The sequence below is a fragment of the Bos indicus genome, chromosome 24 (genome assembly GCF_029378745.1).
Source record: "Bos indicus isolate NIAB-ARS_2022 breed Sahiwal x Tharparkar chromosome 24, NIAB-ARS_B.indTharparkar_mat_pri_1.0, whole genome shotgun sequence".
Taxonomy (NCBI): Eukaryota; Metazoa; Chordata; class Mammalia; order Artiodactyla; family Bovidae; genus Bos; species Bos indicus.
The window spans coordinates 58,615,564-58,686,818 of record NC_091783.1 but is presented as its reverse complement, the minus strand read 5'-3'; the positions used below and the strand labels follow the sequence as shown (position 1 = coordinate 58,686,818).

At 45.6% G+C, this 71,255-nt stretch overlaps 2 protein-coding genes across 2 annotated transcripts; both read left to right on the top strand.

The window, feature by feature from the left end:
• Positions 1–20,701: 20,701 nt before the first annotated feature.
• On the top strand, positions 20,702–42,644 carry LMAN1 (lectin, mannose binding 1). Its single transcript, XM_070779129.1, has 13 exons — positions 20,702–20,964; positions 24,334–24,488; positions 24,571–24,678; positions 25,748–25,809; positions 26,776–26,875; positions 30,038–30,161; positions 31,900–31,958; positions 32,370–32,502; positions 34,104–34,297; positions 34,428–34,498; positions 37,355–37,508; positions 39,031–39,152; positions 39,446–42,644. The coding sequence occupies exons 1-13, from the start codon at positions 20,727–20,729 to the stop codon at positions 39,480–39,482; spliced, it is 1,557 nt and encodes a 518-aa protein (XP_070635230.1). The 5' UTR covers positions 20,702–20,726; the 3' UTR covers positions 39,483–42,644.
• A 151-nt stretch (positions 42,645–42,795) lies between these two features.
• CPLX4 (complexin 4) lies at positions 42,796–68,719 on the top strand. The gene is made up of 3 exons (XM_019986523.2): positions 42,796–45,964; positions 53,760–53,847; positions 67,954–68,719. The coding sequence occupies exons 1-3, from the start codon at positions 45,798–45,800 to the stop codon at positions 68,179–68,181; spliced, it is 483 nt and encodes a 160-aa protein (XP_019842082.1). The 5' UTR covers positions 42,796–45,797; the 3' UTR covers positions 68,182–68,719.
• The last annotated feature ends 2,536 nt before the right edge of the window (positions 68,720–71,255 follow it).

The following is a 71,255-nucleotide window of genomic DNA, read 5'->3' as shown; positions in this document are numbered from 1 at the left end:
GGGAGGGCGCAGCAAAGCCCGAGCCGTGCCAGATGCTGCTGCAGGAGGCGGGACCAGCTATTTGCCAGTTGGCTGCAGCTTCTGAAAGAGCAAGCAGAGGGTCGATCAATGCAGCCTCTACCAACTCTGGGACCATATTTTTTCACCATACTTTAAGAAATCAGAACATTGATCTAACCCTTGTGTTTTTGTTTGACAAATGAATTTGGTAAAATAACTTGCCCAGACACAGAAATCAAACTGAACTTCGTTATATAATTACTGACTTGATTTTATTGGATAAACATCATTATGTGAATTCTGGGGCATGTGAGAGCCAGGAATCAAGATCTTAGCATTTTAGATTGAGAAGAAAATTTAAAGACTATAGAGGCACCACCATCACCCCAATTTGATAAGGAAGAAATGACCCTAGAAGGTAAGTGAATTTCTTACGGGTCATGCCAGTGGCAAGATGAGCGAACAGGACTCCTGGTTTACAATTCAGTGCGCTCTTAAGAACACCCCCACCACCTGGCTGGCCCATCCACTGGTCCACTGCGAACTTAAAATATACCCAGCGAAGTACATGAAAAGTTCCTGTCCATTACTACTAATAAAAGAAATGCTAATTAAGACCCAATGATTGGAAAAGTTGAAAAAGTCCTATCAGAATGTGAGAAAACTGGGACTCCTCTGGCAGTCCAGTGGGTAAGGCTCTGAGCTTCCAGCACAGCGGGCACAGTTGGATCCCTGGTCAAGGAACTAGAATCCTGCATGCTGCACAGTACAGCCCCAAAATTGTTGTTGTTGTTGTTGTTTAATTGTTTTTAATTTAAAAAAAAAGAAAGAAAGAAAACTATCAAAGATTACTGGGATTGGATCAATAGGACTCAGGAAGCAACCTGGAGAGGCTCCCACTGGAGTGATTAGAGCATGATTAAGGATAGTAATTGAAGTGGATGAAAACACATCAAATACGCTAAAAATAAAATGAAATGCTTCAACTGTGTTAAAAGCCATGAGCTCAAAATGAGAACAAACAGGAAAATAGTGTCAGCTAATAACACAAAGATATAGGTCATTTTTCGAGGACCCCTGGGAACTATGTAGTTTGAAACTCCTTTGAAAAAGAATGAAAGAACCAAGCATTTCTCCTGCTCTTGTAAGAACTGTTGTTGTTGCTTAGTCACTAAGTCGTGTTTGACTCTTTAACTCCATGGACTGTAGCCCGCCAGGCTCCTCTGTCCATGGGATTCTCCAGGCAAGAAGACTGGAGTGGGTTGCCATTTCCTTCTCCAGGGGATCTTCCTACCCAGGGATTGAACCCTGGTCTTCTGCATTGCAGGTGGATTCTTTACTGACTGAGCTAGGAGGGAAAGCCATGGGGCTTATATCCATTTTAATAAGGGGTGGGAGGGGGAACTTCAGGGAAAACAAATGACTGCTTAGAAATAGGGCAGAGGAAGAGGGAGAAAGGGAAGTTAAGAAAAGCAAATGGCTTTTTAGAAAGATCAATGGGCCCTTGGGAGAATAGATAGGAAAAATGATAGTTTTGGTTGGATGGCATCGCAGACTCAATGTCCGTGAGCTTGGGCAAACTGTGGGAGATGGAGAAGGACAGGGACGCCTGGCAGGCCGCAGTCCACGGGGTTGCAGAGAGTCGCATACAAGTAGGCACAGAACAACAGCGTGACAGTTTTGTGGCGATTTTTGTTTGGGTGTGGTGCCTTCTCTTCTCCAAGAAGACATTAGATTTCCTTCAGGGGAGAGAACTCATGACCATCAAGTGCTTTTAGGTAGATAAGGAGTTTCAGGTGCAAACCCCAGAGTTGGAAGCACAGTATGAGCACGTGTCCCAGAGATGCTGAACCGAATGGAGCCCAGTGGTTACTCTATGATCTTCAGTTCCCAGATGCCCGAGTCCAGCTACTGAAATTGACATGTTGTCCAGAGAGCCCCCTCTGACTGTGCTCTCTGACCCCTCAGCATTCACCTCTGTACCATTTCTCACCTTCCTGCCTTTAGTGACAGTCCAGTTACCCTGCTTGCTCTCACGGCATTGCGTTCTACTTGACACCGACCTGATTTAGCCACGTTCGTGTTACGTTTAGCTTTCAACAGGTCTATTAGCTGGGTGTTTTCTCAAAGAGATGTTCGTGCATTTTAAAGTGTTAGTATCCAGGTCATTAACAAAATATTACAAAATTAAAATACAACTAGCGACCACCCGCTAAACAGAAGCATCCCTTGAGGCAATACCGTTTGGTGTGTTAGATTATCCACTCTGGATTTTAAAGTCTTTTTTTCGACTGTGGTACAACACACACAACATAAAAGTCACCATTAGCGACATTCAGTACATTTACAACGATGTCGAGCCATCACCAGGGTTTTCCAGGTGGCGCGCGTGGTAAAGAACCCACCAGCCAACGCAGGAGACATAAGAGATGCGCATTCCATCCCTGGGTCACGAAGATCCCCTGGAGGTACCCACTCGGGTGTTCTTGCCTGGAGAATCCCATGGACGGAGGAGCCTGGCAGGCTACAGACCACGAGGTCATAAAGAGTTGGGCACGATTGAAGCAAATTTTGCACTCATCCCAGCACAGCCATCACCACTATCAGTTCCTGGACATTTTCATCACCCCTAAAAGAAGCTCTGTCCCCACGAAACAGTCACTCCCTACTCACCCTCTCCCCTCCCTCTGGCAACCACCCATCTGCCTTCTGTCCCTATGGATCTGCCGACTTTGGAAATTTCAACTCAATGGAATCACAGTGCTGACCTACAGTGTCTGACTCTTTCCCTTAGCAGGCTTCCACGGTGCTTTCATGCTGTAGCCCGTATCAGCGCTTTGCTCCTTTTATGGCTGGCTAATAGTCCATTGTACGGATAGATCAAGTTCTGTTTACCCGTCCTCTGTTAAAGGACACTTGGGTCGTATCCCTTTTTGGCTCCTGTGGCTACTGCTGTGATGAAATTTCATGTACAACTTTTCTTCAGATTCCTATTCTCAGCTCTTTGGGGTATTTACCCAGGAGTGGAATTCCTGAATCATACAGTAACTTATGCTTAAGTTATCAAGGAATAGTCAAAACGTCTTCCAATGCGGGTGCACCATTTTGCATTCCCACCAGCAATGTCTAAGGGTTCCAATTTCTCCACATTCTCACCGACACTTTCTTGTTTTTAAGAAAATTGTAACCGTCTCAGTAGGCTTTCCTTTAGAGTCTTTAAAGAACACAAATATAATTGTAGCAGTGCTTCTCAAAGTTTCACATACACATGCATCGCTTGGATCTTGATAAAATAAGACTCTGATTCAGTCAGTCTGGGGTGAGATCTGAGATCCTGTATTTCTAACAAACTCCCAGATAACTCTGGGCCTTCTGGTCGATGAGACTCATTTATAGGGAAAGATTACAGAGAAAGATACAGTAGACATCTGCTGGAAACTCCAGTCACCCATCTGCGATTATCCAGTTCAGTTCAGTCACTTAGTCGTGTCCGACTCTTTACGACCGCACACCAGGCCTCCCTGCGATTATTAACAGGATGAAATTCAAAGGACTCCCCATGTTCAGAAAGCCCCCACAGTCCCTCTAGCTCTCTCCCCACCGTCCTCCAACTTCTGACCATGCCCCAGTCATTCTGGGCTTCCTTTCTCGCCCCAGGGACTTTCCGCTTTCTGTTCCCTGGGACACCCCACCCCTCCCTGAACCTCACTGGGTTGCCTCTCTGTCCCTCAGGGCTCGGATCAGATGTCTCTCCCATAGAGAGGCCCTCACAGTGCCGCTACCTAACACGTCCGGTCGCCTGGCCCACCCAGCCTAGCCAGTCGCACTCTCAAACTCACTTCTGTTTGTTTTGTTGTTTGTTTTGCAGTATTTATCAGCATCATGATTTGAAATCTTCTTTTTTAAAAAACTGTTGATCGGTTTACTGTCTCTCTCCCTGGACTAGTGTGCAAAACTCTGAAAGATCAAGGTCTCCTCCATCGGCTTCACTGCTCTCTCCCTGATGCTCAGAGCTGTGCTCACACATACAGCTGCAGAGTAAATGTTTACTGCCTGAATGAATGGGTTGGTTACCGTCTTAGGCCTTTCTTGCACAGCTCTCTGTTTTTAAGATGTGACTATGCACATTGGCATTCCTGGTGGCTCAGGCTGCCTAAAGCATCTGCCTGCAATGCGGGAAACCTGGGTTTGATCCCTGGGTCAGGAAGATCCCTTGGAGAAGGAAATGGCAACCTACTCCAGTACTCTTGGCTGGAAAATCCCAGGGATGGAGGAGCCTGATAGGCTACAGTCCATGGGGTCGCAAAGAGTCAGACACGACTGAGCAACTTCTCTTTCTTTTCTTATGCACATTGGAAATTTAACCTAGAGCAGGTAATACAAATTATTACGTAATTACAGGCATAGAGCATCTTGCTACATACTTGCATATTATTTAAACAGACAAATAGCTTCAATTTTTCTCTAGAGCAGCCCCTAGGAATCCGAGGGGGATTGATTCCAGGATGCCCACAGATACCAAAATCCAAGGATACCCAAGTCATTTGTATCAAATAGCATGCACACCCTCCTATATACTTTAAATTATCTCTGGATTACTTATAATACCTAATACAATGCAAATGCTATGTAAATAGTTGCCAACAAGCAGCAAATCATATTTTGCTCTCTTGGAATGTTCTGGAATTTTTTTCCCCAAACATTTTTGATCTGCAGTTGGTTGAATCGGAGGATGCGGAACCCCTGGATGCAGAATGCCCACTGTACCTCCCGACTGGCCTGTTAATTGTCTCTGCTCTCAAGTCTGCTTCCCTTCCCATCCCAGTACTTTTGTATCTGTTTATATAAATACTCAGAGAAAGGAAAACAAGCGCCCCCTACCTCTGCCCATTCCACTTCCCTTTATAAACACACACGGCTGTGTGAACATCTCCGCTGAGTCATCTCTTTCCAGTCTGAGCTTCCTGTGCCGCTCGAATAAAGGGGCACATTTTCTGCACTCGAGTGCCTTCACTGTATAATGAAGTGTTTTCAATTTCCCTCGGTGGAGCTGACATCTTGTTTTCTCTTCATGCCTTTGGGCCTGAAGACTCCAAATTTCTTTGGTACTTCTTTGGGGCCCTGCTTGAATCTTAGTGATCTTACTTGAGTCTCACCTCCCCCAGAGCATTCTGAGTTTTGTTCTCAGGTAGTTCTTTTTTGAGGTGGGGGGACACATCACGTGGCTTGCAGGATCTCAGTCCCCCTACCAGGGATTGAACCCGGGCCCCACCACTGAAAACACCAAGTCCTAACCTTTGTGCTGCCGGGAAATTCCCATAGATTTCCTTTTTTTAAGTTTTTATTTTTATATTGGAGTACAGTCGATTAAACAGTCTGTTGTTCCATGTCCAGTTCTAACTGTTATGCTTCCTGACCTGCGTATAGGTTTCTCAAGAGGCAAGTAAGGTGGTCTGGTATTCCCATCTCTTGAAGAATTTTCCACAGTTTATTGTAATCCCCCAGTCAAAGGCTTTGGCATAGTCAATAAAGCAGAAATAGATGTTTTTCTGGAACTCTCTTGCTTTTTCGATGATCCAGTGAATGTTGGCAATTTGATCTCTGGTTCCTCTGCCTTTTCTAAAACCAGCTTGAACATCTGGAAGTTGGCGGTTCATGTATTGCTGAAGCCTGGCTTGGAGAATTTTGAAAATTGCTTTGCTAGTGTGTGAGATGAGTGCAATTGTGCGGTAGTTTGAGCATTCTTTGGCATTGCCTTTCTTTGGGATTGGAATGAAAACTGACCTTTTCCAGTCCTGTGGCCACTGCTGAGTTATCCAAATTTGCTGGCATATTGAGTGCAGCACTTTCACAGCATCATCTTTCAGGATATGAAATAGCTCAACTGGAATTCCATCACTCCACTAGCTTTGTTCCTAGTGATGCTTTCTAAGGCCCACTTGAATTCACATTCCAGGATGTCTGGCTCTAGGTGAGTGATCACACCATCGTGATTATCACCATCGTGATTATCTTGATCGTGAACTCTGTTTTGTACAGTTCTTCTGTGTATTCTTGCCACCTCTTCTTAATATCTTCTGCTTCTATTAGGTCCATACCATTTCTGTCCTTTATCGAGCCCATCTTTGCATGAAATGCCCCCTTGGTATCTCTAATTTTCTTAAAGAGATCTCTAGTCTTTCCCATTCTGTTGTTTTCCTCTATTTCTTTGCATTGATCGCTGAGGAAGGCTTTCTTATCTCTCCATGCTATTGCTTGGAACTCTGCATTCAGATGCTTATATCTTTCCTTTTCTCCTTTCCTTTTTGCTTCTCTTCTTGGAACAACAAACTGGTTCCAAATAGGAAAAGGAGTACATCAAGGCTGTATATTGTCTTATTTAACTTATATGCAGAGTATATCATGAAAAACGCTGGGCTGGAAGAAGCACAAGCTGGAATTAAGATTGCGGGGAGAAATCTCAATCACCTCAGATATGCAGATGACACCACCCTAATGGCAGAAAGTGAAGAGGAACTAAAAAGCCTCTGATGAAAGTGAAAGTGGAGACTAAAAAAGTTGGCTTAAAGCTCAACATTCAGAAAACGAAGATATGGCATCTGGTCCCATCACTTCATGGGAAATAGATGGGGAAACAGTGGAAACAGTGTCAGACTTTATTTTGGGGGGCTCCAAAATCACTGCAGATGGTGATTGCAGCCATGAAATTAAAAGACGCTTACTCCTTGGAAGGAAAGTTATGACCAACCTAGATAGCATATTCAAAAGCAGATACATTACTTTGCCAACAAAGGTCAAGGCTATGGTTTTTCCAGTGGTTATGTATGGATGTGAGAGTTGGACTGTAAAGAAAGCTGAGTGCCAAAGAATTGATGCTTTTGAACTGTGGTGTTGGAGAAGACTCTTGAGTGTCCCTTGGACTGAAAGGAGATTCAACCAGTCCATCCTAAAGGAGATCAGTCCTGGGTGTTCATTGGAAGGACTGATGTGGAAGCTGAAACTCCAGTACTTTGGCTGCCTCATGCAAAGAGTTGACTCGTTTGAAAAGACCCTGATGCTGGGAGGGATTAGAGGCAGGAGGAGAAGGGGACGACAGAGGATGAGCTGGCTGGGTGGCATCACCGACTGGATGGACATAAGTTTGAGTGAACTCTGGGAGTTAGTGATGGACAGGAAGGCCTTGCGTGCTGCAATTCACGGGGTCACAAAGAGTCAGACACGACTGAGTGACTGAACTGTACTGAACAGCCAATTAACAGTGTTGTGATAGCTTCAGGCAGACACCAAATGGACCCAGCCATACATGTGAAAATTTTCATAGGTTTCCTTTTGTTTTTCTCATTTTTTCATCAAAGTTGGTCCTTCATTCTTTCATTATTAAAACAATTTCCTGTTTCAGGGAATCCTAGGGCTTCCCCGGTGGCGCTGGTGGTAAAGAATCCACCTGCCTAGGCAGGAGACATAAGAGACGAGAGTTCGATCCCTGGGTCAGGAAAATTCCCTGGAGGAGGGCGTGGCAACCCACTCCAGTATTCTCGCCTGGGAAATCCCATGGACAGTGGAGCCTGGGGGTCCACAGTCCCTGGGGTGGCCAAGGAGTTGGACGTGACTGAAGCGACTTAGCACATGGAATTCTAATACTAGCTCCCAATGATTAGGAAATCTGTCCTTTTTTAATTTAGTGTCACATTTAAAGTGAATTCTCGCCCTCCATTTCCTGTCACCTACACCTGATCAGTTCGGGTTCACTTTCTTCTCTCACACACTCAAATCTGCCCTAATGGAAGAATTAGCTCTAAAGGATGTAGCTCTCATCAGATCCCAAAAGCATATCCTGCGGGTCTTATTTTCCCAGTAAGGAAGTTGGAGTAAATCTTCGCCGAAATCTCTTTCTTGCTCCTTACCCTCTTCTGCCTTAGCCCAGAAGGTCACTGCTTTCTGCTTCTCATCTCTTTCTTAACTTGGTGAGCATGAATGCAAAGCTTGTCCTGCCAATGTGTCCCCAAATCCTTTCGTCCGGGTGTTGTCACCGGCCACACCGTTGGCCTCGGCGATAAATCACCTTCCTTGTTTCTGGCTGTCCGTCTTGTGACTGAACATCCAAGGCTGCGGCACCAGATGTGTGTCCAGCTGCGCCGACGTTTCTCTCGGAGTTTGGGACCCATTTCTGCTCACTTACCTGCCTCCTTCACTCCTCTGTGAGCGCCTGCTGCCAGAAACCACATTTTACTCATCTCTGTATCACCAGCCTCTAGCACAGTGCCCACCTCACACTAGAGTCTCAATAAAGGTTTTTAGAATATTGAATATATTCATTGGGTGGCCAAAACATTCGTTCGGGTTTTTCCACCACACGTTATGGGAAAACCTCGAATGAACGTTTTGGCCAACCCAATACCATGACTTACAAACCAAGAGACCCAGGGCAGGTGGGACAGTTCACAAGCCCTGAAAGAGAGTATAGAGTTGAGCATGAAGTACGGCTCAGTGAGCTTTCAGAACAGGGGAGTAAATAAGGGCTCAAGAGTTGTAGAAAGTTTCATAGAGAGTGTAAGACCTAAATTTGGCCATTGGGGGAAAAAGAGAGAGAGAGAGCCCTTGAGGCAGCAGCGAAGGTGCTTGCATTCTCCACCGTGCCCTCCGAGCTTTCTGAGTGGGGCAGCCTTTGTCTGTCTTTCTCATCGTACCCCAGCCTCTCTCATTAGGTCGGCTGCATGTTCCGCTTCCACCTTTCCCAACCTGGCCTGAAAATCCTCTTAGGGTGCTTATCTGCACAGCCTCATCTTATTTTTTTAGCCCAGAGTGAGATATCAAAGGCCGATGCACAATGACATTTTTGTCTCTTCTCCCAAAGGTCTCTGGGGCCACTCTTCCAGCCTGGTCTGGTTACTGAGGCTGCCCCTCTGGAAAAACAAGGCTGTGGGGTAATTAGGTCATAGAGAGGACTGAAACCAAAGGGTCCCGCTGGAGGCAAGGCTAAAATTCATAAACAAAGATGGGCACAGCTCGAATTCAAGACAAGCTAATTGTAGATCCATGGGCTTGCTCCAGTAGGATGGTGACAAATACAGCCTTTCTTGAAATGCTTTGCCTGGGCCGGCCTTTGAAGCATTTATTTTCCATCACTGAATCATTCAATAGCAATATAATTGTTATTTTCATTTCCCTGGTTCGAGCGACGGGTCTAAGAGCCAGTCACCATTCCCAGTTCATTAACCGACTGGCCTTCGAATTAACAGCCCCTCCATTGGGGGTTGCCTTGGAGACAAAGCTTCCTGTGGGTAATCCAAGATTATCTAGCTCTTTATCCTGCATGTGACCCTTAATTACTTGCTAAATTAGAATGGTTTTCTGAAAATCACAAGCGGAGGTTAATACGTTCTTCCAGAGCTGGTCAAGCTAAGATGACACTGAATTCACAGGGAATTCAAGTGACATGATCCCTGAAGGCGTCTCTTTGAGGAAGAAGATGAACTCTCCCCCGGGAAGGCGCTGCCCCCCATAAAGCCCTGTCACTCACTGCTGCCCTGCCTGCTTTTAGAGCTGAGGTTTAATCTCCTTGGGACAAATCACTATGTCAATATTGAGCAGATTCATTCTGGTCCTGGAGCCTGAACCCATTTGTCTTTCATAATCAACTGCTTTCAACTTAAGTTCATATTTTTTTTTAATCATAATTGCAGATTTTTGCTCTATGCATTTACACAAGGTCAAGGCTTCATGGACCAATTACGGACAAACAAGGGGATGGAAGAAATTATTTTTTTAAAAAAAGAAAGTAAACATTTTAGGGGGCGGAAATTGGGGCCCTAGAGTATCTTCCCTAACATTAGACAGGCCTCAAAGGGAGATTAGGGGGAAGGAAGAACTCTTAGGATGTACCTAATGAGATGCCCCTTCACACGGCTTTTCCCCAAGTACAATATGAGCAAATGCAGGTATTAAATGAGATTTGTCATGAATGCATACATTTAGCATTGCTAGGTTTTTATTCATTCAGGCTGTAATGAATTTTTTTTCAGGTCTGAAACATTTATTTTTTGTTTTTTCATTAAACAAATATCTTCATGCCATTACATGATTAAAGTATTCTTTAGTCTTTACTTCTCATTGTCTCTGGCAAGTTAAGGATATCCACATTTTTGGCAGTCCGTCCATCAAGACACCGGACCTATGTGTTGTACAAATTAGATACATTACGAGATATAAATATACTTCCAGTAAATTGAGTTAATAAAATGAAAAAGGGAAGTTGGTTAATATTATTGAGTGTCGTTCCAGATGATTAAAAAACTGTCTTAAAACCTTAAATAGTATTAGTAATCCTCAACATTAAAGTATCAAACTCAAAATACTATAGTCTGGAACCTCACAGGCATCCATCCAAAAAGTGTTTAGGAAATTCAACTGAATTGAATTAGAAATAAACCTCATTGATGATTTGGCACCCCAAGTAATTCATTCAGATTCCTGAAGGAGTTGTCTGCAAACTGCTAAAATCCTAGTCAATCAGAATGCTTGACTGATTACAGATAAAGCTTTGTGTGGCCATGGTTATATTCTTCAGCTGTGTACCACCTTTTAACATATTTAAGCATCTATTGTGTATAAGACATCACCCTCATTTTGTTCAACTGTAGTAGTCAGAATAAGAATTATTATAAAGGTCATATGAAAATCATTTTATTACATCTGCCTATAGCTTAATCATGGTAAGTCTGAAAAACCAGGAAATTGACTTTGACTATGGTACCCTTCAGTTAGCCGTCAAAATGATTTGCTTTTAGAGAGGTCTGGTGAAGCTTGGAGCAGTAACCCATGGATACTGAGGTGTTTTTTTTTTTTTCCCTGACAGTGTTTTTAAGTAGTTTTGCTTAAGACTCGTGGTTGCCAAGGGGGAAGAAGGTGGAATATGGATGAATTGGGAGTTTGGGATTAGCAGATGCAAACTAATATACAGAGAATGGATAAACAAAGTCTTTCTGTAGAGCACAGAGAACTATATTCAATATCCCGTGATAAGATTCTTGTTGATATCTGATAGAAAACCACAAAATTCTGTAAACCAATTATCCTTCAATTAAAAAATTAAAAATAAAATAAGATAAAATATCCTGTGATAGACCATAATGGAAAAGAACTTTAAAAGGAACATACATATATATGTGTGTGTGTATATTATATATATATATATATATATATATATATATATATATAACTGAATTGGTGGCGTAGTGGTAAGGAATCCACCTGCCAATGCAGGAGACCAGGGTTCGATCCCTGGGTCAGGAAGATCCCCTAGGGGAGGAAATGGCAACCCACTCCAGTCTTCTTGCCTGGAGGATTTTACGGACAGGGGAGCCTGGTGGATTTCAGTCCATGGGGTCGCAAAGAGTCGGACACAACCGAGCGCGCACGCACATAAGCACATAACTGAATCACTTTGCTGCACAGCAGAAATTAACACAGTATTGTAAATCAATTATACTTCAAAATAATCATTTTTTAAAAGTAAGTCTTGTTCAACATTCCTTGAGGTCTGTTCCAGATGATAGAAAGCCTGCAGTATATTACTGCTGCTGCTGCTAAGTCGCTTCAGTCGTGTCCGACTCTGTGCGACCCCACAGACGGCAGCCCACCAGGCTCCCCCATCCCTGGGATTCTCCAGGCAAGAACACTGGAGTGGGGTGCCATTTCCTTCTCCAATGCGTGAAAGTGAAAAATGACAGTGAAGTTGCTCAGTCGTGTCCGACTCTTAGCAACCCCATGGACTGTAGCCCGCCAGGGTCCTCCATCCATGGGATTTTCCAGGCCAGAGTACTGGAGTGGGGTGCCATTGCCTTCTCCAGCAGTATATTATTAAGTGCTGTGCAAGAAGGATTCTGTAATCAAATCACCTTTGGCAATGTTTATTTAAATCAAAATTAATTGGGCTTCACCAGTAGAGAGCTGTTAGCACTTTAAAAAATTCAAGTCTCCTAAACTTATTTGCTTATATTGAATAGAATTCTTATTTTTATCATACCTAACAGCATCTCCTGACACTAGTGATATTTAAGCACACTTTGGGAAAACACCTTTTTATTTTTTTTACACACTTTGGGTAACAGGTGCAGATACAACCAATTAAAAAAAACAAACAGGGGATTAAGCATTCCATTATCACATCCTCACCTATAAAAAGGTACCCCCATTAAAAGTATCCTGAGAAGAATTTAAACAAATCACTTCGTAGCCCTGCTCTAGCAGTTATCCACTATCTGTTGGGAGAAAAGAATGATTCCATAAGCCAAGAGGAGAGGGGACCCAGAAAGGAGAGTAACTGTTCTACATAAAGACTTGATCCAGCTCCATGATGACCTTCCTTAGAAACCTAACATCTTGTATCACTGTTGATCAAAACCTGATTATTTCAGATCAGATCAGATCAGATCAGTCGCTCAATCGTGTCTGACTCTTTGCGACCCCATGAATCGCAGCATGCCAGGCCTCCCTGTCCATCACCAACTCCCGGAGTTCACTCAGACTCACATCCATCGAGTCAGTGATGCCATTCAGCCATCTCATCCTCTGTCTTCCCCTTCTCCTCCTGCCCCCAATCCCTCCCAGCATCAGAGTCTTTTCCAATGAGTCAACTCTTCACATGAGGTGGCCGAAGTACTGGAGTTTCAGCTTTAGCATCATTCCTTCCAAAGAAATCCCAGGGCGGATCTCCTTCAGAATGGACTGGATTATTTCAACTACAGTCTAATCTTGAACTGAAAACTCTTTGTTCTTATATTTTCATGTCCACCTAACTTAGATCACTCTTACACTCTGCCTCTTTAATAATCAATAAAATCTATAAGACAGTATCATGTTCTTGCTTAAACATGTGTAGGAGACACTGTCGGCTGCTTTCTGATCTTTCGTGTCAACCTTCTTCCTTCTGAACTGAGCACTGCCCCCCTCCCCCGCCCCCGCACTTTGGCTAGATATTCACACACACACAGCTCATGTGACTGGGAGGCTGGCCCCATCTTTATCTCCTGGGACAGATCATGATTTGTCTAAGCCAGTGGTTCTCAACGTGTAGACAAACAGCATTAGCATCACCTAGACCTTGTTAGCAATGCAAATTCTTGCATTCTAACCTCAACCTACTACATTAACTAGAAATGTTGGGGTGAGGCTCCCCAGGTGATTCTGAACCCCACTGAAGTTTGAGAACCACTGTTCTTAACCAGTGGGGCTTCCCAGGGGATGCTAGTCGTAAAGAAACCGCCAGCCAACACAGGAGACTTAAGAGATGAGGGTTTGATCCCTGGGTCAGGAAGATCCCCTGGAGGAGGGCATGGCAACCCACTCCAGTATTCTTGCCTGGAGAATTCCACAGGAGCCTGGCGGGCTATAGACCATGGGGTTGCAAAGAGTTGGACACGACTGAAGCAACTCAGCACACAGCACGGTCTTAACCAAACCTGGTGATCCCATGTTCTTTACCATAACCGAGTCAGTGCATGGTTTTTCCCTGGCTACCATTAATGTTCCAAAGATGGACATGTAACCTGACCTCCTCAAATGAAGGGCAGAAGTTTTATTCCGAGGTTGGAAGAGAGATTTTCTACCTTTCATGGAACATGAGGAGGGTACCGCCATCTTAGAACTTCGAGAGAAGCCTGAGGACAGGAAAGTGAACCCAAGGTAGAACCATGGACGTTTGCAATGCAGAGCAGAGTCTGCCTGTACCTTCCTGCACCCGGCTCTACTTCCTACATCTAACTACAGCTCTGCCCAATGACAGGCTTCCCTACTGTTTCAGCCACTTCATATTGAATTTTTTTTGTTTCTGCAGCTGGAAGCATCCCATTTATTAAAATGTTATCATAATTTTTTAAGGATTAATCTGAAATATCCCAGGAAGTTGTATTCCTGCTACTTTGCCTCTAGCGTAGTGGAGCACTCAATTATGTTTGATGAATGAATATGAATTAATGCAAGCATGCATGAATGAATGACCACAAGCAGGCAATAGCATCATTACTCTTATCAAATACAATTGATTCAAAGTCATTATGAGGTTCCACCAATAGTCAATCCACTAGTGCAAGCAAAGAACTCACAAGTAACCGTAGTCTTAACACCATTTTTGCTGCAACCAAGTGAAATCCTTTCCAGCTAGCTTAAGCAAGAATGAAGATTATCATATGGAATTCTAAAGTGACTGAAGTGTCTCATAGACCATAGTTTGTACCCCTGACTCTTTGCTAACAAGAACAGTGCCTTTGGGGATTTCCCTGACTGTCCAGTGGTTAAGACACTGCCCTTCTGATGCAGGGGGCACGAGCTTGATTCCCTGGTCAGGGAACTAAGATCCCACATGCCACGTGGCTCAGCCAAAAAATTAAAAAAAAAAAACAAAGAATATGTGCCTTTTGTGAGAGGAATGTTTGAGAGTTCCCATTTCTCTATATATTAGCCAATATTTTATATTATCATACCTGTAAATTTTTACTAGTCTGATGACTAGGAAATGATATCCCATTGTTTTAATTTCAACTTTTCTGACTTAATTCACATTAGTTGGGAATAACATCTTAACATTTATTTCTTGGCATTTCAGATTTCCTCTTGAGGAAATGGTCTATTGTAATCTTTGTTTTTTTTTAATTGGGTTGTATGCTTTTTTATTCATTTCAAGGAGCTCTTTTTCCTTTCTGGATATTGATCCTTTGCCAGATTTATGCATAGAAATTATATTCTTCCTGTATGTGATATTTTCTCCCACTTTGTTTAGCGTATCTTTTGTTGAATAAAAGTTTTTTTGTGTGAATTTTCAGTAGGTGAGTTTATCAGTCTTTCTTCTTTATGAGTCAAGCTTTTGTATTTGTTTGAAAGAAGCATTTTTGTACACTGAAGTCATAAGTATATTCACTTATATTTTCTTATAAAAGATTTTACTTTTTCACATATAGATTTTTTTTAAGATTTCTTTATTTTTGACCATGCTGCGTCTTTGCTGCTGCAGGCTTTCTTTGGCTGTGGCGAGCTGGGGCTGTTCTCCAGGTGTGGTCGGAGGGCTTCTCATCGTGGAGGCTTCTCTGGTTGCAGAGCACTGCCTCTGGGCACGTGGCTCAGTCGTGGTGGCTCTCAGGCTCTAGAGCTCTAGCTCAGTACTTGTGGTACATGAGTTTACGGCCCCAAGGCATGTGGGATCTTCCTGGACCAGGGATGGAACCTGTGTCCCCTGGATTAGCAGCCGGATTCTTAACCACTGGACCACCGGGGAAGCCCTCACATGTAGATTTTTAATTCACCTGCAATTTGATTTTGTATAAAGTGTGGAGTTTAAAATAGTACGGTTTTACTATATGCTTGCTGTTTTGGAGAGGGGAGAGGGAAAGCTCCCCATTCTGACCTCAACTGCTTAAAGCAGTTTTTGGTCTGGTGGGAGATTTGCGTTGCTGGAGATTTATTGTTGAGAAAGTATTCTCTTTCCAGCATCATCTTGCCATAAGTGCCACACGTTTAAAGAATTACAGAAAGAATCCATTATTTATTGGGCTAGCCAGTAGCTGACAAATTTTTATTAATGCCTCACATGTCACTGAGATTTCCTTCAGTTTCCAAGTTGAATACACTCCAGCATTCCAAATGGTTGCAAAAGACTTTATCTCTAGGGCATGGAGAAAAAGAACTCCTAACAGCTCTGGTTCAATTCTTCTTTAATACATAGTGGAGGGGTGTGATTACTCCCTATCTATGTCAAGTCCCCTTTCTTTACATGGAACTTTGACTCCCAGTTTGAATGTTTTGCTTAACCCCTCTTTGATTGGCCTTTGTCATTCTGCACTGGGAAATCAATATCTACAAATATTTATTTTGTGGTCAAGTATGCTGCAGAATAAAGAGACTCACAGACTTGGAAAATGAACTCATGATTGCTGGGAGGGGTTGGGGGAGGGATAGTTAATGACTTTGGGAAGGTCATGTACACACTGCTATATTTAAAATGCATAACCAACAAAAATCTATGATATAGCAAAAAGAAATTTAACTTTACTTAAGTATAATTTAACTACAATAAATAAATTTTGAAAAAAAAGTGGTGCAGGATGTCACAGTTCAGATGAGAACATTTTCTTCCCCTCCTGATTTCTTTCCTCTTTTGCTTTCTGTTCTCCCGCCTATTTTTTCTTCCCCTTCCCCCCACCGCCCTTAACGGTACCTGGAATTTGTCAAGGAATGAAAGGTAATGTTTTGTCTCAGCAGAAGTATAAAGGGTCATATAAGAAGAAAAGTTTAAAAAAAAAGAAGAGTTAAACAGTTCAGGTTTATGGTGAACAACATATCTTCTTTCAGGTGCCAGGCCTAATTTTACGCTTACCAACATGTTATGTACATTTTACCAAAATCTCACATTTGGGTAAAATTCCAGATTTAAAAATATATTTTAGAAGTCGGAAAGGGGTCAATTAGTTTATTTAAACATCACAGGACCAAGAAAAGTATCCTCACATACGCTGACTGCTTAAGAAAAATAATATTTGATGGGTTATGGATACCTGAACCAAACGACATAGTGATACACAGACAACTGATGTCAACACATCCTGTGCCAAACACAGCATCATTCTCCCGTAACTGTCCTACCTAAACTGCACCGGGAACAGTTCTTACCTATATTTTATTCATTAGCCTGAAGGTAACCATGCTGCTGCTGCTGCTGCTAAGTCGCTTCAGTCGTGTCCGACTCTGTGCGATCCCATAGAGGGCAGTCCACCAGGCTCCCCCATCCCTGGGATTCTCCAGGCCAGAACACCGGAGTGGGTTGCCATTTCCTTCTCCAATGCATGAAAGTGAAAAGTGAAAGTGAAGCTTAAATTGCAAATTTGATTATATCAATAATTGGCGAATTCTTTAGCACTAACTACTATAGCATTTGTAATACAATTAAAATAAACCAAATTAATCATATTGGCTCTGCTCTTTTCAACTCTGTGGCATGACCCAGAGGCTATTCATACACTGTCTTGCTGCTGCTGCTAAGTCGCTTCAGTCATGTCCGACTCTGTGCGACCCCATAGACGGCAGCCCACAAGGCTCCCCCATCCCTGGGATTTTTCCAGGCAAGAACACTGGAGGGGGTTGCCATTTCCTTCTCCAATGCAGGAAAGTGAAAAGTGAAAGTGAAGTCGCTCAGTCACGTCCGACTCTTAGCGACCCCATGGACTGCAGCCTACCAGGCTCTTCCGTCCATGGGATTTTCTTGCAACATACCTAAAAGACATCAGGCAGTTTATGCTATTGATACTATGAAGCCACCAGTTCTTCAGCGTTCACTGTTCAAATCTGACTGCACTTGGGTGCATTTTCTTAAGAAAATAAGAGCTGGGAAGAAGAGATGCACTGTGTGTCCTGATGAATGCAACTGTGATGAGACTGATTTGATGGGACTGAGTTAGGCTTCTCTTTGCTGTTAGTGGAGGAGGGAAAAGATGTTACCAGAATAGCTCATGTTTACTGAGAGCTTACGGGTTCCAGGTACTAAATTCATTCCAAAATGTAAAATCTAAAACGGCAGAGGTACTATTATTAATCTCCCTATCTAGATGAGGAATCCAAGCTTCAGAGAGGCTAACCATCCCACGCACTGGGAAGGCCAGCAGTCACCCCTAGCTGGTTGACTCCAAAGCCTTTGTCATCACTGATTTACAATTGATGAAAATTTGGAGAAGAGCTTTTAAGATGTCCAATATGTTATTTCAGGGAAGATAGTTACTGAAGTTGAAAAAGAGAACTGTTTCTTAGACATGAAACAGGTAGAGGAGAGTAAATGAAAACGCTGCGTTAATTCCCAGGCGGCTCAGACGGTAAAGAATCTGCCCGCCAGTGCAGGAGACATAGGGGCCGTGGGTTTGAACCCTGGGTCGGGAAGCTCTCCTGAAGGAGAAAATGGCAACCCACTCCAGTATTCTTGCCTGGAAAATCCTAGAGACGGAGGAGCCTGGTGGGCTTCAGTCCGTGGGGTCGCAGAGAGACAGACAGCACTGAGGACAGCACACGGCTGCAGCCACGCTTACCACCCAGAGCGGCGCCTGATACACAGTAGCTCTCAATGCACGTGCACTGTGTTAGCAGGACTGCAGGTAACAAAACCGGAAACAGCGGCTTAAAGGAGGGAATCTTTTCTCTGAAGATAGAAGACTGGAAACAGGCAGACATCTCCTGCCAGAGGGGCTCATGAAAATTGTTAAAGACAGGGCACCTCTAACTCCCTGGGCATCATTCTTAGCGGCCACAAGATGGCTGCTGCCCCCACACTGCACGCATGTTTCAGGCGGAAAGAAGGACAAAAACGGAAAAGCAGAGCCTTTATCACATGAGGTTGTAACTTTTTATTTGGTAAGTGACTCCTTCCTTAAATATTTCTACCTACCTCTCATTGATACCCAGCAGGCTGGAGAAACAAATATTTCAATAAGCTAACATGCTATATAAGATAAGCTACAATGATGTATTGTTTAACACAGGAATATAATCAACACTTATATATTCAGTTATATACTTACAACAACTATAAATGAAGCCTAATCTTTAAAAATTGTGAATCACTCTATTGTACACCTGCAACTTATATACTATTGTACATAACTGTACTTCAACAAACATTTTTAAATAAAATAAATAATATGTACAGACCCCTCAGTGCAATTTCTGGCATATAGCAAGTATTCCTCAAGGCTTTGCCATAAAGAGTAACATCAACGTTTCTTTAACAAATACTGATTGATTCTTTATGAAAGACATAGAGTTTGTTCCCACAGAGACGAACGAATTGAAGATAAAATGATTAATCTATGAACTGAAAAGCCTGGAGAGCCTGGCGCAATGACCCACACATACTATACAGACAGGTAGTGTTTGTTCTGGCGGTTGCTGAGGTGGTAGTGAGAATGTACTTTCCTTTAGTTACATCTGGAAACTGAAGAGTGGAGAACTGTAAGTTCATACTCAACTTAAAGATTTGATTTGATTGAGCAAAAGAGATTTAATAAGAATGGGCCATGAATCTGGAGATAAGTTGGAAGGTCAATGAAAGATAAAATATTGTGGTCATGTAGTTCCAAGGGCCCGGTGGTACTCACAGGCCACATTTAGAGCTCATGAAATAAACTATTTAAATCCTACTGCTTATTCTCACCTTCCATGAACCAGGAAGCAGGTGCCCTCAGACCCGAATCAGAAGCACCTTGACCTTGGAATCCCCAGCCTCCACAACTGAGAAATAAATGTCTGTTGTTTAGATGGAGAAAAACAAACAAACAAAAAATCACACTGCTTGTTCAGATTTTTTAAAAATTCATTAAGACACATTTATGAAAAACAAAACTCTGGATGATCGTCAGTATCTTGACAATATTTTTTCGAGATAAGGAAAAGAAGGTTCCCCTTTATTTTATGTATTTATGTTTGACTGCGCCGGGTCTTCCCTGCTGCAGGGGCTTCTCTCTAGTTGCGATCAGCAGGAGCGCCTCTCTAGTCGTGCTGCACTGGCTTGGATGGCGGCTGCTCTTCCTCCTGGGCCGCAGGGCACCCGCTCAGGCGCAGTAGTTGCAGTGTAGGGGCTTAGTTTTCCTGCAGCATGTGCAGTTTTCACAGAGCAGGGATCGAACCTGTGTGTCCTGCATTTGCACGCGGATTCGTTACCACTGAGCTACCAGGGAAGACCCAAGATTCTCCTTTAAAATGCAGAACTTACTTGTTGACTCATAAAGACCAATACTATCTCAAATGTCCGGTTTATGTGGCTCCCTCCCTTCGCAGCTCGTAATCCCTCCTATCATACACTCGGTTTTATTTGAATGCATTATTGCTACGGTTTCAAAATTTGGAAAGCTTATGGAATTAGATTTTGAGAAAGGTAAAGGATGAGCGATAAATTGAGGCCTGAATCAACACCAACCAAAAGATCCTAGGTCTCTCCAGGCCCGTGGATTGCTGGTTGCCGGTTTGATATGCCCTAACACGGGCTGGTGGAGCTCAGTGGGTTAGGACCAGTAATACTCGCGATTATGCCTTGCTGCCGGAAAGACCTGTTTCTGCGAAGTTCACGTGCTGAACACCAGGAGCTGTGCAATTGGTGTCACATCAAAAGGAAGGCCTTTCTCCTAACTAACGCTGTTAGTATGGCCGGGAGTGGGGTGGGGGACGGAGGCGGGGATTGATGCTGTAGGTTCCACAGGTGTCAGGGCTCCAGAATTCTACCGGCAGGAGGCAGAGTCTCACAGGTAGGCTTCGGGTCTGCACCTACAACCCTGCACGGCACGCGGTAAGAAACTGCTGGCGTCCCTTTCCCGCCCTAGAAGACCAGAAACGTGTGCTCTGACCTCGCCGCCCGGCCCCGCCCCCCCGTAGTCCCGCCCCTTCCCGTGGTCCCGCCCCCTCCTCGTGGCCCCTCCCCATCCAGCGGACCTGCACCTTACCTCTGGTCCCGCCCCCTCCCCGCGGCCCCGCCCTTCCCTGTGGGCCCGCCCCCTCCCTGTGGCCCTGCACCCTCCCTTGGCCCCGCCCCCGCCCCACGGCCCCGCCCACCGATGCTCGGCGTCCGGCGGCCTCCCGGATCGCGGAGGCGGGGCGGGGCTCACCCTTGCCCCCGGGGCTCCGCCAATCAGCGAGCGCCCTGTTGGCCGTCCGCGGCGCCCGCCCCGCCCGCTCGCGCCGGCCGCCGTCTCCCAGAGTCCAAGATGGCGGGGTCCAGGCGGCGGGGTCCCCGGGCCGCGATGCGGCCGTTGCTCTGCGCTCTGCTGCTGTGTGTCTGCCGTTCCGCGGGCGGCGACGGCCCGGGAGGCAGCCCCGGGGCGGCGGGCGCCACGGACATCCCGTCCGCTCCGCCGCACCGCCGCTTCGAGTACAAGTACAGCTTCAAGGGGCCGCACCTGGTGCAGAGCGACGGGAGCGTGCCCTTCTGGGCCCACGCGGGCAGTAAGCGGGGCGGGCAGTGAGCCGGGAGGGCGGGCGGCCGGCTGGGGCCCCTCCGCTCCCTCCGCGCCCCGGGCGCGTGGGTCAGCCCCGATCCGCGGGCCCCCGTCCGCACCCCCTCCCCCCTCCCCTCCCCTCCTCACCCTCCTGCGGCGCTCCCTTCCGATGCCCCCCGCTCGTTGTGTTCGGTCTCGGGCTCTTCCTTTCTTACTGCGCTCACTTGAGCTCGCTTCGAGGCGTCGCGTTTCACCCCAGCGCCGCGGCTCCTGGGAGACGTCCCGCGCCCCTGTCCCCCCGCCCCGATCGGCCCCAGCCTGGACCTGCGCCCCCGCCGCCCCTCGGCCCTCCCCTGCTCCCCCACGGGGTCGGCCGCGGTTGATACTCCACTTGAGTGTCCGGTGTCCCCTGACGGCTGCAGGGATGGCCCGTGTTGGCTTTAGAGCCATCTCGGAGTCTTCATGTCAGAGGACATGCTTCTCTTAAATTTGCCTTTCTCAGGGACGTCCTGTGGTCTTTGATCTTTTCTGTTGTATTAACACATATGTCACTTATAGTTAGGCTTGTTGCTTCATAAGAAGAAGGGATGCGAGGTATTGATTGAGAACTTGAGTCTAAAAACTAGCACCGTGTACAGCTGTTGCATTTTTACTTTTTTTTTTGAGTGCGTGATTGAAATAACCTGTGCTCAGTGTTTTATTCATTTTGTGTATGTGGCACTGTTAAGCCCCGTCCGTGCTAAGAGAGCCTTGCTCCCTGCTTACGTACGTGAGAGAAAACCTATCTGTGAGAGTGCTGATGTGTCACGGCTGCCTAAAACGTGGCAGCTGGCGTCTGTAAACTGCTCAGTGACCATCAGATGCAACCTTTGAAACGAGTGGCAAATGCCTTTCTATGGGGTGAGAAGCACTGGCACTTTGAATTCCATCTTTGAGTGTCGTGAGCAGTCATTCATGTAAGGTTTGTATACATTCTTTTAGATTGTCCAGGGCTTGAAACAAGATGTTTCATTTCTAGAAAGTAATCGCTGCTTTACAAAGCACACTTTTAGGAAGAGCTATTTCCTTGAAATTAATGTGTAATTAAAAGGTAGAAATTTCAATTAGGCTTAATGACCAAGTCATTAAGTATGTCGAGGAGAGTGCAATTATTCTGTTACTCCGCAGACGTTTACTGTGTACCCGCTTCTCAAAAGCCTATCGCTGGGCATTTCGTATCAAGGTAGCCTTGTTCTTAGTAACACGGAGCTGGCGCAGGCGTCCCAAACACAAGTGTGGGGGATTTTTGTTCTTCTTGAAATGATGCTGAGTTTTTCAGTAGTGGTGATAAACGTGTTGACGTTTTTCACTTCTGCATTTCTCCATCGTCTTCTTGTTCTCGCTTTTTCTTGCACTCACACCACATACATCAGCCAATTAGGAATGTTAATCAACTGCTTAAATTAGTTACATTGACTTTCTTTACAGAACCTATAACCAACTAAGCTTTTCTGCTACAGAAGTGTCACGCAGCGTACCTGGGCGAATGAAAGTTGTATGAGTAGATTGAATTTGAAATAAGGAGTTTAGAATTTTAGCAGTGACTTTTCTGTTGACTCTGGGAATCACCGCTCTGGGTATCTCTTGCTTTCATTATCACTGTAATTTTTGCCATCTGACAGCTTTCCTTAACTCCATTGATCATTTTTTCCCTTTTCATTTTGCCCTGAGATCCATTATTTGAAACATTTTTTTCAGTAGAGAAAGTTAAGATTTAATTTATTTAATCCTAACAAATCCCCCTTACATCATCCCCAAATTAAGACCAAATCTGTGGTGTCCCTCTTTCTTAACTCTAATGTCCTTTGCACTGTCAGTACATATCCTCGGGTCCATAAGGGCAAAAATGATAACAGCAGGTCATCAGCCTTTCAAGCTCCAAGAGCTCTTTCACCTTCTTCATGCTCTGATTAGATCCCTAGTAGGTCAGGCAGGTGCTGGCTGTTTCATAGGTGAAAAACCTAATATTCAGAAGTGTAAAACTTCTTGGCAAAGGTTATGTAGCTAATGTCGGTCGGGTAGGACTCAAATCCGGCTCTTCTGGTTCTCTGTCCGGTGCCGCTTCCAAGAGGACTGCCCAGACCTTTACGTTCTGCAGGTGATGGTGGCAGATGGCGGCTAAACTTTCAAAGGGTCTCAGCTTGTCTTTCCTGTCAGCTTTCCTACCTGTAAAGAGACAGTACGGTTATGTCCCAGCGTGGATGTTAGAACGTCAGAACTGGTTAATATCCGAGAAGGTGTGCTCCAGTTGTCCAGAGTTAGACTGATAGGTGCTTTAATAATTACCTAGTCCAATAAGGTGACGCAGTGGTAAAGAATCCACCTGCCAGTGCAGGAGATGCAAGAGACATGTGTTTGATCCCTGAATGGAGAAGATCCCCCGGAGTAGAAAATGGCAACCCACTCCAGTATTCTTGCCTGGAAAATTCCATGGACCGAGGAGCCTGGTGGGCTATAGTCCATGGGGTAGCAAAGAGACACAACTGAATGACTGAGCACAGTCCAGTAATAGGAATAGCTAACATTTATTGAAATATTTATATGCACTTGTATAAGCACTTACATGCCTGTAAAGTTAGAGAAATGGAGTAACTTGCCTATGAGCAAACAGCTAGTAAGTGGATAGAGATAGAGACCATTGTGTTGGGGGTCTCTGTTCTTGCTGAAAATCTCCTGATGCTGAAGAACTGTCTGTTGACTGGAAATTCAGTTGACCCTCTCTCCAGAACAAAGCATACATGCTCAGAATTTTGCATGTAACTTTTGGGGTGTATATAAATGATTGAGCCCAGCCCCTTCATTTACAGTGAATATATGGTGAGCCCGAGAGGAAGAGAATTCTTTGCTCAAAGGCACACAGCTGAAGTGAGACTAGGAATAGGTCTCTTGATTCCTAGTGGTATGTTCTTTTCACACTGTTGGAGCTTTCTAACGTTTGTACACTGGTAAAAATACACCAAAGTTTTAGAAAAGAAAATATACACATTTCTGAGTTATTTGAAAAAGATTATCATAAGAATCAAATAGTTGATTTGCCTTTCAAGCTATAATTTCTTCCCTCCTACCCCTTGAATTTTTAGTGGTTAGTTGCAGCTTTAAGGTTTATTTGTTTGTTTTTTGCAGAGATATCACACTTTTCAAAGATAGAGGAGTATTAAAAAACCCCTAAAATTTAAAAGTTGAAATTGTCATCATGGAATTTTTCCCTAATAAAATTACTCTACAGGCAACTGAATTAAAGTTAGATCTCTTTAGGTATATATAACAGTTTGTTGATGATTCATTGAGTTTTATCTAATTATAACTTAAAGCTTTTCTTCCCTGATTGCTATTCTAGATGCTATTCCAAGTTCGGATCAAATCCGAATAGCACCATCTTTAAAAAGCCAAAGAGGATCAGTGTGGACAAAGACAAAAGCAGCCTTTGAGAACTGGGAACTGGAGGTGACGTTTCGAGTGACTGGAAGAAGTCGCATTGGAGCGGATGGCCTGGTATGGGAATTTCTGTAACTTGGAAATTTACACAGTGCCATATACTGCTAGTCTCTAAAGGTTCCCTGTTACATATTTACAGGCAGTTTGGTATACGGAGAATCAAGGCTTGGAGGGGCCTGTGTTTGGATCAGCTGATATGTGGAATGGTGTTGGAATATTTTTTGATTCTTTTGACAATGATGGAAAGGTATGGTTGTTTTCAGGACTGTTAACCCACTTTAAATGTATTTGCTAACAAAGTTAGTCTGTGAACAATATAGTTTATTTGACACTTTGGTCAGCTTTGTAGTAGAGGACTCCCTAAACTATATTTTAAGCATGATGATGAATCTTTATGTAGCTGGGAATTTATAAATGGAAAGATAGAAGTTCATGATTTTTCTTATTCCAACTTGAGGTAACAACAGAACCTTAAGTCTGAGAACTTTTCAGGACCCACCTCCCCAGGCCCCTGTTTATGCTTAATAGTTTTGAGGATCAGCCTGGGTAGTTGAGACGTAGGCGGTAAGGCCAGCAGTGTTTCAGACTGTTAGTGCTTTTTTGTGAAAGCGTGTGCATTGCCACTGTTAGCTCGCTTACTGATACCTTTTTATACATGGTAATCACTGTTTTTTGGAGAAGGCAATGGCACCCCACTCCAGCACTCTTGCCTGGAAAATCCCATGGATGGAGGAGCCTGGTAGGCTGCAGTCTATGGGGTCGCTGAGAGTTGGACATAACTGAGCGACTTCACTTTCACTTCTCACTTCCATGCATTGGAGAAGGAAATGGCAACCCACTCCAGTGTTCTTGCCTGGAGAATCCCGGGGACAGGGGAGCCTGGTGGGCTGCCGTCTGTGGGGTCGCACAGAGTCAGACATTGACTGAAGCGACTTAGCAGCAGCAGCAGCAGCAGCAATCACTGTTTTTGATCAGCCTGATTTCTCTAAAACAGTTAAGGACAAAATGTACCTATGAACTGGAAACATTAACTTGTGCCTTAGCAGCCCGAAGACCGTGATCATTGTTTCTGCTGCTGGTGTGTTGATTATCAGAGGTCATTATTAGCCATTTAAAGGAGAGCCTTAACAATGAACTCCTCCGGTGCTGGGGCCGTGTTAATTCTCCTGTTACTAAGTTCCCTTAAATCCCACACTAGTTCCATGCTCACAGTATCCTAGGATTTTAGAGGTGTTAGAGAGCTTGCAGCACACCCAAAATAGTCTATACTTCTTTAATTTAAGGCTTTAAAACAAATACATTCTCCTTATTTTTAGAAAAATAATCCTGCAATAGTGATTATAGGCAACAATGGACAAATCCATTATGACCATCAAAAGTAAGTGTATTTTTTTTTACAGTATTCCAATTTTTAGTTTCCTTTTGGAAACCTTATAAAATATTTTGTTTCAAATCTGAACATTTTCTAAATGAAAAAGGTTATTTTTTCTTGAGGTGTTTTTTGTAACTTAATGGGAAGGTCTTATTTTACTTTGATTTTGTTGTAAAGTTCCTTCTGTGGACCACCTCGATTTCAAACATAAAAATGTGTTGTCGTTAACCTGAAATTGTATAATACCTTCAAAGATTTATGAAACATTCCTGGCTGTCAGTGATGCAATAGCCATGTTTTTTCATCTTTATTCAAAGGGATCTTTAAAAAATAAAGTTTGGAGCCTTAACCAACCTAATGACTAAGCAATTTATGCCTCTTTGTTCAGTCCTGGTATTGCTGTATTGAAAAATTTTCAGTGGGTTACAAAGCTTCTGAGAGTTTAGTGTATTTATAATGTGTGTGAATTGGGCATGTACATTTTTAATTTTCACATGGTTGTGGGGGAATTACCTTTCAGCCAGTCTGTAAAATGCAAGAAAAATTACTTTCCTGCCTTAATGATGTTTAACTCTGGTAATTCCTCATGACCACCTGTTGAGCGATTTGAACTAGAGGTCCAAGGCCTCTCCCTGGTGATTCTGCTTCAGCTGATTGAGGGCAGAGTTGAGGAGCCTGCATTTTTTTAAAGCTCCGTATGTGACTCTGACTCTGCTGAGGAAGAGAATCACTGTCCCCTTGCCGGCAGCCATGCTAACATCGACTCCTCGTCCAGACTCCTGACCCGAGTCGCAGGGAGAACTCACGTGTGAACTTGGTGTCTTCTGCATAGATAGTGTCAGATATCCCAAACTTTGTCATAACTTGATATGGGTTTTGGTCTTTCTGGAAATTAATTGTTTTAAATAGTGAGTTTTTAAAATACCAAGAAACTTCCCTAAATTTCTTGTCTTCCTTTCCCTCACGCTATAGTGATGGTGCTAATCAAGCTTTATCAAGTTGCCAGAGGGACTTCCGTAATAAACCCTATCCTGTCCGGGCAAAGATTACGTATTACCAGAAAACATTGACGGTAAGTGACCAGCTCTTAGAGGCAGTCCAGTGAGCAGCGCTCCAGCGTGTCTCTTCTGTACTCTTCGTACTCTAGCGTGCTCCTCGTTCTGGTGGAGACTCAGTGCATCTAACTGCGTATTCACATCCTCATCAGCGCTGCTCTGTGAGAACAGAAGTGGCTTCACGACGTGGTTCTCGTGTCTCGTGTTGGCACGCGTGGTGTGCTGTCAGACTTGATGGTAGGTTTGCATATAGTGAGTGAATGTTCAGGCGTGCTGCTCTGCGCCTCGAGAACGGGAGTGAGACAAAGGCCATTGTCTGCAAAGAGCGTGTCTCATGGAGGCAACCGTAGGTAACACCATGCTGCGTGATAAATGCTACAACACGGATACCATTAGGGACCCAGAGGCCAGAAGCCTGTAACTCTGCCAGGAGGGAGGTAAAGGTCAGCAATAGTTTCTCAGTTGAGCTGCACCCTGAAGGAGGAGGAGAAGCCTCCCAGATCGGGTGCAGATTCCAGGCCGAGGACACGGGCCTCAGAACTGTTGAAAGATTGGAGAAAGGCCAGTGGTTGGTATGGCTGGGGGAGAGAGGAGCCGTGGAAGGTGAGGTAGGAAGCTTGGCAGTAGTGAGCCTCAGCCGCCTGGTGTAGTGTATCCTGTAAGGAGCAGGAGAGTGGAGTGAGCGGGTTCCAGTTCAGGACGATGACCGAGGCAGCGGTGGTCTTCTAATGGTGTTCGTGAGAGAAACAAGAAGCGGGAAGGTTGAGACTGACTCTTAGAGGGCTGCATCTGTGTGACTTGGTCCTTTACGTGCGGTTTCTCCCTTTTTTCCTCCCAGTTTCGTTGAGATGGAATTGACACACAGCATGGTAGGAGTTTGGAGTGTGCAGCATGATTTGACTCACACACCACGAACCGATGGGTGCAATAAGTTCAGTGAACATCCATCGTCTCATGCAGATAGAAAATGAAGCACAATAGAAAAAAATGTTTTCCTGGAAGGGTTCAGCCTGAGAGTGTTCATTTTTTTGTTACGTTAAAATTTTTTATTAGATCCTATTTCGTGCATGATTTCCAGACTGAGATAAAACTGCACGTGTTAAAAAAAATTAAGTAGTAGTGTCAGAAGAGTCTTTGCGCTGACTGCTTCGTATTCCCCTTCTGACCGCTGTGAGGTGCGACGTCAGCCTGTTCACCGTGCTTCCGTGTTGCACATCGCACCCTTAGTGCACATTTGTCTTATAACTGGGAGGTGATCTTTTTTGACTGTCTTGGTCCAGTTCTCCACCCCCACCCCCTGCCTCTGGTTTCCGAAAATCCAACGCTGTGAGTGAGTTTGTTTTTCGGGTAAAATTGACCTACAACAAACACTGTGTCAGCCTCTGGTATACAGCACAGTGGTTCGCCTTTCTGTACATTTCAGAATGGTGGCCGAGGGAAGCCTGGTTGCCTGGCGCAGTACGCAGGGGCCTGGTGATCCTGGCTGTCTCCCCGCTCTGTCTCACACCTGTGACTGTTTGGCAACTAGAGGCTCTGCCTCTTAATCTCCTGCCCTGTTCCTCTCCTCCCCAGTCCCCTCCGCTCTGGCAGCCGCCTGTTTGTTCTGTGCGCCTGTAGCTCTGCTTCTGTTTTGTTCTGTGAAATCATAAGTCCTTGTCTGTGTCTGGTTTGCCTGCATGACGCCCTCTAGGCCCATCCATGGTGTGGCAGGTGGCAAGATTTCATTCTTTCTTATGGCTGCGCGGTATTCTCTGGTATGATTCACACGTACCACATCTTTATCCATTCGTCTGTTGAGTGTTTCGGTTGCTTCTGTATCTAGTCCGTTGTAAAGAAGCTGCAGTGAACAGGAAAGAAGAAAGTGAGAGTGTTAGTCACGCATTTGTTCAGTCATGTTGGACTCTCTGTGACCCCATGGACTGTAGCCCGCCAGGCTCCTCTGTCCTTGGAATTCTCCAGGCAAGAGTACTGGAGTGGGTAGCCATTCCCTTCTCCAGGGGATCTTCCCGACCCAGGGATCAAACCCCAGGTCTCCTGCACTGCAGGCAGATTCTTTACTGTCTGAGCCATGTAGACGAATTGAGTTTGAGGTGATATTTAGGTGGACGATACCCAGCAGGCAGTTAGAATACCTAAGGTCACTGCTACCATCGTGCTTTGCTTTTCTACAGATGCCGTCAGTATCTATCTGGTCATGCAATACTTATAAGTAAAGGATAGCTTGCTTACATTTTTCTTTTCCCTAAATCATGAGCTAGCCTTGTACGCCTTTGTGTAAACTCAGAAGAAGACAGTCATTTGGGAAACTTGGTACTGGCTCAGTCTTAAATTCCAAACTGATTTGGAGACCTCAGAATAGAGGCAAGTGTCCAGCCTGCTATGACTAAGTTAGATTGTGTTCCACGGGCTTGCTACACGTTGTGCAGACTGCACAGTCTCACTGGGGACACCACTGGTCACGCGCACCAGCCCCCCAGCCCTGGCAAGTGCAGACCCACACTTGAGTCCACAGATCCCCAGGGAGGCCGCCTGTACAGCCCGACACAGAGGCCGTCAGCCCTGCCAGCAGTTCCCGAAACAATAATAATCCTGCAACATAAATACCCGCAGAAGAGTTCCATAGTCAGATGAGGTTGGTAGGACTGTGCATACAAGCAGAGTCAAGATTCTAGGAAGTCCTGGAATAAAGAAGCCTCTGTTAAGCCGCTCATTCTTTAGGCTCACTGGACCATGGGGTGCTCTTTCCACCTAGCGTCTGTGAATGTCTGTGGAGCCAGCGTTTGGAAGAATCCATTTGAGAGAGCCTTGCTGGGACACCGCTGTGGCTTGGTGGTCCCAGCCCTCATCTGCTGTCGCTTGCTGTGACACGCCCCCGTCCTCTACCTGGCAGAGGCATGCTCCTTCTACTAGTTCAAGGTTTCTTTCCGTGATGATCTGCCTTTCTGAAACTCTTTAAGTGTTTTTTTTCTCTAGTGCTTATTTTTTCTTCCAATTTTATTGAAATGTAATTCACATGCAACACTGTAGAAGTTTAAGGTATACAGCGTTACAATTTGAAGCTGATGGCCCTTTGACAGTTATTAGACCAGGTACAAAGATCAAATCGCCGTAAACCGACTGCATGAGATTCATTTTACAAGGTCTTTGTAAAAGCTCTAACGCGCAGTGTGTCTTTCTAGGTAATGATCAATAACGGCTTCACACCAGATAAAAATGATTATGAATTTTGCGCCAAAGTGGAAAATATGATCATCCCCGCCCAGGGGCATTTTGGAATATCTGCTGCCACTGGAGGTCTTGCAGGTAAAGCCTCGCCGTCTTCTAACATTCAGAGGTTATGAACTGATTCTTACTAGGAATCCTATACTTTGGAAATGGGTAGCTTTGTTTACTTTTAACCTTTTGAGACAAGTTACAACCTTCCCATGATCAGTGGGGCCAGGCCTTTGGTCTCTTGGGGCTGCTCATCCTGTAGGCTTACAGTTGGCTGGGGTCTACACACGATTATGTCCATCAGAGTACCAGTCTGGGTGCGGTATTTTATAGTGAAGGAGACATATTTAAAAGGTTGATTGCCGAGTGTTTTAGGACTCTGAGAGTTGTCACAGCACATGTAAATGAATTTATAGCCTGAGGAAATATCACTGGAGACTGAACTTTAAAGATGTACTCATCATATCTTTTTCATATGTGGTGATAAATGAATTTATTGATGGATGTTAATAGCATCTTGTGTTTGTACTGTATAATAGTCTTATTATTTCCAAATATGTGAATTTTTCATTTCAACAGCACCGGGAGGGAGACAGAGAGGCTAGATCATATTTACTCTATTTTTAGGTGGCTTTGCCAAATCTTGGATTAAAGGGCTTTCTAAAGATCACGTGGCCAATAAATCAGACCCAGGCAGGAGTTGGTCTGGGTTTCTGTCCCCTTGGGTCCAGTGCTCTATTAACACTGCCTGACTTCTCCTAACGTTACCTAACCCTGTGGTGTTTCAGTTTTCTCTTTAATCTGGCTATGTATCTAGATCTCCGTAAAAGTAGCAGAAAGCAAGCACCCTGTGGTGTTTCAGTTTTCTCTTTAATCTGGCTATGTATCTAGATCTCCGTAAAAGTAGCAGAAAGCAAAGAGATTGCCGCAGTTGAGAGCCGTGTCTGGTTTGTGGGTGTGAGGCTAGCCAGGATGAGTATGATAGTTCCACACTAAGGAGTTTGATCTCTTGGCTGTTTTTAGCTCAGCCAGCTTGAAACGAATGAGTTCAGGTTAAATAAAATTGCTAGTATGTGCTGTATGAGGGAAACAGATACAAAAGAAGTACGGAAGAGTAGCTGTATTACCTAATTGAAATGCTTTGGTAGTGAAGGGGGTGCTGTTAGTAACACCAGGACGACACAGGTAAATCGGGGCTCCCAGTAAGCCAGGACAGAGCGCTGTCGGGTTTAAAACACGTAAGTAAGGCTAGGGTGGCGAGTGTAAGAAAGGCTCAGAAACAGATGGGAACAGGAAATACCTGGAAGACAGGCTTCTGGCTCATGTGACTGGGACGCAGTCCGTGACGGAGCTTTGTGGAAGGATGAAGGAGGGTCGTGGTGCCAGGAGTATGTGACTGGGGCGCAGTCCCTGACGGAGCTTTGTGGAAGGATGAAGGAGGGTCGTGGTGCCGGGAGTATGTGACTGGGGCGCAGTCCGTGACGGAGCTTTGTGGAAGGATGAAGGAGGGTCGTGGTACCAGGAGTAGAGTCTGTGCTTGTTTTGACACTTGTCTGTTTGGTCTTCCCTTTATCAGGTATTAATCATCCATAACACGTTAAATGCAGCTAAGTGTTCTGGTTTAGGATTTAAGAAAGTAAATTCTTGTTTAGTTCTAATGTAAGTCTTTCAGATGAACTTTTGTCGCTGAGTTCACAAAGCACCATTGCCTTTATGAAATTAGAGCTAATTTTCAGTATTCTAAAGTAAGAGATGTCTATAAATTCACAACCATAAAAATGATCAACTATGGAACTTTTTCAGTTTGTTTTTTTTCTTTAATTTGTAGACGACCATGATGTTCTTTCTTTTCTGACTTTCCAATTGACTGAGCCTGGGAAGGAGCCAGTGAGTATACTTATTTTTCTCAGAAAGCTTATTTGTAATTTACTGGTGTTGCCTCATAGCTGAAAACTTGAGAAGATTAAGTCAGGTTCAGATCTTGTCTCCTAATGATAGCTGTTACGGCCTCTTCAAGTTGTTCAACGTCCATTCATGCCTTTCCTTCACTAGTAAAACTGAGACGCTTGTGCTGGCCACCTTGACGTTGTAAGCATCAAAGGCAGCGCACTTCTGGCAAGCACTCAGTAAATGGTAGTGGCTATTGTTATTTTTTGTCATAATATTAATAGCAAGAATACATTAACTTTTCAGCTAGTGGTGGAGTAGTTAATATGAGAAAAAGGAACATATATCGAGGCTTATTACTTTCTTACTAATTTTTTTTTTTTAATGATCTATTCTTAAACTCCACATAAGCCTACAGTTGATAAAGAAATTTCTGAAAAAGAGAAAGAAAAGTACCAGGAGGAATTTGAGCACTTTCAACAAGAGCTGGACAAAAAAAAAGAGGAATTCCAGAAGGACCACCCCGACCTTCAAGGGCACCCTAGTAAGTTGGAGCCGGGCCGTCCTCTGGTGCAGCGATGGTCGCGGCCCTTTTGAGTCCCCAGCGCTTCATTCGTCTTACCTTTGCCACTTATCTGTCACACTCCAAGTACTTCCTGGAAATGATTTTTAAACCAGTCTTCAGTCTCTAAAGGGCTTGGAGATCGATGCTTTTACCCGGAAGAGTGTCAGTTAGAGAAGCGGGCAGCTGGGAGTGCTGGGTGACGGGACGAACAGGGAGCCCTTGGGCCACAGGCTCCCCACAGGCACCCTGTGTCCCTGCGCCCCCAGACGGCAGCCGTGCTGGGGTAGCAGTCGAGACTCATAGATGCTTGTTGGATGGAATTGTCCAGGGTTGGTTTCTTTCCTTTTTAGTGGCACACACTTACCTTAGTTGATAACAAAGCTAGTACTTGAAAACTGTCGAGACTTGGGAGAGTAATGTGAAGTGATTATCTCCTCTTATTACTCAGACAGAATTCTGGGCATTAAACGTTGAAAATTTTGAAATACTAGTTTAAGCTAGTGTAACTGAGAACTTATATGGGCTCCATGTCACGAACAAGATAAGGCCAAGTAGAATGACTCTGTGATCTGCTAACTTTTATGATCTCAGGTCCCCATCAGCACAGATGATCAAGGCTGTGTGTAATAAGGGCTTCCCTGATGGCTCAGCAGTAAAGAATCTGCCTGCCAGTGCAGGAGATTCGAGTTTGATCCCTGAGTGGGGAAGATCCCCTGGAGCAGGAAATGGCAACCCGCTCTAGTCTTCTTGTCTGGTAAATCCTATCGACAAAGGAGCCTGGTGGGCTGCAGTTCACAGGGTCAGAAAGAGTCCATCATGGCTTAGTGACTGAGCACACACACTTGATAAAGCCTGGGGCTGGCTTTTGAACTAAGTAGTGTGTTAATCTAAATGATTAACAGTGTTATTCAGATTTAATGATAAAATGAAAAATAAATTTTATTTTTTCCTTGGATTTGTTTTAAACATCACATATGATTTGTAAGTATATCCTGAAGCTTATTGTAGTAAGTGTTTGAATAAAAGTATCTGAATTCAGTGTGGTTAGAAATAAAAGGAAAAGTAAAACTGCTTTCAACTCTGTTTCTTAGTCTTTTATGTGAGTAAAATGCACAGATTTTAAGAGAATAGTTTGATAAATTGTGACAAATTTTAACCATCACTCAGATGATTGTATAGAATGTTTTTATTGCCCCAGATCAAGTCAGCCCCCTTCCCACAGAGACAGCCACTATGCTGATTCCTATTAAAAAATTAGATTCATTCTGCCAGCCTGTAAATAGATTCGTTCTGTAAATAGAATCACACAGTCTATTTAAAAGAGAAAATAATTTTTAGGTGAACAAATTCAGACCTAAGTTATAAATATTCAGCCACCAGAGATGACGAAAACAATTAGTAGTTGAATCACGACTGAATCAATTGCATGCACGTTTGTAACACTGGAAGGATCATGCCACGGTGTTGGCAATAGCCTTCGTTTAGTGGAGGTTGGTGCTTTGGTCACTTACAGGAATTCGAAAGCCACATATGTGTGGGTGAGTCTAACAATGCCTTGTGATCTGTGATCACCTTTTCAGCGGATGAAATGTTCGAGAGCGTGGGAGACCGTGAGCTGAGACAGGTCTTCGAAGGACAGAATCGTATTCACCTTGAAATCAAGCAGCTGAACCGACAGTTAGATATGATTCTCGATGAACAGAGAAGATACGTCTCTTCCCTGACGGAGGAGATCTCTAAGAGAGGAGCTGGAGCCCCAGGGCAGCAGGGGCAGGTGAGCTTGCGAGGTCCGTGGATGTGCCTGCGGCAGGGAAGGAAGCAGGAGCCATGTCTGGGTGTTAGGCGGTGTGCTCTGTGGAGTGGGGACTCTCGGGCTGGCTGGTCATCTTTTGTTTTTCCTCCAGACCTTTCAACAAGAACTGGATACTGTTGTGAACACTCAGCATGAGATTCTGAGACAAGTAAACGAAATGAAGTAAGTACACTAAAGTCCCGTCTGAGTACATGAGACACCTTTATCCTAAACTCGTGGCTCCTCTAGACATGAAGGCATGTCACTACTGCAAGATTCCTCCATGGGTAAGAATCACATTCTGGGTTATTTCTAAATAGGGTAGGTCCAAATTTTTTCATTGTTCCCAGCTAGAAGAGAAAGCTTTAGCATTTTTAAGCGGGGGGGAAATGTTAGTTGTTTGACAGCATTTGTGCATTTGTAAAATAAGAACTTCCCAGGTGGCTCAGTGGTAAAGAATCTGCCTGCCAGTGCAGGAGACACAGGTTTGATCCCTGGGTCGGGAAGATCCCCTGGAGAAGGAAATGGCAACCCACTGCAGTCTTCTTGCCTGGAGAATCCCATGGACAGAGGAGCCTGGCGGGCTACAGTCCTTGGGGTCACAAAAGAGGCGGACAGGACTTAGCAACTAAACAACAAAATGTAAAAAGAATGTAGGTAACACGTAACAGTGCTGTGGAAAAGAACTAGAGGAATAAGGGGCGTAGTATCGTAGGGCTGTAAGACAAGCATACCTGATGCAGGAATATCATGGGGCTGTAAGACAAGCATACCTGATGCAGGAACTCCTTTGTGACGGAATGAAGCCATTCTGAAGGAAGTGTGTTACAGTGAGTGCCTCTTTTTCACTCTGTATTGTACTGTGAGAGAGACCGTGTCCTTGTAACACTGAATGGTAGGGTTTTTAAAAGGATTCACTTAGATGATTAACAGCATTCAATGCCTGAAGCAGAAAAACAGCCAGCATGCCACGTGTCATAAGCTAACACGTTAGAGAACTGTCCCAACCAGTACAACCCTTGGCAGACTAGAGTGTTAAGGTGAGTTCTTCCGGACTGGAAAATTCAACTGAACGAGGTTAAGCAGAGGGTGATAGCATTTAACACCTAGAAATTAAAGCTAACTGCAAATTTGTATTTCTTTCAGTTGTACTGTTTGGTAGTTTTGAAAAATCTTCAAGTTTTTTGAACTCATGATTGAAACATGTACGATGCTAAATGAAGAGTTAAATTATTTTAGAAATAGAAACCAGATCAGTATAACATTTTTTAAAATGTTTTGATCTAATCTTAGGCATTGTGGAAAATAAGGGACATACATCCGTCATATAGATCCCATGTATCCCTCACTTAACTTCCTGATGTTATCATGTGTGTAGCCACAGTACGATTGTCAGAATAAAGAAGTTGACGTTGGTTCAGTTCTACTAACTGAACTAACGATCCTACTCAGATTTCACCAGTTTTCTACCAACGTCTTTTCATTCGAAGATCCTGTCCAGGATTGCACGTTGCATTTAGTTATTTCTCTTTTGACCTCTGCAGTCTGAAATAGTTTATCTCTCCTTGTCTTTTATGACCATGGCAGTTTCCAAGAGCATTGATCAGTTCTTTGGACCGTTTGGTTCCTCGATTTGGGTTTGTCTGATACTTCTCGTGGTCGGATGGAAGTTCTGCACTTCTAACAAGGATGCAGCAGTGCATCACATCCATGGTGTTGATGTCTTGCTCCTGGGGATGTTGGCTGTGGTCGTTTGGATATTGTAGTTTCTTCCCAGTTTCCCTTGGTGGTTAATAAATATATATTTGGGGATAGATACTTTGAGTATATTTGTATCCCTTATACTCCCTTTTGTATTAAGAAACCACGAGATTATCCAGATACTTTGGATTTTGGTTGGACTGAACCAAACACTGCAGGGCTGATTTTAGCCTCCCTGCTTTCTCTGCTTGAGCGTTCTTTCTCCAGCGAGGAGTGACCTGGCTCTTATCTGCAGCGTATTTACTTACTGGCTCAGTTTTAGCGCGTGCACAAAGTACATATAAAGTGACTGCAAATTATTAAACCATGTCCCTGTAAGAAACACACTTACTGATGGATTTATATAATGCTCCTTTCGCCTCTCGTCTTATAGTATTTGAAGCTCATGTACAGTTTACTCAGACTCATGTCGGTCGAGTTGGTGAGGCCATCCAACCATCTCATCCTCTGTCGTCCCCTCCTCCTCCCGCCTTCAATCTTTCCCAGTATCAGAGTCTTTTCCAATGAGTCAGCTCTTCGCATCACGTGGCCAAAGTATTGATGTTTCAGCTTCAGCATCAGTCCTTGCAGTGAATATTCAGGGTTGATTTCCTTTAGGATGGACTGGTTTGATCTCCTTTCTGTCCAGGAGACTCTCAAGAGTCTTCTCCAATACCACAGTTCAAATTCTTCAGTGCTCAGCCTTCTTTTTGGTCCAACTCTTACATTTGTACATGACTGCCGGAAAAATCATAGCTTTGACTATACTCACCTTTGTCGGCAAAGTAATGTCTCTCCTTTTTAATACACTGTCTCGGTTGGTCATAGCTTTCCTTCCAAGGAGCAAGTGTCTTTTAATTTCATGCTTGCAGTCACCATCTGCAGTGATTTTGAAGCCCAAGAAAATAAAAGTCTGTCATTGTTTCCGCTTCCCCTTCTGTCTTCCATGAAGTGACGGGACCGGATGCCGTCGTCTTAGTTTTAAATGTTGAGCGTTTTCACTCTCCTCTTCCACCTTCAGGAGGCGCTTTTAGTTCCTCTTCACTTGCATTTGTAGGATTGGTTTTAACACAAATTATTTAGTATTCTCTGTGCTTAGACAGCCTTTAGTAAAAGATGAAGGCATAATAATGTAGTTTTTAGAAGTTATTTTCCAATTTTGAGGACAGTTTTTTAAAATACTTGTTTTGTTTTGTTTTTAAATGATCTGTTGCATTGAGTGTAGAAATGTATCTACCCCTTTGACGTCTGTGACATCCTGCTAGTGATTCTGCTGTCTAAAGCGACTTTCTGTCTCAGGAACTCCATGAGTGAAACTGTCAGACTGGTGAGTGGCATCGCGCACCCTGGGCCGGCGGCGGGCGTGTACGAGACCACCCAGCACTTCAACGACATCAAGGAGCACCTGCACATCGTGAAGCGAGACATCGACAGCTTAGCACAGCGAAGCATGGTCGGCTCTCCTTCCTGCTCGCCTGTGACTAGTTACCGCGGTCTGCTTTTAGCGAGGACAAACACATGCTACTCAAAATATTTTAACTTTTAGACTGATGCCAGTGCTCACTTTTACTATTCGGGGTAGAATGACTCCATTATGACCCAGATGTCTACGTGTTCCGCATCACACTTCCATCACCTACTGAATAGAATTGTTTAAAAAGATAAATTTGCTGTTCCAGTTACTGGGGTCATCACAACCTCAGACTTTTTTCTTTCTACAAGTTCTCTTTTAAAAAACATGTCTCTGGTTTTCAGTAACGATACCCTTAGACAGCTTTGAAGACGGTAGGTGTTTCTTGACACACCTGTTGGTGAGACAGACAGGCACTGAATATTTCATGTCTCTCCAGGCTGTTCAGGAAGCACAGATCTGAAACTGGCTGACTTATAGCAGCTGTTTTTAGGCAAGGTTTTTCCTTTCTCCAGCTACTTCCCTGTTTTACTTGGTTCATTTTTTTCAGTTTTGTTTTGTTTTCTTTGCTTTTTGGGGGTTTTTTCTTTTCTTTTCTTTAGTGTAAGTGCCACCTACGTTTTTGGAGAGAGGCAGTAAATATTAAAGATAGGTAGCATATTTTTGAAGTTTAACATGCATCAGAGACAATATTAGGAAACAGGCCTCTGGAACTTTTACATTTTTTCTTATTGACTGGATTTGAAAACCCTTGTGAAATCCACAAACGCTTATAGCATTTGCCTCTTCCCCTTCCAGTTTTTTAAACATGGTTCAGTCGTTTTCTCATTGACCATTTTACCTCCCACCCAGAGCATTGTCATCTACTCCTAAATTCCGTTTGAGGTTATTTCCCCCCAGCTTCCGCTTTTGTTGCAACGGCCAGGCTAATGCTGTGGGTGATACGTACCCTGTGCAGAGCCTTGTCCTGCAGGTGTGAACGTGTTGAGAACAACTAATCTTAGAAGCCGTTTTGTCTGGTTACCTTGATGAAATCTTTGTCCCTGGATTTTAATTTTTGATACTTGCGTATAATAGAAGGAATACTCGTGTAAATGGAAAAAGAAATGTTTTCCCGAAAAACTAATCAGTGATGTTGAACGTTAGGAGGTCGGGGTGGATGAGAGCTGAGAAAGGCCCGTTCTCTATTGGGCAGCCGTGCTCAGTTGTCTGAACTTGAAGCCCCCCGACAGCAGTGGGGCTGCCGTGGGTAGTCACTGCAGCCGGGATGATGGGGGTGTCCTGGGGTGGGCTCCGTGACCCCCGGGGACACTGACCTCATGGTCACTGAGATGGGGGAGGAGCCGGACGGCGGGAGGTCAGTGACGGAGGGCGCAAGAGGGGAGGCCTCCCCTGTCACCTGCTCTTTCAGAAAGTTTGGTTGTGAAAATGAAGAAGATGTTTATGGGGTGAATACATGAAAGTATTAGAGTTTATACCAAGAGTTTTATAAAGATTTCACATTTATTTCCTTTTCTGAAATAGTGGTTTGACCGATTACAATAGAATTTCTTTTTCCTCATAGCCATCAAACGAAAGACCGAAGTGCCCAGAACTACCACCATTCCCATCGTGTTTATCTACAGTGCACTTCGTTATATTCGTCGTGGTACAGACGGTGTTATTTATCGGTTATATCATGTATAGGTAAGTGTCTGAAATTTGATCCAACATTTTTCTGTATTTGTTTAATTTGAAATATTCAGTAAGTTATCTATTATCTGTAATGGAACTTTGAATACCTATAAAATTAGGATCATACAAAGCGAATGTTATGTCTAGAATATTTCCGTTCGCGTGGGTATGCATGTGTAGGACATGTGTATCTTCATGTATTTCACACTTGAAAAGTTATTTTTAATTTTAAGCAGTACTGTTTCGTTCCACTGTAAAGTGTACAGAACTTCACAGGTGTTTTTTTTTTTTCTCTTTTTCCTTAGGACTCAGCAAGAAGCAGCTGCCAAAAAATTCTTTTGACCACCATTTTCATGTGTACATCATGTATGTATGTACAAAATGTCTTTTTGAGGGAATTTAAGTATTTAAATTGCTTTTTAGTCTAAATTATTTTGTATAAAATAACTGTTTAAACATTGACTTAAGAATAAACCTTAAAGACAACCACATGTAAATTTGTGCATAGTACATAAATCTATTTAAATTTCAGTGAATTTCTGGCCAGTAGAATACAGCCACTGCACAGAATATTGATAAATCAGAGGGTTAAAAAACAGAAAGGGGGAACCCCCATCTATGAAAGTAGCCCGTAAGTCTCTAGTGTTGGAGGTTTCTGTCTTTAGCATAAATGCCCTCGCCCTCCTGCCCCCAAAGTATGAGGTCTGAGAGCTACCCATCATGTTTATTTTGTAACCAAGGTCTTTTTTTTAAGAGGCCAGAATTTCCTGTTCCAAGACTCAGTGCTGCAGTCCTTAAATCTAATACAGCTCCCTTTGAAATCAAAAAATATTTTGTCTGAGTGTTAGGATCTGGGTAATAGGATTCAGAATGTTTATTAAAGCATTTTTTCCCCTTCTGATCATCAGTGATATATTTCACTTTTAAAGGAAATTTGGGGGGAGAATTAAGAGCTGCTGTTTGCCTGAAAAACCATTTAGGTGGGAACATTCCTCTGATGATGGTTTTTATGGGTCTTTTACCTGGTGAGGTGTTCATTTCATGATTGCTCATATTCTTGAATGTCTGTGTTCCAGTGGAGTCAGTTCAAAATTACGAAACTCAGTCTGCCTCCGTATCTCTAAACCCACCTCGGATGGCGCGTGCTGAGGACACTTGAAGGCCACAGCACCTGCCCCTGCCTTCAGGCTGAATCGCCCCACGCAGCGTGGCGTCGGTGGCACTGCGTGTTAGTCGCGAGAAGGCAGGAGCAGCAGCAGTGTTAAGGTTTCTGAAAGCAAAATCTGAAAAATAGTGTTATTACTTCTGATTTCTTTGTTTTAATGCCAGAACTAGGGGTATTGTGAAGCACGTGTTAGTAAGCGTAACCTTGAATTGTCAGGCTGGAAGGAGTTGCTGTAGTCTGTACATAGTTCTAGGTATTATAGAGACTGTCTGTAAATGACATTTAATTTAGTTTTCATAGCTGATGTAGACTTCAAAATACTCTTACATTCCCTTGTCTAGCTAGCTAAAATGATGCCTTTCATTTGTCATAGCACTGAAAGTAGTGCTGTTTAATTCTTCACAGCTTTCAGAAATTTGCTCTGAGTTGTTATTTGCTGATTGGACTGCCTGCCTAAAACCCATACAGAGACTCTGAAGAAGTCTGCATTAGAGCAGTAGCTAACTAGTACTGCATATGCAGACAGTCCTAGCATTGCTTTTTACAAAGCATTTATCCCAGAACACTGAACAAGAATATTCTATTGATGACTCACACACTTAGGACCACTTCAACATAGAACTGCTCCACAGGTTTTTTTTTTCTTGTAGTGTTAACATGTTGAAATTCATATTTCAGAGACATCATCATGACAGAATTTACTCTTATTCCATGAAAAAAAATTAATACTTTCAGAAGAATGTTTCAGTTGTAGACTGTGAGACTTGGAAATCCTCTTGAGATGAAAAAGCTGCAGAATATCCAGTATTATAAAAATGCAGAGCCACGTGTGCCTGAACTTAAAGGAATATTAGATCTATGCAGTGTACATTTTCCAGGCTAAATTTCAAGAGGAATTGTTGCGATCATTTCTAATGCAAGTGAAGACAGCTAGGACAAAAGAGCATACGCGTGAATCTTTGTTTCTTTCTTACTAATTTAATTTGCTAAAAAAAAAAAATCACTCAGTAAGACGGTTCATACAAGTTATTATTGTTGGAAATTTGGTTTGTTTTCCTCAAAGTCACTGACTTCAAGTAGTTCATTTCTGTTTTTTAAAAAAAGGTGTTTGCTATGTGGGAAAATCAATCACTGCCAGGATTCTCTCATTTCTGTACTGTTTTATAGAATTGAATTTTAACTTTTCTCACACCAGCAAGTATTTTACAGGTGCCTTGGATTAAAACAAAGTCGATTTTACAATTTTACTGTAAATCTTTGTGCTTCTGCCACTTTAAAAAAGAAATGCAATTGTATGATGGTTAATACTCTTATTTAATCTGCCTTTTGCGTTCTGAGTGTTTGAATGTTTTATTCGGCCTGAACTTTCACTGTGAGGGCACGGTATTCTGTCACATAGTAAAGAGACATCAGTGTTTCTCAGAGTGAGGTCTGTGAGCCCTCTGAGTCCTGGAGCGCTTGTGAAGAACGCAGATGCCGGAGCGCCATTCCCCACCACCTGCATCAGAACTCCGCAGTGGGAGCTGCAGAGAATCGTTTTCGGCAGGTGACTCTGAGCGCACTACTGTTTAACAACCACTGAGACGAGGAGGGGTGAAAGAAACACAGGTTTGTGTAGTTTTACAGCTGAGCTGAGAGCTAACGTAACATTTTCATCGTCAGCGACATTAGCAAATGTGCACTGATTCTTTATACTTAGAACGTATTACTTAACGTTCTTTTCACCGAAACGCTTGGTTTATCAGCAGCTACAAACTAAACCCAGGTTGCCGCCTGTGGCTCGCGGTACTTTGGTTGACGGTTCTTACAAATCATCTTCAGATCATGGTCGAGCCATGGAAACCCCCATCTTCGCGTCTGCCTGCTAGAGCGTTTGCTTTTCCTGATTGTGGTTTTTGTGACATTTTCTCTCAGACAGTTGTACTTTTTGATAACTTGGGGAAAACAAAAATTACTTGAATAAGAGATTGCCTGACCCGCTGCATCGCAGGGACACAGTCTTTGTAAAGAACGTAAATGACAGTTGTGAATATTAAGATGTGATTATCTTTTTCCTGTCCATGTGCTCATTGCAGGGAGATAGTGAACAAATGATTATACTGGGGATTTTTTTATTTATAAGATCTAATGTAAAATCACCACTTGCAACTTTTTAGATCTGTATGTTGCCTGTTTAATATATTCTTTTAACATTTAAAAGGGTTTTCTATCCATTGTTAAATTCAGTTAGGTGACATTTCGTCGTGTGTTTTTTTTCCTGATTGTTAATTTGATGCTAGCTGGAATTCAAAAGATGACATTGACCTTATTCAAATAAAGAAATATTTTAGTAAACTTAACTTTTTCCTTCATTGGTCTCAGATAATCAGTTATTTCCCAAGTAGGTTATTTCCCAAGAAGGCCCTGATCTGTGATAGTATTTCATGTGTCCTGTGCTTTGCGTTCTGCCCTAGGTGGCACCACCTGCAGAGTCGATACACGGAAGCATAAAAAGAGAATTAAAAACTACTACGGATAAATGCTTATCCTTGCTGGTAATGAAAAATGCAAAATATTAAAACAGTACATTTGATATTTTTATCTTCAGTAACCAAATACTGGTAAAAGTGTGGCTAGAACTTTTAGTCATTACTAATGGGAGTCTTTTTAAAAAATCTCTTCTTCTTTTTGGTAAGTAACATTTAACCAAGTAATTCCAATTCTGAACTATGAAAAAAGAAAGAATAGAGCTTTAGTGTCAGACAAATCTGGGTTTAAAATCTTGGCTTTGCCACTTCCTAAAGATGGCCTTCGTTTTCCTCATAATACTCTCTCAGGGTTGGCAGCTTGTAAAAGGTGGTCTTTATAAGTGGTTTCAGAAAATGGAAACTGAGGTAATGGCCCTTAGAGAAAAGGGCTTCCCTGGCGGCTCAGCTGGTACAGCATCCACCTGCAATGTGGGAGACCTGGGTTTGATCCCTGGGTTGGGAATATCCCCTGGAGAAGGGAAAGGTTACCCACTCCAGTATTCTGACCTGAATCCCATGGGGAGGGAGTCCATGGGGTCGCAAAGAGTCAGACACGACTGAGCGACTTTCACTTTCAGCGTAAAAGAAACTAGATGGGTTTGAGTTCATGTTGATGTTTGGCAGAAACCAACACAATTTGTAAAGCAGTTATCCTTCAATTTTAAAAAATTAATTAAAAAAAAGAAATTACGTAGCTTTGAAAGAAATCAGAGGAAACCAAAACCTAGGCAGTGAGCCTGCCTGGGGCGAGGTGGTGGGAGCTAGACACTGTTGGGCACTGGGGCCGTGCCATCGTAAAGATGTAGGGTTTTATTCAGAACGATGAGGAGGCTTTGGAAGGTTAACAGCTAGTTTTCCCTTTTCACCTGGGGTGTTTATTTTCCCTTTCTGGAAGATTCCACCGGGTGGCCAAGTAGAAAGGCCATTGGAATAAACTGAATAAAAAGTTTTAAAGACACGGTGCTCTTTTCAATGGAATTACCTTATGGGAAGGCAGTGAAAGGTCTGATTTCATAAGCAGTCCCAGGGAGTGTTCGCTTGTCACCCTGGTGTAGTCATCACCCCGGAGTTTCTGTGATGCCCAGCACCATCCCCCGCTCTTCACACACACACAAAGCACTGCTCAGGGAGGAGCAGCTTCACAGACTGGCTTTGGAGTTCAGAACCGAGACCCTCACTGTTCAGATCTCCTAATTCCTAGTAAAATGCAATTGTAATTGTCTTATAATAAAGCGAATAATTTAACAGAATAACTTATAGATTTTTATCCTTATTGTTTTGCTTTTAGAGATTGTCCTTTTCTTTCAGAAATAAGGAGAAACAACAGAAACAGATTATGGCTTTTCCTTTGCATAAAGTTCTGTAATACTTTACTAGTAAGTCTCCTCAATGGAGATGAAAAGCAGTTTATTATAAATAATAATTTAGGAGTCATGGCTTGAATGTATTACGTCCCAAGCAACACACCTTAAAAGTGGAAGTGGAATTAAGTATGAAAGCACATTCTCAATCGAACACCAAGAAAAGTTTCTTACTTCACCCTAAATGTTAATTTTTAAAACAGACCATTTTAGCAACATTTTAGGTTAGTAAAATGAAGAACATCTTAAAATACATAAAACAAGCATTTTAGGCAAAGATCCAGTATATATGGTTGTGCACAGTCTGAGGGAGAGTCATCTATTTCCTGAAACGGCTCATGCCTGTGGATAAAACAATGAGCATAGCTTACAAATAGGCTGTATCTCTCCCCTCCTCCCCAGCGGCTCTTGGAGTGCTTTAATTAGAAAGATAGTAAGGTAGATTAAAGTCTTAGCCATGCTCAAATTCCTCCCTTGACCTGGAGGAAACCACAGCCGATGAGAATCTGCTATTAACCAAACACTGTTGAAAGTTTTCTCCAGATACACTAGTGAGTTTAAACACAGCACCCAGGAAGTGACTGCGTTTAAGAGGAAAAAAGTGTGAAAGTGTTAGTCACTCAGTGGTATCCGACTCTGCAACCGCATGGAGTGCAGCCCACCAGCTTCCTCTGTCCATGAAATTCAGGCAAGAATACTGGAGTGGGTAGCCATTCCCTTCTCCAGGGGATCTTGACCCAGAGAAGGAACCTGGGTGTCCTGCGATGCAGGCTGATTCTCCACTATGTGAGCTACTAGGGAAGAGGAAAATACCCAGTCCCCACCGATGACCTGACTTACCCATGTTCTTACCTTCTGGGTCAGAGCTTTGCAAGTGTCCAGCACATTGTTTCCATGCAGAAGTGTAACCTTTCAGTGCAGGAACAAGCTAGGCTGATCTTCCAGGTGCAAGTGAAAGACCCTCTGGCTTGCCCTTCACACTTGCCCTGGTTGGGTATTTGTGTCCAGGACCCAGTAACCGCTGAAACAGCATAGGATTCAAGCAAACCAAAACACAAATCCTTACATAGTCCTGAGAGTCCAGTGGGATAAAATGATGGATCAAAGGATTATTTTTGCTAAATAAAGCATTTTAGGTTTTGCATCTCATGGGACTCAGTTCTCAACAGGATGTTGTCCTCATGGGCTAGAATTTGGAACCGCACCACAGTCATATAATCAGTCACCTCCAATTCATTTAATTGAAACAACCCTTGATGAAGCCCTACTGCACTTATAATTTAAACCTTAGAAATGGGAGAGGGATGGATAATGTGAAGGATTCTTTTTTCCCCCTCTGAAATTAGCTTAGTGTACTAATTCAGAAAGTAGTTGGTTGCATCTGATTGCATGCCTCGGTAATCAGAGCCATCTGCCTCTCTGTGCTAAGGAGTTGACCTCTTTAATCCAGCTTAGAGCCCGCAAACCACTCCTCGATATCATTATGCCCTTGAATAGATGAGGCTGCGCAGAGTCCTCTGCTTTTCAACGTGTTGCTATCACTGAAAATACTTGGGGATTTTGTGATTTATTTCTGTTGAGTTTTCTCGGAGTGTTTGGTTTTCTTTCTCTGGGGGCAGACACAATGGCTTTCCTTATGAAAACTATGATAAGTAACCAGGTGAAGAATTTAGGACTCGGTGGCGGGTCTGAAGAAAAAAAAGAAGAAGGAGGAGCGTCTGACCCCGCAGCCGCTCAAGGGATGAGTCGAGAGGAGTATGAGGAGTACCAGAAGCAGATCATCGAGGAAAAGTGAGTGCACGCAGCTCGGGCTCCCTGTTAGAGCAGAAGGCAGCTCCCTGAGCCCCGCTGTCCGGCGCCCCCTCCCCCTCCCGCCCTTCAGAGGCCTTTCCTAGGCCGTCTCCTCTAACCTCAGGGAAGTCTGTCCTGCTAAAAACTGAACCAGTTCCTAGCATCAGCAGCTACTCTGTCTTGTGTGAATGAAAATGAAAAACGCTATAAACAAATCTACATGTCATCCTTAAAAGCAGCTGAAACTTTCTGATCCGGGCACATTTTAATTGACCTCAGTTGTTCAAATGCAAAATTGGGCACCTGAATATTTTTACAGTCATCTGGAAATTCACCCTTAGGTGAGTGCAGAAAGCTTTCAAACCAGGAATTCAGACTTTGCGCCTGGAAGGGGGCCTAAAAGAGCATAGAGTACAATGTTCTTGAACTTAAATGTGTGGGGGAAAAAAAAAAGCCTGGAAAATACAACATGACAATTATGTCGTAAGACTTGGCTTCTCAAAAGACTGAATAGATATGCGGACTGCCTATTATGAAAACTTTAAAAGTTGCAGACAAGTCGAGCAGTATAAAGAATGGCCACGTGACCTGTGGCCTGAAATGGGCAGTTGGCGTTTCATCACGTTTGCTTACAGATGATTGGTTGAAGGACAGATGATTGATTGATAGATAAAATAGGTACCGAGAACCACTTTTAAAGTAAATTACAGACGTCCTGATAGTTTACCCCTGCACACTTTGCCTATATAACTCCAAAAGATAAGGACGTTCTTCTGGCTATATATAAACTGTGATAAAAGTAAAACATTAGTAACATTTCAGTTGGGTATTACGGAATGTGAATATTACCAATTTTTAACTACTGAAGACTGATCTTTAAGTGTAATCTATATTTAATTTTTTAAAGTTTTAAGTAGAATTTAAGAGTTTTAATAATCAAATCAACTGAGTATTGAAGCATCAGTCTTGAAGTTAAAAGTTAACCGTATGTTACAAAAGGTTTTTTTTGTTTTTGTTTTTTTTGCCACTGTGGCTGTTTTGCTAATAATTACATGATAATTGCCTAGGTCTTATTGCTAAAATGATTAAAGGAGAAAGGGTTGATGACCTGGAGGAACCTAAGGAAGCTGAAATCTTCCATTTAGTGGGAACCTTGTCTATTGTATTTTTTCCTGAAAGCAACTGTGGCTTATAAAACTACCTCGAATGTACTGTACTTGGCTTTGCAGTAAATTTAAGGTCTGTTTTTGTTTTTTTTTAATGCAACTGCAAAAATAATGTGGGTGCTAAAATAATACGCAAAAAAAGGCAGCATTCCTTGAATACTGGCCAGTTTTGCCTATGGTGTGTTAAAAAAAAAAGCGGAAGCAGAAAACTAGCATCAGATGTTCCCAGCTCAAGGGGACCAATAAAAAGAAAAGGGTCAGAAATATAGACTACACATCTGATATTAAAATATCACTTAATGTGTCCCAGTAATAAATCTGGTCACAGACATGACATCTGTTTGATTAATGTCATAGTTTTACTTAATTTTATATCTGGACAGATCAGAAACCAAAATAGTCAAATGGTATCATCAGTCAGTTTTCACCCACTACTCAGCTCTGTGTGTGTGTGTGTGTGTGTGTGTGTGTGTGTGATACGTTTGTTTGATCACCCAATTAAAGCAACGGTAGCAGGACAGCGAGGCTGACCTGCTTGCACGGCAGGAGGCAGGACGTCCAGTCCACTGTGAGTTTCCAAGAGCTTATCGCCTAGAATACAAAACAAAGAGGCAGACATCAGGGAACTGTGCTCCGTATTTTGTAATAACCTATAAGGGGAAAGACTCTGAAAAAGAATATATATAAAGGGCTCCCCAGATGGCACAGTGGTAAAGAACCCATCTGCCAGTGGAGGAAACTCAAGAGATGGGTTCGATCCCTGGCTTGGAAAGATCCCCTAGAAGAGGAGGTGGCAACCCAGTCCAGTATTCTTGCCTGGAAAATTCCATGGACAGAGGAGCCTGGTGGGCTATAGTTCATGGGGTCGCAAAAGGGTCAGACACAACTGAGCACACACACACACACACACACACACACGTATATATAAAGCAGAACCACTTTGCTGTACACCCAAAACTAACGCATTGTAAATCAGCTGTACTTCAATAGAAAAAAACTTTGAAATGTATAATTTGGAGCAACTATTACAATGAAAAAATTAGGCATCAAAAATGGTTCACACAAGTTACGTCTAGAGACAGCTACACATGTCATAATATATATAATAATTAGAATGAGTATTAGCAAATAAAAGCCTCCTTAACTTGTCCTCATCACTTTAGGAAAGTTGTGGGATTGACGTTACTAATAGTAAATCAAACACTACTCAGCAATGCTCTCCACGGCACGTTCGTTTTTACTTTATTTCCATGCTCAGATTCCACACGCACACCGGCCCGCCCCCGCTGCCATATTGGTAACATTAGTACTGAAAGCGGTCTATACCTAAATAGAATATTTGGAAAGTTCTAAATAAAACAACCTGTTGATCCCTCCATTTCTCTCCATTATATGAAAATGTCCCCTTGGTTATGATACAGCAATGGCTATGGCATCACTTGTAACTGGAACCTTGATGTGCATCACAGGCTTAAGCATAAAAACTAAAATTATGAAGCATCTAGGAAAAAAAAAAATATTTTTGCACCTTGGAAGCAGGCAGAAATTTCTTAAACATAACCCTGAAATCAGTGACCATAAAATTTTGAAATGAGGAATTAGACATTATCAAAGTTAAAAACATGCACTGCAACTAGAGAAATACAAAAAGACTTGTACAAAGAAGTTCCTAGTAGCTTCATTCACGAGAGCGCAAACTAGGAAATAATCCAAGTGTTCATCAACAGAATAAATAAACGAATGAGATCTACTCATACAGTAGAATACACTCAGTAATGAAAACAAATGAGATCTATTCATACAGTAGAATACACTCAGTAATGAAAAGGAACAAACCCCTGGTAAGCAAAACAAGCTGGATAAATCCCCAGTTTTTTTATGCTGAGTGAAAGAAGAATTACACAGAAGAATGCATAGCGTGTGGTTACATGTGTATGAAGTTCTAGAACAGGCAAACCCAACCTATGGTGGGAAAAAGACAGTGATGGCCTCTAGGACTGGGAGCAGGCATCGATCGAGAGCGGGATGAGGGCATTTTCTCAGCTGATAGTAATGTTTTTTACACCTCAATCAAGGTTTGGTTTACACAGTAAAAACAGAAGCAAGAGAAGAGAAAAAAAATGTATGTATGTACACACAGATATATGTGAGATTTATCACAAGGAGCCAATGTTCACGTGGCTGTGGAAGCTGGGAAGTCCCACCATCTGCCATCTCCAACCCAGGGAAGTAGGTGGTGTGGTTCTCAGAACTGGAGGGTTCTCGGAGCAAGAGGAGATCACTGTCTCAGCTCAGCAGGCAGGCAGGGGGCCTTTTTGTTGATTCAAAGCCTCCGTGGATTCCACAAGCACCCCCTGCCCCACACACGCACATCGAGGAGGGCCTTCTGTTTCACTCCGTCCACCATCCACAGACTCCAATGCTCATCTCATCTAGAAACAGCCTCCCAAACACACTCAGAAATGATGTTTAACCAGGACACCCTGTGTCCCAGTTGAGCTGACACACGAAGTTAACCATCACAGTCCATTTAAGGTCTGTGCATTTAATAGCATGCAACATTTTAATTCAAAAGAAAAGGAGCCCCAATACTTTGGCCACCTGATGAGAAGAGCCGACTCACTGGAAAAGATCCTGATGCTGGGAGAGATTGAGGGCAGAAGCGGAAGGGGATGACAGAGGATGAGATGGTTGGATGGCATCATCAACTCAAGGGACATGAATTTGAGCAAACTCCGGGAGATGGTGAAGGACAGCCTGGCATGCCACAGCCCATGGGGTTGCAGTTGGACATGACTTAGCTACTGAGCAACAACAACAAATAAACAGATATGTAATTGGAGTTATGGTATGCACATTGAAGTGTTTGGGGGAAGAGAGTACTGATGTCAACAACTTTGAAATGCATCAGAAAATATGATGGATAAATGAATGGAGAGAAAAATGGAGAGAGAGGGCTAGGTAAGTGACATTTTCTAAAACGTATAGGAAGATGCCAGTAGTAGAATATAAATGGTGAATATATGCGTGTCAACTGTAAAATTGCTTCAACTTTTCTGTACACTTGAATCTTTTTATAGTAAAATATTGATGTTGGGGGAGATCGGCTTCTGCCCATGCCCCCAGGTCTCTGAGCTCTTCAAGCTCTTTCCCTAAATAAGAAGACTGAGTCCAGGGTTCTCTTATGCCTCCTCCAGGCCTGACCTTTTGCAGAGGGAAATGAGTTCAAAGAGTGTCCAAAGCCAGGCCCCAGTGATGAGCAGTTTAATGTGACACCTTCAGAGCCAACCCTTCCTTCAGCCAGGCTTCTGTGTAATGATTCCAGAACTTGGAGTTAAGAAATAGAAATCAACGGAGCCACCTGAAAACAGGATATTTATTTTAAGGCAAATTATGTAGTTCAGGGAGGAGGGCATGGCTACCCATTCTAGCATGCTTGCCTGGAGAATCCCATGGACAGAGGAACCTGGTGGGCTGCAGTCCACGGGGTCACAAAGAGTCAGACACAACTGAGTGACTTAGCATATCATAGCATGTAGTTCAGTGGCAAAGAATCCACCTGCAATGCAGGAGACTCAGGTTGGATCCTCAGGTTGGATCCCTGGGTCGGGAAGATCCCCTTGAGAAGGGAATGGCAACCCACTCCAGTGCTCTTGCCTGGAAAATCCCATGGACAGACCACAGGATCACAAAGAGTCGGAAATGACTGAACAAATAACATGCTTCTTGCAAAGATGCTTCACCAGACCCATTGCAGACATGCCCCCAGGCCTCGTGGGCCGAACCAGGACCAGAGCGTCACTGGGAGTCACGGGCCTTCATTTGATCCCTGGCCGCCCGTCCTCCTCCATGTGTCTGCTTTGTCCTTTCAGGGCAGTCAGCCCTCTGCTCCTCTGTTACCCAAACCACCCGTGAGGATGGGCAGCCGACATTCTCTGAGCTCACTGTTAACAAATCCAGCCACACTGCAAGTCTCTGACTTGCTCCGTCCCAAACCCAAATTCTCAGAGAAGAAATTCCACTTACCCAGCTTGGTCCAGTCCTGTACAGCTAGAGGGCAGGGCCACATATATAAAGGTTCCTGTTGTTGTCGTTGAGTCGCTCAGTCCCATCTGACTCTTTGCGACCCCATGGACTGCAGCCCACCAGGCTCCTCTGTCCATTGGATTCTCCAGGCAAGAATACAGGGGTGGGTTGCCATTCCCTTCTCCAGGGGATCTTCTCAACCCAGGGATCAAACCCACGTCTTCTGCAATGGCAGGTGGATTCTTTACCACTGAGCCACCAGGGAAGCCCGTATGAAAAAGCAGCCTCTAGCAACGTGCTTCCTTGGGCAGCTAGGAGAAGACATGGTTCAAGGGAGCTTCACCGACATCCTCAAAGGTGTTTACTTCTCTCTGGATCATCAAGAACAAGGGAGCCCACTTCCAACAGCAAATCACAAGTCCAATTAGGCCATCCACAGAGCGTTCTGAAAATCCACACCCGACCCTGTGTGAGTGACCCCTTCACCCAGGGAAGGGACAGCTGTACCTAAATTGGGGCTTAACAGGTTGACAGTGAAGGGAAATAGCTTTATATTATATCCCCAAATCCTGTCTGCCTCCAAACGGCCCCCCGTCCTGGCTGCTGCAGCTCTGTTTAGCTTGCATAAGAATCGCTCAGGCCGTTTGTTAAAAATGTCACTTCTCAATGGCAGGGCCATGATGGAAGCAGGGAGACCATTTAAATGGCCAATGCGGCCTCTAATCAAGTGGCCCAAGTGGTAGAGAAACGTGGACAGAGCACGTTTGCTGTTTCCATGGTATGCAGTAAAGGAGACGGCCGCGTCTGAGAGGAGCCAGATTTAAACCGCGGTGAGAAAAATGGATCTTCCAGCCAGTGATGTGCCTAGCTGACCCACGGCATCCGGCAGTGACCCATCAAAGTTAATCGCATGTATCTCTCCCCAGTGTCTCCCCAGTATCAGTGACATCAAGTTGATAGTACTAGTTTGAAGTCCGCCTCAGTGGAAGTATTGACACCACGGAACCTGGTGGGTGCCTCAGAGCTTCTCTCCCCAGAAAGCTGGTTGTGATACATTAGCCAGTACACCACTACTTCCAGCTCTTTTTGATAATTCGGGACTAGAAACCTATTTTAAAAATCACTGCATAAGATATGCTATGAAGATAAGAATCACTGCATGAGATACGGTATGGACTGATGGATGTTCATAAGGCTGCTATGGTTAGAATGGAAGGGGTGGTTCTGAGAGACACTGGAAGAAGTCTGCACGACCTGGTTTATAGACGCTGACAGCAGAAAGGGAGGAGCGGATGCTTCTCCCTGGACTAAGGCGCCATTTCCAGAGCACGTCTCTTTGGCAGGGTCACAGAGAGAACTTTTCGCAGTTGGATTCCCTGTCATTTATATTTTACATGTCCCTGTTCAGCTGTTAAGGATTTCAAGTGCTTTTTTTTTTTTTAATTCCACATTATTGTAGCTTAGAATTCTGATCCCCATTTATTGATGGAATTAAATGAATTGAATAATGACTGAATCTCCAAGTCTCAGTCACTGAGCGTAACTGTTTTGCAAAAACACAGCTCTGCAGAGATCTGGAGAAGAACATCCTTTAAAACACAAAATTAGATCTCTCACTTTCAGAATCTTGCAGAATCAAGGCAGCATGGGTGGAGACCGAACCTGGCCTTAAATAGATATGTGGAAAGTCCATGTAAGGGTTTCTAAAAGGATGTCAGGAAAGGAAATGGAAGGAGATGCCAAGGGTTTGCTCCAAACATTTTTGTTCCATAAAAATAAGTGTTCTGTAGAATTTAAAACTTATGTGCCAAGTACAAATTATTATGTATAAAATAAGCTATAAGGATATATTGTACAAAATAGGGAACACAGCCAATATGTTAATTATGATCATTATAAATGGAAGATAACCTTTAAAAATTGTGGGGAAAAAAGAGGGAGGAAGAATTCCCTGGCAGTCCAACACTTAGGACTCTGAACTTCCTGTGCAAGGGGCCCAGGTCCGATCCCTGGTTGGGGAACTAAGATTTCCTATGCTGAGTGACACAGCTCAAAAAAACTTTTTTAAATAAAATAAAAGTAATAAATTGCTATATTGTATATCTGTGACATATAGTATTGTACAGCAACTATATTTCAATGTTTTAAATTCTAGAAATAAATAAAACTTACATCCCCAAAGTAATTCTCAACATCCTCTGTTATCAGTTTATACACCTAGCATTTCAGAAGCACTAAATGTGTCAGCCCCTAAACAATATAATAAAATAAGAAACGAAATGATTTTGAAAACGTAGCTTCTCTCCATGATGCGGACAGGCTGGGAAGCTGCCCGTTGGGAAGCACTCACAGTGACTCTGACGTCTGAGCTCCCAGGTGGGGTGAGAGGAACACGGTGAGGTCAGCTCTGCACCAGGGGTGGTCCCCCCGCCTCTCCCGAGCCGCATCAGAAGGCTCGCAGAACCGACGTGTCTGGGAATTCGGGTCTGTACTCAGTCGTGATCAGTGGGAACTCAGAGGGTGTGGCCCTGTGTCTGGCTCCTCTGAGCAGGGCTGGAGTAGCCAGTGGTCTCATGTCCTCTGATCCTTTCTTTCACTTTCAGGATGGAAAGAGATGCTGCGTTTACACAAAAAAAGGCTGAGAGGGCGTGCCTCAGAGTTCACCTCAGAGAAAAGTACAGACTCCCAAAGGTGAGACTCTTAACACAATAAACATGCAGTCATTTTTTACATAATAAGAAACGCAGAGTGTTGGATTATCAGCAAGGGTCACACTCAGAAGGCTGTGTGTGTGTATATATACATATATAAATATATATATAAATACATACATATTTTATGTCTTAATCATAATTGGGGCTTCCCTGGTGGCTGAGCTAGTAAAGCAGATCTTCCTGGGTTGGGAAGATCCCCTGAAGAAGGGAAAGGCTGCCCACTCCAGTATTCTGGCCTGGATAGTTCCATGGACTGTATAGTCCATGGGGTCGCAAAGAGTCGGACACGACTGAGTGACTTTCACTTAATCATAATCGAGGTATTTGATATAGTGAAAAGAGCATTGAATTAGTTCATAAAAACTAGATTCCAGGCACTTAACTTCTATGAACTTCCATTTCCTCCCAACAAAATGGAGTAATACCTGTTTATGTAAATATATTCAAGGACTATAGAATATCTGTGTATGCGCAATGAGAATAACGGTCATTGCAGCCGACATTTACTGAGCTCTTCTAAGTGCCAGGCACTGCTCTCAAGTTCTTTGCATAGATAAATCCATTCAGTCCTCACCACAGTCTTAGAAGGTGTGTTCTTAGAGGAAACAGATGGAAAGAGAGTGACTACCGTCCCGCTAAGGGACGCGCACACAGACACACACAGACACTCCATCAGCTGGTTGTGTGTCTTCCAGAAAGATGGGGTATTTTAAGGATATATACATACATATTTGTTGTTGTTGAGGATATATTTTTGACAACTGTTCTGTGGTTCGGTGAGGATGTAAGGAGAACTGGGTTTGAGTCCTGGCTCTGACATCAGCAATCTCAGATGGCTTCTTAATACATCTCAGCCTCCTTTTCCTCGTCTATAACACGAGGGCAGCGACACGTACTTCCTGACACGTACTTTCTTCGTCTGAAATCATAAGACAAATCAAGTGCCTGACTAGTGGAAAGAGCTCCGTGGGTGATCGCTCTTACGGCTGTTACTATCTCTACACACAAAAGCCTTATTTCTTGATAATAACAACGGTGAGTCACTGAGGTGAGTCAACAACTTAAGAACTAGAGGTCTCTAAACCGAAAACAGTAGGGCTTCCCGGGGGCTCAGGCAGTAAAGAACCTGCCTGCAGTGCGGGAGAGCCAATTTCGACCCCTGGGTCAGGAAGAGACCCTGGAGAAGGAAATGGCAACCCACTCCCGTGTTCTTGCCTGGAAAATCCCATGGATGGGGGAGCCTGGCAGGCTACAGTCCGTGGGGTTGCAAAGAGTCACGACTGAGCAACTTCACTTTCTTTCACTTAAACTGAAAATATCTGCCCTTTGATTGTTTTTTTAATGGTGAGCTGGTGGTCTTGCTCACCCAAATCCTCAGGGGTGGACAACCTCCTTTGCAAAATGTTTGATGCGCTTCAGAGAATAAAATAATTCCTAGATCTCTAAGCTTGGTTTGTTTCTTTGGCACAAGAGCCTTTCCAACAGAAACTATGGAAGGAGGGGAGAACTAGAGCCACGTAATACATAGATCCGTATCCTCCCTGCAGTGGCAGTGACTTTACTCAGCATAGGCTGCCTGCCTGCCAAGTCGCTTCAGTCACGTCCAGCTCTTTGCCGCCCTGTAGCCCACCAGGCTCCTCTGTCCATTCTCCAGGCAAGAATACAGGAGTGGGTTGCCATGCCCTCCTCCAGAGGATCTTCCTGACCCAGGGATTGAACCCACGAAGCTTATGTCTTCTCCACTGGCAAACAGGTTTGTTAACAGTAGCACCACATCTAACTCCTGCTCCCCGAAGCCACCGAGAGGAGGCAGGACCACAGGCAGTCGATACACTATGAACAGCGGAGCCAGTAACTTGGCTGCCTGGGTTACGAATGCCCATGAACCCATTCTTCTATAGCTGGTTCAAATGCACAACACATATGAGACCCCCTCCTGATTTTTTCATAGACCCCGAAAGAGACCTTCGAGTTTGTCTAAGAGTCCAAGCCATGGCCTCACTTCAGACATGAGAAGACTGCAGCCAAGGTGGGAGTGGGGTGGGGGTGCTCAGGGACTTTGCAAAACCCCACAGCTGTGGAGTGACAGAACCAGGATTGGATCTCGGGCCTCTCAGACCTGAAAAAGAGCATCCTACCCACAAAGGGATTTGAACACAGCTCCACCTGGTCTCAAGGTCTCTGCTCTTTCCACTCTTCACGTTTGAGGCGTTCTGAAAGTTTTAGAGCTGTCTGGAATTCCACGTGGTTTAAAACTGCCCTGCCCCTTCTGGGACAGCGTGCCCTGCTCCTATTTCAGCGAAGCATCTCAGAATCTGTCCTCCAAAGACCTGGGCCCGTCGCTTTCCCCGCTGCTCTGTCAGCTGATGGCTTGACGGGAGACCGTGAGCACAGACAAAACTCCGGTACAACCCGAGTAAACAGTGATAGCGGCTCCTGAAAGCGCTCCCCACGTCATCCTGCGCCGTGGAGTTCACTCTCTGGTGGGGGTCTCCCTGAGGGCGCCCATGTGTCGTGGCTTTGTGTGTGTGTTAGTCGCTCAGCCTTGTCCAACTATAGTCTGCCAGGCTCCTCTGTCCATGATTCTCCAGGCAAGAACACTGGCGTGCATTGCCATTTCCTTCTCCAAGGGATCTTCCTGGCCCAGGGATCGAACCCAGGTCTCCTGCATTGCAGGCAGATGCTTTCCTTCTGAGCTACTAGGGAAGCCCATGGCTGGATGGTGTCAAAATGGATTCTACATCTGATGCTTCAAGAATTTGCCGCAATAACACAACGGCCTGCTTTTTTGGTCAGCACCTGGAAACTCTATCTAACCTCAGGTGCACTGTTCATAAAAATGGTGATTAGGACTCACCTGGAAACTCTATCTAACCTCAGGTGCGCTGTTCATAAAAATGGTGATTAGGGCTCACCTGGTGGGCAGTGGATAAGAATCTGCCTGCCGGTGCACAGGACCCAGGTTCGATCCCTGGGCGGGGAAGATCCCACATGCTGTGGACTCAACAAGAGAAGGCACAGCAAGGAGAAGCCCGCCCACAGCAGCAAAGGGTAGCTCCTGTTGCCGTAGCTAGAGAACGTCCTTGCGAAGCATCGAAGACCTAACACAGCCCAAAATAAACAAACAAAATAAATACATTTTGAAAACAGTAACTAATAGGAAGAACGCCATCAAGGATCGGCCGGGTCATATTCCGTCCAGTCCAGATCTCCCCAGCCATGAGTGACACCCCTGCCTCCGCGCAGGCCTTGGGCTTGGAGGGCAGCCCGCCGCGCCCCCTCCTCCTTGAGAGGCCGTCACAGGCTCTTGACGCCGGCGCGGGGGCAGGACCCCGGGTCCTTCCGTCTTCCCGGTGTCCCCAGCCGCAGCCGCGGGGCAATGTCCCCAGGCCGCCCCAGCAGAACCGCCCCTCGGTGGGTCTCAGTTCTTCCCTGGGGACTGCGCACTCTAGGAGGGTCAGTGCGGGTGGCCAGGAGCGACTTCCAGAGGGGGGCTTGTTTTTTGCAGTGCACTCTGTTGATATTAAGGATCGCACAGCGCATGTTGCGCTGCAGTGGCTGATGTGCTAGCAGGCATGGGAAGGACGCTGGGCCCTGCTGGATTGCTGGGTGGGGGGCAGGAAGGGGCCACATCTTCGAGGCCCGTGGGTGGGCATGGTAGGGAGCTGAGCCGCTGTCTCCGCAGCCACCAGGGTGCTGGCCGAGAAATCTTGAAACAGCTGGCTGTCATTGAGGAAGTGTTGAAGGAATTGGAATTTTCAGCTGCGAGAGGAGACAACTTTGAGGAAACGATGGCCATGGGGGAGAGTCATTTCCCAGGCCTTGAAAGTCTTTGCATCAAGTCAGCCTCTTGAGGGGGGCTACAGGCTCGTATGGAACCATCCATCAGTTAGCTCATAGGGCTTGCTTTGATTATTCAGAAGAATCTGCATGGTGGACCCTTTAGAAAGAACCTTCTGAGAACCACAAGGGGAATATAGGTGGTGGGTTTTCCTCTCCTAGATGCCCCATAAGGAGCCCTGGAAAGCCAGGCAGTGCCCGTGGGTGTCACTGAAGTGGGGAAAGGAGATGGCCATGGTGCTGTGTATGGTGAACCGGAGGGGAAGGGATGAGGGGCCGGCGTGTCGGGAATGGGCCCTCGCAGCAGCCCAGACCGGCTAAGGGAGGCCTGGGCCAGCTCGGGGACAGAACAACAGGTTCTCGAGTCGTTGCCCGCAGCCCTTCATGGGGCTTGCCATCCTGATTACTGCACTAATGAGAACTTGAGACCAGAACACAGAAGCCTAACATGTCTAAACAGTGCTGGCCAGAGAGCGCGGCTCACCAGGGCCTTACCCGGCTCCTGAGCACAACCTTCCCTCCCCTTGGAGTTTGCAGAACCCTCAGTCCCGGGCCGTCTCATAAAATCCATGTTGGGTAAACAGCCGGACTAACAGTATTAACAGCCCACAGGGGGTTGGACATGCTCACTGGGTCCTCCCCGCTAACGAGGGGGGGACCCCTGGGGGCCTCATTCACGGTTCCCCGGGGTCACTCCCAGCGGTTACATAACCAGCACGAGGCGGTCCTGGGCCCGAACCCTCGCCCAGGCCCAACAAGAGCAGATTCGAGGGAAATGTCCTCCCAGGAGCTGTCGGGTCTGATGAGGATAACTCCGTCACATTCTGGAATTAGAACTGTATTTTTGAAAGAAATCATTTGGCCAGTGTTTGCTGCAAAAAAGAGTTCTAGTCGACTGCTGACCGGGGGAAGGAAAATTCGGTCTCTGAGAGGAGCAGTGGAGCCCTCACGCCCGCCAAACCACACACGCCTCCCTTCCGGGTTTTCTGCTCATCGTCAGTATAGCCTCGTTGGTCAGACCCTCATCTTCTGATGACCCCTGTCTATTGCAGTCATCGCAGGAGTCAAATGAGTGCGGTCATCAAATCGCAATAACTGGACATGTATGTAGAAGAGTATATTTGCCGTGTCCCCACCCTTGAAAGCCTCCCCACCACCCCCATCTCATCCCCCTACGCCAGGTCATCACAGGACGTTCACGTCCACACGTACGTCGGTTTCCTCTGCTTTTCAAATGCCAGGTCGTTAGGGGACTTCATCGGCCTGAAGTAACCCACGACCTCATGTTAGACTTGAGTCCTGTTCCACCCAGTGTCCTGTCCTGGGTCTTCAGTGCTTTCTCCCCACTGGCCTCTCCATTGTAAAGGAGGTCAAGTCTCTCCAACTAAAGCAAACAGCACTTTGAGTGAACGTGGCTTTCTAGGCATCTTCCTAAATGAGCGGTTCCCGCTGCTCTGCCGAAGCCTTCCTCCTGAGGATGCTCTGAGGTCGGTCTCGCTGCAGTAGACAGTCCCGCTGTTCCATCAGGGCCCCCTTCCTGGAGCGGTCCTTCCCGGGGCAGAGCCTTCCTCCTGAGGATGCTCTGAGGTCGGTCTCGCTGCAGTAGACGGTCCTGCTGTTCCGTCCGGGCCCTCTTCCTGGAGCGGTCCTTCCCAGGGCAGAGCCTTCCTCACCCCGTCTCACTCAGCGCTTCCTCCCTGAAGCCCTCTCTCTCTCAGCCTCTCAGCACCACCCTCCTCATTCTGCTCTGTAACCTGTCTCTCCTCTCTTCCCAGGGTTACCTCCCCGGTCTGCCCCCAGGTTTCTGAATATCCCCGGGTGCTCCCCCCACCGTCTTCTCTTTGTCCCTCACGCTGTCACGCTCTCCCCTAATGGCAGCATCTCCTGTGGCCTTCAGCTGCCACCTAGATGTGTGCTGCTGACCCTCCAGCCTCTACCTCCTTCCTACACCTTCTCCTAAAGGTCACCATCGCGTCCACCTCTCCTCGGGCACCTCCAGCTCAGACCCAGAAATGTCTTTCCCTGCTCCTGCAGGATCCACCTCCGCCACGGCCCCCAACCCACACCGCCCCCAGGCTCACCCTCCAGGTCCTTCCTCCTCCAGCCCCGCACAGAGCGATCAGCAGGCGACAGCCGTTCCACCCGCTGCTGCTGCTGCTGCTAAGTCGCTTCACTCGTGTCTGACTCTGTGTGACCCCATGGACTGCAGCCCACCAGGCTCCTCCGTCCGTGGGATTTTCCAGGCAAGAACACTGGAGTGGGGTGCCATTGCCTTCTCTGCATTCCACCTCCTAATCGTTCTCAACTCCTCCCCAAGTGCAGGGCTCAGCACTTCTCAGCAACTTGACTACACTACCTCTTGTGTGTGCATTAAGTCTCTTCAGTCGTGTCTAACTCTTTTCGAGCCTATGGACTGTAGCCCACCAGGCTCCTCTGTCCATGGGATTCTCTAGGCAAGAATACTGGAGTGGGTTGCCATTTACAATACCTCTTAAGTAGTTTTTTTGATTGTGTCTTGCTCCCCTCAAAATTGCAGAGTGAGGTTTCCAAGATGCAAACAGATTCTGTTCTTCCCCTTTTAAAAAAAAAAAAAAAGGCTTCCGATGACTTTTTAGGGTAGAGTCCAGCCTCCTGGCCTGCACACCTTGAGTTGGCTCCCAGCTGCCCAGCCTCACCTCTTGGGGCCCCTCACCTGGACTAGCTCCTCCTCCCACCTCACGTCCCCTACACCCTGCTCCCTGTGACCCCTTTCCTTCCTGGAAGACGTTGCTCTACTGCTGCTTCTTCCAGAACCTTCCATGATCTCCCCACTCTCCAGGTCCCCTGTGCTTCCATAGTGCCTGAGTGCATGTCTCGCCTGCCATTTTTCTACTCTGAATCCTCTCACCTGCTGGACTGTGTGCTTCTTAACAAAGCGGCTGAGGTTTCCGTCTTTGTCATCGGGGCCTTGCATGGTGTCTGACATGGAGAGGCTGCACACACACACACACATGCACACACACACATACACATGCGCATACTACACAGAGACATACACACACACACATATGCACCTACTGCACACACAGACGTACATATGCACATACTACACACAGAGACACACGTGCACACACATGCACACGTGCACACACTACACACAGAGACACACACATCCATACATACATACACGCGTACTGCACACACAGAGACACACATACATATGCACATACCACATACACATGCACACAGACACACGCACCGATCACACAGATATACACAGACACACACATAAACACCCCCACACACAACAGTCTTGCTGAATGATCAGTGTTAGTCGGGGAAAAAAGAAAAACAAAAGCACACCCAAAGAACGAAGTATCAAAATCAGCAGAAGGGATCCATCTGCCACAAGAGTTAAATTACAATCAGTTTTCACGAAAAGAACAAGTCTGGATTCGACATTATGATTCCTTATAAAATACAAAGATTACTTTAGCTCATAATTAGGATGTCATATTTTCTCAAGCAGAGGAAGTCATAAATAAAGCCATGAGGTTTTTTTTCCCCTAAAAACAAAGGTGCCCCCCCTCTCCTAGCCAATTCAAAATGTATATGTAAGTCAAGCCAAATTAATAAGAGAAAACAGCTCCACAATGAGCGCTAATCCTATTAACAGAATTGTCAATCTCGGTTAGTCATTGAAAAATAACGTCGGGCCCCCCGCGGAGCCGGCGCTTTCCTTACACCTGGTGTTTGTCTGCGGTATTAAGGGCATCGCTCGCTCTGAGCAAAGATGAAGACAGAAGAAAATCTAGCAGGAAGGCTTCTTTCAACATTCTACACTGACAGCGCAAGCTGCCTCTTAAAGGCAGAGACGATTCTGCGACCCTCTCTCTGCCTGCCTTCTTCAGACCAGGCGCTCTTGGGGCTGCCCTGCAGGGTCCCAGGCACTAAAACGCCCGCCTTGAGCAGCTCTTTCCGGCGGCGGCAGCTCGGAGGCCCTCCGGGGCCCGCTAGGGGCCGTCCCTCCCGCTCCTCCCCTGCCGGCCCGGTTCTGTTTGCTGCTTCTGCTCCTGCCCTGGGAAGGTCCTCGGGGCCCTGGGAAGGGGGGAAACGGCCATCGGCTTTGCATGTGCCACCTTCTCACTTACCCCTCACGGCCACCCTGGAAGGGAGGGAGGCCTCATTTCCCCTGCTTGGATAAGAACAGCAGCTCAGACGGGGTGCCGGGATTCCCGAGGTCACACAGCTGGTAAATGGCAAGACCCCAAGGCGATCTGACTCACCAGCCGGGTTTTCCTACCAGACCCAGCAGCAGGGCTGGGCTCTCCTTCCCTAACAAGCAGAAGGACATCGAGCAAGCCTCTTCACCTCCCAGGACCTCGGTTTCCACATCTGTAGAGGAGAGGCTTGGACAAGTGACCTCTAGGAACGTCTCGAGTCCCCCTGGAAAGTCTGCACACAGGAGAGCAGCGTGAGACGCACACAGTGGGGGAAGTCTCGCACCTCGCGAAGCCCCTGTGCGCACTCGCTCAATCAGCGTCGGAAACTGGCGGCTCTTTTCAGAGTCACAGCCTCTGCCTCGCTCCTTCAGGAGCTAAAGGGGGAAAGACCGTGCGGTGTAGCAGAAGCTGACGCTAGCAAGCCCTGACAGGGTCTCAACACCTCTCACGCATTAGAATCACCCAGGAAGCTTCTAATTTTTAAAAAGTTTTAAAAACACACACACTTTTTTTTGAGGTGGACCATCTTTTAAAGTCTTTATTGAATTTGTTACAATATTGTTTCTGTTTTCTGTTTTGGTGGTGAGGCATGGAGAATCTTAATTCCCCAACCAGGGGTCAAACTGGCACTCCGTGCATTGGAAAGTGAGCTCTTAACCACTGGACTGCCAGGGAAGTCCCAGGAAAGCTTTTTAAAAATTCTGTTGCCTGGATCCCTGCCCCAGACTGTGCCTATGTGCGTGCTCAGCCGTGTCCAGCTCTTTTGCGACCCCATGAGCTATAGCCCACCTGGCTCCTCTGTCCGTGGGATTTTCCCAGACAAGAATACTGGAGTGTGTTGCCATTTCCTCCTCCAAGGGATCCTCTCGACCCAGGGATCAAAGCTGTGCCTCTTGCTTGGCAGGTAGATTCTTTACCACTGAGCCACTGGCGTAAGTCCAAAGTCAGATCTTCTTGTTGATGTTGTTGCATTGCTCAGTCATGTCCGACCCTTCGAGACCCCGTGGACTGCAGCACACCAGGCTCCCCTGTCCTTCACATCTCCTGGAGTTTGCTCACACTCACATCTATATCATTCTGGTGCGTGTCTGCATATCAAGCTTGACTGGCTGGACTCTAAGTGGGAACACTCAACTTTTTGGCGATATAACCATGTGAAATAGTTGATCACCATATTTCCATTTTGATACCAGATGAGGACCAGTTCACCAAGATGAGGAAGAAGGAAGTCTGAATCCAGGATCATGCTTACCCTTCAGCGAAAGGTCAGAACCAGTCAGAGGAGTAACAAGGGCAGGAGGCAGTGCTATTTAAATAATGGGGCATTCAGCCCTGGCAATTAGGATTATAAACCTGGTTAAAAGGCAAGAGATTACGACTGATTCTGGTCAGCCAGCCTAAAAATAATTAGTTCTTAACTGCATTAAACAATATCCCATATTGATGAGATTTCTAGAAATGAGAAGACTTCTGAAACAGGACCCTGAAGAATGAAGGCAGCCTGTGCGTTCCTCTGTATATGCCAGCTCACTTGGCGCCCTTCTCATTCATTCATTCACTCGTTCGTTCACCTGTCAGGGGTTCTCAGCATCAGACTTCCGAGCCTGTGCTGGGGCTGGTTCATGTCAGCTGTACCTGCACTTGGGCTCACGGCGTGTGGTGAAGCATGGACGCCTTTCCTTGATGCATGCATTCTGTCAAAATATTCCTGGCGTTCCCAACCTGGAGCAGCAAAGTCAGGACAAGACACCCATTGCTTGGATTGCAGAGGAGTCCCTCTCAGCAGGGCACTTTGTCGTGCAAGGGGAGGCAATCCCAGGGTCGTGTATGAGTCCCATGTGGGTGAGTGCACGCTCAGTCTCTCAGTCGGGTCCGACTCTTTGTGACTCCATGGACTGTAGCCCCAGTGTAACCCTCCAGGCTCCTCTGTTCATGGAATTTTCCAAGCAAGAATATCGGTGGTGGTGGTGGTTTAGTTGCTAAGTCGTATCTGACTCTTTGAGACCCCATGGACTGTAGCCCACCAGGCTCCTCTCTCCGTGGGATTCTCCAGGCAAGAGTACTGGAGTGGTTGCCGTTTCTTTCTCCAGGGAAACTTCCCGACCCAGGGATTGAACCCAGGTCTCCTGTGTCTCTCACTGCACTGGCAGTTGGATTCTTTCCCACTGAGCTTGTGTGTGGCCTGGGCGGGTGCCACTCCTCCTCCGGGGGGGATCTTCCCGACTCAGGGATGAACCGTGTCTCTTACGTCTCTCGCATCAGTAGGCGGGCTCTTTACCAGTATCTGGGAAGCCCCAGGCTGGGAACCATATACACGAGGCTCCCGTGGACGGGTGGGAACAGGGGTTGGGGGGCAGACAGAAGTGCAGGTCACAAGCCGGGCACCTCGGTCAGTCTTCACCCTCTGGTCCCCATGTGCATTGGGTTGGGCCTGACAAGAGGTAAGGGGAGCTGGGTGCTCTGGGTCATTTTCTCCCAGAATTGTGTCTAGTGCTGAAAGGGAAATGAACAGGCCCAGTTTGCTAGGAAAGCCGAGGCTCTGGAATGAAGGTAGGTAGGGGCACTCCCAGGCCAGAGGTGAGGGGCGGGAGAGGGAGGCCTCCTTCTGATGGGATGAGCACCGTGTGGAAGGCCAAGGCCTTTCAGGGCAATTCAGCTCCCCCACCCCCGGCTTTACCTCTGAGGGTCATTACATTTAGGAATAGCCATCTTTAACTGCTTAATACATTCCAAATTATTCAGTCATCATTTAATTTATCTTCTATAGAATTACGAAAGTTATGTCGGTTCATCACCCAGTCGTGAGTGGCTCTTTTCGACCCAATGGATTGTAGCCCGCCCAGCTCCCCCGTCCATGGGATTCTCCAGGCAAGAACAGTGGAGCTGGGTTGCCATTCCCTTTTCCAGGGCATTTTCCTGACCCAGGGATCGAATACTGGTCTCCTGCACTGCAGGCAGATTCTTTACCATCTGAGCTAGCAAGGAGGCAAATAACATAAACCCAATTTATAAATAAGGAAATAAGTTCAGAGAAGGGATATTAGGTGCCCAAGGTCACACAGCCTGTATGTGGTGGAGGTAACCTTCACGCTCAGGTGTCTGATCTTCAAGCCAACCCTTGACCTCTAGGCAGCCCCTATGGGAGTGGGAACGTAAACACGTCAGGAGCTATGAAACAGCTTGTTTACAGTCAAGAGGGCCTGCACGTTCAGTCGTCGTCCCTGACAACAGGCTCCTGGAGTCTTGTCTGTGACAACATGCCAGATACTCGCTGGGTTCCGAGACTTAGAGATGAGTGAGTTACAGCCCCCTGTCTTCAAGAGAGGTAGGGTGGGGCTTCTTAAACTTTGACAAGCAGCAGAATCACCAGGAGGGCTCGCTAAACCACAGATGGCTCAGCCAGGCCCCACGGCTTCTGAATCAGCAGGTCAGGGAGAGGGCCAAGAACCCTCGTGTCTAACAAGGTTCCGGGGGATGCCGCTTCGGCCGGCCTCGGGAGCCCACTTTGAGAACTGCTAGGGTAGATGTGGTGGTGACCCAGATCCCCTCTGTGAGTCGGGGGGCACAGTGGACCCTCTTGGCTCTTCCTTCCCTGGGTCAGGCAAAGTGAAAGTGAAAGTCACTCAGTCACGTCCGACTCTTTCCGACCCCATGGACTATACAGCCCATGGAATTCTCCAGCCCATAAGACTGGAGTGGGTAGCCTTTCCCTTCTCCAGGGGATCGTCCCAACCCAGGGATGGAACCCAGGCCTCCCTCATTGCAGGCTGATTCTTTACCAGCTGAGCCACAAGGGCCAGGGGAAGGAGGTGAAAATAAACCCGAGTCGGTCCGCAGCTGCAGAAGCTGCACTCTGAGCAGCCTGGAGAACAGGGGTTGGGGAGCGCCCTCCTGAGGGCATCTGGCAGCTCAGGGCACCAGTGAGCTGGCCCCCTGGCCCCGCCAGCCGCCTATTCCCCCAGCCTGTCCAGGTTCCAACCTGGTGACAAGCACAGAGAACTTCTTACCACCTGGAGGGGTGTAGATGCTGAAATTCCCAGGAATGCCTTTACAGATTGTATATGTTTTATTTCAAGTGGGCAGGGGCCCGGCATGGCATTTAGGTAAGCTGAGAATTCAGGCTGCCCCCTGCTTTTCCCCTTCTTCCTGCAAAAAATGCCCAGAGGACCGTCCACAAGGGAGGCACCCTCGAGGGCAGGTGAATACAAAATAAATAGAAACGGAGGCTTGGCCGGGAGCCCCTGGGGATTAACTAACTAATTAATCCCCACACCAGTTTGACGAGGAACTAATTGATCTGTTAAGCGCTTTGAGGGGCCAAGGCCTGGCCAAGTGCACGGGAAGCTTCTGTTACCTGGGAAGCTGACACTGAGAGCCGTCCTCCCAGGCTTCCAGGGAGAGTCAGGGCGAGGGATGTGCCCCCCAAAAGCCTCCTTCCCCTTGGCATCAGAAGTCTGCATTCCGAGGAGCGGGGAGAAAGCACAGAAGTAAGCATGGAGCGGGAGCTCTGGGGAGGGCGGGGCAGGTAACCCAGAAGTTCCGTGTTGGAAGGTGAGTCTCCAAGCTCCATGACCATGTATGGGTCTCTGTTAGTCGCTCAGTCGTGTCCATCTCTTTGTGACCCATGGACTGTAGCCCACCAGGCTCCTCTGTCCATGGAATTCTCCAGACAAGAATACTGGAGAGGGTTGCCATTTCCTTCTCCAGGGCATCTTCCCGACCCGGCGATCAAACCTGGGTCTCCTGCATTGGCAGGTGGATTCTTTATCGTCTGAGCCACCGAGGAAGCCCCTTTTGATCTTCTGTGTCCCCCAAAGCCCAGTTTGCCCCATGTTACAACCTGATCTCAGAAAATTATATCTGAGAGCAGCCATCTAAGAAAAGAAAGGACCCTTGCCTTTCGCAGAAAAATGTGTCCTGTAGATTATTCTTTGTTATAGAACAGAGGGCTCTGCAGCCTAAGAGTAAAGACAAATTCAGAGACCATGCAGCAGGAACTAAGCGGCTCAGAACAGCCACGCCTAGGACCACGGGAGAAAATTGTAAGGCAGTAGCAGTGAACAAGGCTAGCCCGGGGGTGCTGCGTTGGAGTCCTGGTGTGAACGATTCACTCAATAAACAGGTGGTGTGCGCCAGACTTGTTTCTAGGCATCAAGGATGTAAAGCTGAATTTGAGCCGCTTCTGTATCTGGTAGAAGGGAGGGAAGGGGTGATGGTTAACCGGGAGTTGCCCCTAAAGAGTGATGGCTGGATGGAGAGAGCCTGCTCTGGCCCTATGAGCCCAACAGCCCCCCACCCCAGAGTGGGCTCAGCTTGGGCCACTGAGTCATAGTCTGGGGCTGATGGAAAACAAAGCGTGCAGAGCAGCCCTAAGGCAGAGTTGGTCAAGCTTTTTGGGTATCAGCAGGACAGACAGGGAGTCTGAAAATGCAGATTGCTGGACCCCAGCCTGGAGTTTCTGATCCAGTAGGTCTGGGGTAATTTGAGAATTTGTGCGTCTAACACATTCCCAAATGATGCTAATACTGCCTGGTACAGGGACCACGCTTTCATGTTTTTAATTAATTAGCTAATTTTGGCTGTGCTGGGCCTCCCCATCTGTGTGTGGGTTTTCTCTAGTTGTGGCGAGTAGGGCTCCTCTCCCTTGTAGCGTGAAGGCTTCACTGCGGCACCATGTCTTGTGGGCTCTACAGAAAGGGGTTGGTAGTCATGACACACGCATGGGCTCTTCCCAGACCAGAGTGCCCTGCACTGGCAGGCCAATTCTTAACCCCTGGACCTCCAAAGAAGCTCCTCACACTTTGAGAACCACAGTGCTAGAAGCTTCTGAGAGCCACGTGCAGAGAGATGGGGCATCTCAGCTGGGACGTCCGGCCTCTGCAGCTGGTACCAGACCCAGGTTCTGCTGTGAGACGGCCAAGTGTATCGTTCCCGGCATCCCTTCTCAGCAGACCTCGAGCTCCCTGCTGTGGCCAGGGTTGGTTGGTTGGTTGGTTTTAGAAGGGTTTTTCCTCTATCTCCTTGTTTGTTTTTCTGCACAGAGTGAGATGGATGAGAACCAGATCCAGATGGCTGGAGACGATGTGGATTTGCCCGAAGACCTCCGGAAAATGGTAGATGAAGATCAAGAAGAGGAAGAAGACAAGGATTCTATCCTTGGGCAGCTACAGAACCTTCAGAACATGGACTTGGACGCCATCAAAGAGAAAGCCCAGGCCACCTTCTCGGAAATCAAGCAGACGGCGGAGCAGAAGTGCGCTGTGATGTGAGGCGGGCGGGCGCTGAGGAGGCCCAGTCGAGGCGGAAGCGACCGCTCTCCTGGGAGGCGCTTCCAGCAGCATCGACGTTAGCGTAGTGAGCGGTTAAGAAAACCGTGAGGAAACTCGCAACCAACATGTAGAGGACACCTCGGTTGCTCTAAACGTTCCTGGTAGCGCCCCTGGCAGCGGGAATCACGCTGTCCTTTTAGTTGTGAATGTGATGAAGCCTGAGCTTTTCAGCTGTGAATGAGGCAGAACACGCATCTGCTTAACGGTCTGTAGGACGGCCAGGAAGAAACAAAAGCAAACCGTGTTTCATCTCCGACTTTCTGCAGACAGGACAAGGGCCTGACTCTGTCCAACCATTAAGCAGGACTCCGGGTCCCTTCAGAGAAAGACGTGGAAGGTCAGGGTGCCCCCCGGAGCCCAGACTGCAGGCTAAGGGCCGTCAGAGATCACACCACCTCTGTCTCCAGGATGCCGTTGATGCTTCTCATGGATGCTTGCACGAAGCCGAAGGGCAGGGATGGGGGAGGAGACGAGAGAGGAGGCAGAGAGGAGACCTGGCCGGCGTTTGCACCGCAGATCACCCTTCCAGAAGGGTGGGAAGAATGGATTTGGGTGGAGGTGGGAGGCTGGGGAGAGGGGCGGCTTAGAGGCGGGGTGGGGGGCCGTGGGGAGCACCTGGAACGGCCAGCCCTGGTCCAGTATTCGGTGTCAGCTCCTCTTGGCTGACCTTGGTAACAGCACCGGACCGTGAGGGTGGACAAACAGCACGGAGACCTTAAATCCGCCCGTGTGGGTGTCTCTCTCATCCTCTTCTCCTCTCTGGCCCCTCTCCCCATCTTCCCTGCTTTTTCTTTCCTGTCCCTCAGACACTCACCTCACTCCCTCACACTGTCTTCCAACAAACTGTGCTGTCCTTCTCTGCCACAGTCCTCCAGGCTACAGTCAACCCTCATATCCACAGACCCGGGACCCAGACATATGGAGGGATGACTGTCCTATGCCGGGTTATACAAGGGACCTAAGCATCCTTGAATGCTGTGTTCGCGGCAGGTTCTAGAATCCTTGGCAGACATCCAGGAACGACTGTATACATGGATTTTTTCTTTTTTTGCCTAACATTTGCTCTCTTTCAAAGGAAATGACCCAGAAGATTTAGAACATTTACCTCTGAAGCACTTAGAACTGTTTAACCAAACCAAACTCAAAACAAAATTCTAGTTTTTTGGTTTTTTTTTTTGGCTATGCCATACGTCTTGCAGGATCTTCCCCAACCAGGGACTGAACCCCGGCCCACAGCAGTGAAAGCAGGAAATCCTAACTAATGGAATGCCAGTGAACCCTCAAATACTGGTTTTTCAATGAATGGTACAGAAAAAAATAATTCCCAAAGACCAATTTTATCAAGAAGAATTGCTCTATCAGAGGAAAAGGGAACTAAGACGCAAAAGTTAGGGGCTAACCTGTTCTCTGAGCAGAGTTCCTGAATGTGATATATAAGAAAAAATTTCATGTTATGAAAACATGTTAATAAAATGAATTACTAGGGATCAAGAACCCATGGTCCTTGGCAAAGTGTAGCCCCTCTTGTAAGTTCCTGGGAGAATACTGGTATGATGTTTGAGGGTAATTAGCCTTCAAGTCCACTTAGTCCATTCAGGCTATTGTAATAAACACCAATAGACTGGTGGCTTGTAACATTTTCACTTTATCCTCACGCGGCAGAAGGGGCAAGGGAGCTCAAAGAGTGGGGTCTCCTTTATAAGAGCACTAATCTCATAATACACTAATACACCGAGAATACACCAATATATTCAGTATATATATATACACCAATATACACCTGAATATTCATTGGAAGGACTGATGCTGAAGCTGAAGCTCCAATACTTTAGCCACCTGATGGGAAGAGCTGACTCATTAGAAAAGACCCTGATGCTGGGAAAGATTGAAGGCAGGAGAAGGGGATGACAGAGGATGAGATGGTTGGATGGCATCACCAACTCGATGGACGTGAGTTTGAGTAAGCTCCGGGAGTTGGTGATGGACAGGGATGCCTGGTGTGCTGCAGTCCATGGGGTCACAAAGGGTTGGACACTACTGAGCAACTGAACCACAAAATCTCATACTCTAGGGCTCCAACCTCATGACCTAAGCATGAAGTCCTACATCTTAATACCATTTCCATGGGGTTTAGGACTCAGTATATGAATTTTGGCGGGAGGGACACAAAGTCAGATTGTAGCATCCATGAACGCCAGATACCATGAACATATTTTAAAACCATGCTTGTCTTTTATCAGAATTTGCATGTGAATTATGATTTGTTTTATACCAGAAAGTTTGAAATATTCACAATTTTTAAAACCACAAATAAAGGATAAGACTTATTTTCAGGGACTTCCCTGATCGTCCAGTGGTTAAGACTTCAAGCTTCCACTGCAGGGGGCACAAGTTTGATCCCTGGTCGGGGAACTAGATCCCAAATCCTGCAGCAGAGATCCTAGGTCCCACAGGTAAGACCCTGCACAGCCAAATAAATATTTTAAAAATAAAATGTAAATACCATTTTTAAAAAAGATTCCACATGTTGCATAGTATGGCCACAAAAAAAATTTCCTTTTAGTCCAATGCCTGACTCTGTCATATAATTGGAGTGGATGAGATGAATGGGAGATGCACGGGACCCTGTTTCGTCTAGTTTGTCGTGACATAAAATAGCATGCCTTCCTAATTATCCCACAGACCAGCTGCAGGATGATGTGCAAGACCTGCTTTCTTTTCAAAGATGCAGCCAGTGCTGCTCAGAATGTCGCTACACTGGCAGTTCTCTTAACAACCCAAACCCCTCCAATACCGCTTGGAGCTGTATAACTGTAGAGGACTCTGGCCATGGGTATCTGATTCCTCTCATTTGACAACACTCCACACAGCCCCACACCATGGCATATCACACCACACCGCAGCACACCATGTCACCGCAGTACCATGTCACATGCCTGTGTGGCGGGGGTTGGGGTGGGCAGGGAAGGGCATGGATCAGGACATTCAGAAGGCATTTTCCTTCTAGAAGGAAG

Bases quoted from the DNA above. Each gene is read 5' to 3' on its own strand.
- LMAN1 (XM_070779129.1), top strand. From the start codon at position 20,727: ATGGCGGGGTCCAGGCGGCGGGGTCCCCGGGCCGCGATGCGGCCGTTG. The intron at 24,679-25,747 runs GTATGGTTGTTT...CCTTATTTTTAG, and splicing joins CTTTTGACAATGATGGAAAG to AAAAATAATCCTGCAATAGT. The intron at 34,298-34,427 runs GTGAGCTTGCGA...TTTTTCCTCCAG, and splicing joins CCCCAGGGCAGCAGGGGCAG to ACCTTTCAACAAGAACTGGA.
- CPLX4 (XM_019986523.2), top strand. From the start codon at position 45,798: ATGGCTTTCCTTATGAAAACTATGATAAGTAACCAGGTGAAGAATTTA. The intron at 45,965-53,759 runs GTGAGTGCACGC...TTTCACTTTCAG, and splicing joins AAGCAGATCATCGAGGAAAA to GATGGAAAGAGATGCTGCGT. The intron at 53,848-67,953 runs GTGAGACTCTTA...TTTTCTGCACAG, and splicing joins AAAAGTACAGACTCCCAAAG to AGTGAGATGGATGAGAACCA.